This window comes from Babylonia areolata, chromosome 3 (assembly GCF_041734735.1).
Source record: "Babylonia areolata isolate BAREFJ2019XMU chromosome 3, ASM4173473v1, whole genome shotgun sequence".
Lineage (NCBI taxonomy): Eukaryota > Metazoa > Mollusca > Gastropoda > Neogastropoda > Buccinidae > Babylonia > Babylonia areolata.
In genome coordinates this window covers 22,217,499-22,279,201 of record NC_134878.1, presented here as the reverse complement: position 1 = coordinate 22,279,201, position 61,703 = coordinate 22,217,499, and the positions used below count along the sequence as shown (strand labels likewise).

Sequence of the window (61,703 nt, the reverse complement as noted above, 5' to 3'; positions counted from 1 at the left end):
ACACCCACCCGCCCCTACCCCCCAACTTACACTAGACCTTGAGTGATGGTCTGGATCCTAGTCATTCAGATAAGATGATAATGTGAGATGCAGCATACACTTTGTGTATGTAAAAAAAAAGAAAGAAATTAATTTAAAAAAAAAAAGACAAGAAAAGGGTTGCCCCTGGTAAAATTATGTAGAACAATGAAACAAATACACCCTGCATACCAATTAAAAAAAAAGAAAAGAAAAAAGAACTGAGAAGAAAAGGTGGCGCTGTACATCGGCGACGCGCTCTCCTCGGAGAGAGCAACCCGAAGTCAGTTCACACAGAGAAATATGTTGTAACAAAAAATGTGATGCAATACAATACTCTCAGTTTATGAGCTCTGAGATCCACACACACACATTATGATTATGTTACTAACCTCTTCAGTTATATCCATGGTGGTGTGTGACAGTCGCAACAGAACAGCAGCGTTTGGTGTTCGCATGTTGTAACATGTAATAGGTATGGTAGCTATTCTCACTGTACACGTCTTAACCATGTGTATAGGCCCAACACACGGCTTATATCACAGATTGACATAAGTTTACATTTGGGCCAACAGCAAAGTGAGAGCTGTTTTATCAATGGTTTTTCCAGTCAATGGGAAACCATTTACAGCTTAGTCTTTTGTGAAGGACTATGACTCTCAAACTGGGAGGCAAAATTGCACTGGCTCTTAGTGCTGCAGCCTTGTGGGCTAGTTGGCCTTTGGGAACCATCCCAACGCCGACTGTCCTAAAACCCTCATGGCCGAGAGAGTGGGGATGTACTTGAGCAAGACACTCTCCACTATAATCAAATTCTAGCCCAAATAGTCGGAACAACAGTTGCCTCCTCTGCATCAGAACGATGGTCATAGTCGGACACGACTGACTATCATAATTATATATATACTGCGTCTGAGAATGTCTGCACAGGAGGGGGAGGGGAAAGGTTGTAGGTGTGTGTTGATGTGTGTGTGGGTGGTGGTGGTGATGATGATCTGGGTGTGAACTAATGAAATGGATATCACACACACACACACACACACACACACACACACACACACACACACACACACACACAGAGTTTGGCCTTCTTTTATTTTCCATGTAACGTGCTGACAATGCGAAATTAAAGTCAACAACAAAAACAAGAACAACTCACTGACTAAATCACGAATAAAACAATGTCATGATTACTTTCTCTCTTCTTTTTTTTTTATCCCATAATTATCACTCCACACAGTCATAGTCACAATTACCGCACTATCTACTGTACACCCACCATTACCACACGAGTAATGAACCACAGTCACCGTTTGCACCACGTCATTCATCACACACACACACACACACACACACACACACACACACACACACACACACACACACACACACTAAAAACAACAACAACAACAAAACAACAACAAAAACCCCAAACAAACAAAAAAACAAACAAACCAAAAACACACACACAACACCATTACCACACTGACAATCTACCACCAACACCTCATGACCTCGATACACCACTTTCCACCTACGCGCGTTTCGTCTATACACCTTGTGCACCACTGACGACTCAGTACAATAAACATCCAAATGTATTTTTGATTGACTTTATCGATGTCACTTACACTAACTAGCCTGTTAAACTTTATCAGGACAGGGCCTCGGACAAGGCTCTGTCCCTTTTCGCCCCCCCCCCCCTCCCAACCCCTCATCTCCCCCTCCCCTCATCCCTCCCCTTCTTCTTCTTCTGCGTTCACTCGTATGCACACGAGTGGGCTTTTACGTGTATGACCGTTTTTACCCCGCCATGCAGGCAGCCATACTCCGTTTTCGGGGGTGTACATGCTGGGAATGTTCTTGTTTCCATAACCCACCGAACGCTGACATGGATTACAGGATCTTTAACGTGCGTATTTGATCTTCTGCTTGCATACACACACGAAGGGGGTTCAGGCACTAGCAGGTCTGCACATATGTTGACCTGGGAGATCGTAAAAATCTCCACCCTTTACCCACCAGGCGCCGTCACCGTGATTCGAACCCGGGACCCTCAGATTGAAAGTCCAACGCTTTAACCACTCGGCTATTGCGCCCGTCAGTACCTCCCCCACCTTCTCATTTTTTTGCTGCCCATTCCCATGCCCAACATCAGGAGTTCATTTTCAAACCCGAGCATTTCCAGTTCGCGGGATAATGAAACATCTCTTCCAGTTCCACGTTCGCTTTGCGGCTGATAAAAAAAAAAAAAAAAAAAAAAAATCCATGCTGCCCTGGTGCGTACACTTTCACCGATGAGATCACCCCCCCCCCCCCCCCCCCCCCCAGCTTCACAGTTCACAAGATTTCACTTTTCCAGTTGCTTCTTCATAGGAACGGAAATCGAAGTGGTATGGGCATTTCCCGCTCAATGACAGGACTTGTAAAAAAACAACAACAAAAAACAAAAAAACCCACACACATCTTGTAAGCTACAGTCAGAAGAAACCGCGGACGAGGAAGCTAGGCGGAGGAAGACGTGAGAAGACAATGTTCAAGAATGGACAGGGATGAATCTGGCGGAATCCCACTGAGACAGCGGTGGTGGAAGAAGAGGGATGGCGTTGCCATCAGTGATGCCCCAACGACATCAGCAGGACTGAGTCAAGGGACAGGTGAACAGATTCATAGACATCCGCCACTCCTCTGTCTGCACGTGACAGTCAGCACACACACACACACACACACACACACACACACACACACACACACACACACACACACCAATACCCTCCGCTTACAAACACACATACACTCATGCATGCACACACAAACACAGACTGTCCGTGTAAGCTGTACACAGACGGATATGCGCGCACACACACACACACCACCATCACCACCATCACCGCTTCACCCACCACACGTTGTCCGGCCAAGAGTAGTAGCGGCCAGGGTGCAGCAGCGAAGCGGCGCCCGTGACCGTCACGTCGGAGTAGGGCAGCAGCCCGTTGCGCAGCATGAAGCCGACGACCTCCGCCCCGGCGGCGCGGTGCCGGAGGAAGAGCCACTCCATCAGCACTGCCCGCACGTCCAGCCGCTGGAAGAAGTGGGCGGCACAGCGCAGCGCGCGCGCCTCCATCCCCTCTATGTCCAGCTTCAGCAGCACGCGCCGCCCGGGCACCAGGGGCACCAGGTGGTTCAGGCACAGCGCCCACACCACTGTGGGCACCCGCCGCCGCCGCTGCTGTGCCCGTGCCCGTGCTGGGGGAGCTGCCTCGGCCTCAAACTCGGGCAGCTCGGACACGGACGACCCCCCGACGTTGCCGGGGTTGAGGTTCACGCGGACGGGGCCAGGGTGGTCGGACACGGCGTTGAGCAGCAGGGTCACCCGGCCCCGGAGCTGGGCCAGACGAAGTGAGGTGTCCAGACGCCGCAGGTTGGGCCTGACAGGGTCCACGGCCAGCACTGTGTGACCTAGACTGGCGGCGGCCAGCGTGTACACCCCCAGGTTACACCCCACGTCCACCACGCTCAGCCTGTCCCCCCGTGACCCCCTCCCATCCTCCCCCTCTTCGTCCTCCTCCCTCATCAGTCCTGACCGGGTCAAGGCCCAGGTAATGCCGGCGGAACGTTCCACAGGGCGGTGGGTGGAGTCGTTCGTGCCAGCTCCCCGCCCTTGCCCGGCACCTTCGTCTTTAACCGGACCTGCTGCTCTCTCCATGTCGGCGTCGTCGCGGCGCAACAGGTGCGCCATGGCTTCCACCTGCTCCTTCTCCCACACGCCGTGATCCTGTAGGTGGGCAGAGATCATCTGATCCACCTCCCGGTCGTACACACAGATCCTCAGAGTGCGGTTCCCTGGCGCGTGGAAAGGCACACAGATGGTGTTGTTGTCGTTGTTGTTCTTGTTGATGGTGTTGCTGCTGCTGTTGTTGTTGTTGTTGTAGAGCCGGGGGTTCGCCGCCTGCCCGTGGAACACAGTGACGTTGACTCCGGCAGGAAGAGGCCCGCCCCTCTCCTCCGCAGTCCCTCCCAACGACGCGGCAGGCTCCATCCCTCCTGTCTTCCTCCTCAGGGCCAGACCCCCGCTGTAAAACATGCGCGGCAGGTAACTGAGGTCAGGGTCTATGAAGTCCACGAACGGCTTGGCAGCATCAAGGTCAGGGTCACGGTGACCCGGAAAGGGCCTGAGGTGAGGGGGCGGGGAGAGTGAGGGAGACAGGTGCCTGACGAGGAGGTAGACGGCGCCACAGCACAGGAGGCTGACCACCAGCAGCAGACAGCAGCAACGGCGTGGGCTGGCCCAGTAGTAGGGAAAGGTCTGCCTGCCTTCCACTGCCCCTATACTGACCATGGTGACCGTCAGTGATAGACAGGCGGTGCCGGCAGTCAGAAAAGTGCCCCGTTCAAGACGTTCCCATGGGATGCAGTGTGTATAGTCTGTCTAGTGTGTCAGTGCTTAACGAAGTTGTTAGCGTCAGTGAAAGTCTGTCTTCCTGAAACATACAGAACAATTCTGTGTCAGTTAAAAGCCGTCCGTAGCCATTTCGCCAGTGATTTATTTATGGGCTGCATTTGTGCTGTGTCAGTGCGTGCGTGTGCCGGCGTGCTGTGTGTGTGTGTGTGTGTGTGTGTGTGTGTACTAGTGTGTGTGTGTGTGTGTGTGTGCGCGCGCGCGCCAGTGTGTGAGTGTGTGTGTGTGAGTGTGCCAGTTTGTGTGTGTGTGTGTGTGTGTGTGTGTGTGTGTGTGTGTGTGTGTGTGTGCTCTTACATATGTTTTGGGAGATTCAGTATGCATGTGTGAAGCGTATGTTTTGTATCATATTGCCCGTTTAAAAAAAAAAAAAAAAAAAAGAAAAAAGAAAAAGAAAAGAAACAATATCTAAACACAGGTCACAACATATTTCTGTGTGACGGAATTCGGGCTGCTCTAAGCACGAAGAAAACATCGCCACAATGCATCTCTATCTTTTCCCCATGATGGCTGTAAATAGATTTCTTCAAGTTTACCATCATCACAGTTGAGTCCGATTTTTTATACGCAATTTGAAAGGGGCATCCCTCTTGTTGCTGTGGTTTCTTTTACATGCCCTGAGGGCACAGCCATACTGCGCACGGCACCAGTGGACCTCCTGTTTAGTATCGTCTCATGCAAAAGGCTAGCACCCAGGCCACCACTGAAGGCGTAGTATATGTATTTCTCTTTTTTTTTATATTTTTGATCACAGCAGATTGCTCTGTATGAAATTCGGGTTGCTCTCCCCAGGGACAGCGCGTCGCTACACTACAGCGCCCCCCCCCCCCCCCTTTTTTTTTTTTTTTCCCGCGTGCAGTTTTATTTGTATTTCCTATCGAAGTGGATTTTTCTACAGAATTTTGCCAGGGACAACCCTTTTGTTGCCGTGGGTTCTTTTACGTGCGCTAAGTGCATGCTACACTCGGGACCTCGGTTTATCGTCTCATCCGAATGACTAGCGTCCAGACCACCACTCAAAGTCTAGTCAGTGGAGGGGGAGAAAATATCGGCGGCTGAGCCGTGATTCGAACCAGCGCGCTCGATCAGATTCTCTCGCTTCTTAAGGCGGACGCGTTATTTTTAAGTTACCACTTGGGCATCAATCCACTCTAGTGGAGTGGAGGGTAAAAATCCCGATCCTTGCGTGACTCAGTTTACCGCGAATCAGTCCCGTGGAATCTGGCTTTCTGTCGGTCACTGCGTATAACCACCGCCGGCTCCACAGTATGAGCTGTGTGTGTGTAACATGCGCGTGTATGCATGCGTACGCGACGGAGCGTTCGATGAACATGTACGGGACTTCAGTTTTGGCTCAGCTTGCCGGGATATATGACTCTCTCTCTCTCTCTCTCTCTCTCTCTATATATATATATATATATATATACTTCTTTTTTTCTTCTTTTTTTTTAACGATCGTGTCGTTACAACCTTTACAGATAACAAGTGTGCATTCTTTCTAAACCCGTACTATTCAAGTGCATACATAGGCTATCTGCGTTATCACTGACTGATGTCGCCATAGCGCACTCGGACGATATGATTGAAGAGTTTCCTGAGTGTTCACGTGTCAAGCTGAACCAGCAAAGTGTGAGGAATTACTTTTCTCCAACCACTCCTCCCCCCTATTTCCCCCGCGCCCGTCCACTCACGTAAGTTCCCTCTTTCCGAAACAGTTTCTTTCCCTTACATAAGTTAAGTTCCGATAGCTCACTGGTTACACTTTATGGGTATTTCAGAGCATTCAAACGATCCAGTCATGTGTCAGTGTGTGTGTAAGTGTGTGTGTGTGTGTGTGTGTGTGTGACAGAAAGAGAGCGAGAGAGAGAGAGGGGTGTGGGGGGCAGACAATGAGAGAGGGAGAGGCGCATATATGTTAGTATATATATCATGCGTGGGTACGTGTGTGTGTGTGTGTGTGTGTGTGTGTGTGTGTGTGTGTGTGTGTGTGTGTGTGACAGAAAGAGAGAGCGAGAGAGAGAGGGGTGTGGGGGGCAGACAATGAGAGAGGGAGAGGCGCATATATGTTAGTATGTACATCATGCGTGGGTGCGTGTGCAGTGTGTGTGTGTGTGACAGAAAGAGAGAGCGAGAGAGAGAGGGGTGTGGGGGGCAGACAATGAGAGAGGGAGAGGCGCATATATGTTAGTATGTATATCATGCGTGGGTGCGTGTGCAGTGTGTGTGTGTGTGTGTGTGTGTGTGACAGAAAGAGAGAGCGAGAGAGAGAGAGAGGGGTGTGGGGGGCAGACAATGAGAGAGGGAGAGGCGCATATATGTTAGTATGTATATCATGCGTGGGTGCGTGTGCAGTGTGTGTGTGTGTGTGTCAGTGTGTGTGTGTGTGTGTGTGTGCAGTGTGTGTGTGTATATGTGTGTGTGTGTCCCCGTGCGCGCGCGCGCTCGTTGGTGCGTGTCAGTGTGTGTGTGCCGTGTAAATGTGCAAGGAATGAACATGTCAAATTTAAGCAAATTTGCAGTGTTGAAAAAAGGCCTACGCACATTTTCAACGTTCAGTTTATCAGTATTCCATGAGTAGATTACTGACGTAGCCGCTTTCCACTTCAACTCCTTGAGTGATAAAAGTGAAGGATACTCGGGTCACTGACGGCAACCGACAAACGACAAAACATCTACACTTATATTTTTTTTGTGAAAGGGGGAAGGGGTGGTTTTGGAAATGAAACACCGACTGTAGTTTCGTATTTTAATAGCCTATCCTGAATTCATTCTGTGATGAACCTGATTTATCGACCACATGAAATAGGAAATTACTGAAACAAACAAACAACATAACGCATGCGCGTGTTTGCGTCAGTGCCGTTCAACGTCGGATTGACACGGATACTGCTCGTGTCGAGCATATATATAGCCTGCGTCTCCTCTGTCAACAACCTGAGGCAGCAAGCACACTGTCATGCAGTTCAGTTCAACACGTATCCTACCGTCGCCGGTCTATCTCAGTTAACTGTCTGGGTGGTCGTCAGCACACCTGACAAGGCCTGGTGACGACAGCTGCATCATAACTGCGCACACAGCACAACATGCACAGTAGCGAGAACAGGTATGAGAGTGGAAAACAGGTATCCTATCCTCCCGGCCCGCGCAAAAATGTGTCAATCCAGATTTTCAACCCCGTCACTGGCGACAGTTGACACACACGAAGGTTATGTTAGGACGGTTCGTGAATCACACTGACGGACAACGCCTGTCAGTGTGTTGCGGGCGGCGGTCGTGTGTATGCTGTGTATCGCACACCGCGTGTTTACACAGCCAGGTAAAGTTCCCACAGTTGGCCTACAGTTGTCGACAGGCGGGATTCACCGTCCTGCGTAGTTGTTCGCGTTACTGGCGTTGCGTGTTCAGCAGCATTACAATGTCTGAAAGGAATAGTTTTCGCTCAGGCCACCTTACGTTGATTGTAGGGGGAAAAGTAACTGAAACATACGTCAGTTCCTCGTCACGTTATTATACGCCTGAATTCGTGTGTGCATGCGCATGTGTCTGTGTGTATGTGATCAGTATCAGTATCAGTAGCTCAAGGAGGCGTCACTGCGTTCGGACAAATCCATATACGCTACACCACATCTGCCAAGCAGATGCCTGACCAGCAGCGTAACCCAACGCGCTTAGTCAGGCCTTGAGAAAAAAAAAGTATATATATATATATAGAGAGAGAGAGAGAGAGAGAGAAGCGTACATACATAAATAAATAAATAATAATTATGATGGGAAAAAAAAGAAAAAAAAAGATAGTAGTAATGAAAATAATGATATAATAATAATAAATAAATAATTAAATAAATAAGACAACAATGATGATAAATAAGCAAATAAATATAAAACATGAAGACACACATTCACACATACACCCACACATGCATAACAGATATGCCCCCAAAACGCAGTTTCATAAATATGAAAGCACAGTCAAATACATATAAACGTACATGAGCTCCAATACACACACACACACACACATTTCCCTGCACCTCCTCTACCCCCTCCTCCACACACTCGGAGTTTCTAGTCTATGTATCGCAGCTTCCACGGCACACACACACACACACACACACACACACACACGCACACTCACACACACAGATGAACACTTACTTGTACAAGCACACACACACACGTCCATATCTCCCACCCCCAGCCCCCCACACATATATACAAAGATATATATATAATATATACGTTCCAATATTCTGATGCTCCCACAGTGTAGGCATGCATACACTCACATACCTCATCCTCAATCTCACCTCCTCCCTGCACCCCCACCTCCCCCTCACACACACACACAACACACACATGCACAGAACTCTCCTGACACTTGTGTACACTTGTATGTGAACACACAAGTATCAGTATCAGTAGCTCAAGGAGGCGTCACTGCGTTCAGGATTTATCCATGTACGCTACACATCTGCCAAACAGATGCCTTACCAGCAGTGTAACCCAGCGCGCTTTGTCAGGCCTTGAGAATTAAAAAAAAAAAAAAAGGAAAAAAAGTGAACACACAGACATCGTTCCTCCCTCCCTCTCTCGTATGACTGTGTGTGTGTGTGTGTGCTAGTAATAGTAATTTCTCACCAACTGCTGTACCGTTTTCAGCTCAATGTGCACCTGACCGAAATGTTTCAAACTTTTGGCCAAGAGCTCCATTCAGTCACAACAAATTTAAGATGAAAACGGCTTCAGTATGAGTGTTTTCACTTTATTATGAACCGCCTGGTCGACTTCAGTGAAGCTTGATATCAAGATTAACCACCTTAGATCGTCAAAAGTCAAGGACATTCACAGCTGTTGAATTTGCTGCTTCCCCACGTAGATTATGATTTCTTGTCACACACACACACACAAATGCCTTTGCCAAGTCTGCAAAGACAAGGTGCATTTCCCAAGTTTGCTCATTATTTTTTTTACTACAAGTTTCCAAAATCAAAGCTCTTGTTCAGTTCTGTACCTGTGTGGAAGCCTGCAGTGTGGGCGGTGAATCTGTTGTGGACGAGATCATGACACATGCTGAAATCTCAGTTCCCAGGAAAGGGGATACCACAAACACTTTGGTTAAACTCTTTAAAAAACAAAAGTAATGATTTCTAAGCTGTTAGCACCAGTGAGAGAGTGAGAGGAAGGGGAAAAAATTGAAACTAAGGTTGTCATGACAGCAGGGCTGTGCATGAAATTGAAAGTCGTGGGTGAGGGGTGTTTGGTTGGGTGTCTGTGCGGAGTTATGCATGTAAGGTTTTCATTTTAGTATTTGAATGCACGTTTCAAACATCAGTTTTTACATTGTACTGAGCATTTTTTACATGGAAATGTCTTTATAAATCATTATTATTATTATCATTTATAAATGACATTTTTGTTGTTTTGTTTTTGTGACGATTGATGATGACAATGATGATGTCATGGAGATCCATTTTGGTTCTTCACAATATGACTGCAATCTCTGCTTCTTTTCTGATTTGATCATGAATCCTGAAGTCAGCCAGACCCAAGAGACCTGTACACCTGTAACGTTTGTCAGTGACACTCTCAATAAAATACACGTCTATGTAGTGGATGACACAACTGTGAGTGTGTGGTCCCAGTCTTACCTTTCAAGTCCATAGCACAATTAACTTTGTGAAGTGCTTGAAGATCTCCCCACAGTGACATGCCTTTGATGAGATTTGAACCTCATCACATACAGTCTGTTATGTGTACTACTTTATCATGGTGGCTGGCTGTTCCTGACAGATTTGGTTTCAATGGATTAAAAAAAGGTAGTCTCCTATATACAGATGAAGTTCTACTTTCGAACAGGCCTGCAGTTTTGGTAACTGTAGGTAGTAAAGCTAGATTAATCTTCTTTAAATTTTTTTGATTTAAAGACCCATCTTTTTCCCCCACTGCCTGAACATGTCCCACACAAATGGTTCTGTTCTACCAGGCAGATTTCTCTCAGTTCCTTGCTCAGGTTTTCTCAGGAACACAAAATGTGTTCAGTACCTAACCTGCATCATGCTAATAAAATAGTGTGAAATGCAATTCACGCAATCCCTTAATTTGAATACTTGATTTTGCATCTGTTTCATGACAATGTTGGCTGAGATAAAAATTTGTTTTCACACACACACACACACTTACTGTGGAAGTAAACATTTTCAAGATCAAACTTCCCCTGTTTTATAAATCTTGCTGCAAAAGAATTGTCACACAACACAAAATTCTGGTGTTGTTTTTTCATTAATTTATTCACATGTTTTTTTCCTCCAGCATTCACAAATCCAAACACACACATGTTCATACTTCAAGACAATCAGCCTATCAGATGCTTCACAACAATCAGCCAATCAAATGCTTCATGACAAATCAGCCAATCAGAGTGCAGAAGGGGAAGGTGCAGATGGCATGAAGACAAAGTTCTGTAGTACATTCCTGTTTCACGTACCCATCAGCATATCAATCTACACAGCTGGTTCTTCAAATCCAAACATTACTTGGAAAGTTGTCGTTGGGATATAGTGCAGCCCTTCTGGTGGCTACGCCTTACTCAAATCTTATAATAATCTATACTTCAGAATTAGTCAACAAAAACGTTTAATTTCAGAAACATAAAAAAAAAAAAGGATTTTCCATATGATATACACTGCCAAGTAATGGAGCATCTGTTCTATTGAATCCTGAAACCTCCATTTTGCGTTCACTGTGGTGTGTGTCCTTTCCCCATCGCTCACGGTCACACCCGATCATGTTACAGGGCCAACAGGTTTAACAATAACAACACACACCCAACTTTACACAGTCAACACATTCACGGTCAGACTACAACAGAACCCTGTTCACCATCAGCACTCGCTCACCTCAGACTTGAAAGAAATATGTACACCACAGCAGGTACGACTCCCAAATCTTTTTTTTTTTTTTTGGTTGGTTTGATTTTTGTGGCATAATTTTTATCTGTTCCATATCATCATACTCAATCAAAGAACTGTGAACAAAATATACAAAAATCATACCTGTGGGCAGAAGTAATGATCGTCAAGGCCCAAGGATCACAATAAAATAATACCATAATCTTTTCTTTCCTTTTTCTATATAACTTTGCATAACTACAGGCCACTGAACCTTCTGTCTACAGGTGTATCAACAGTTCCTGTGGAAAATGCTTTAAACTGGTCTGATTTATCCATTGCCTTGGCACCCTTTGTCTACACCATCCTACCTACACATCAACACACACACATACCAAAAAAAGAAAAAAGGAAAATGTGCACATGCTCATTCACACGCAGACAGGATCGCAGAACAACTGTAACAAGTGGATGCCTTCGGCAGTGAAAAGAAAGAACTCTAGTGAAACACTTTCATTCAAAAACATTCATGCTGACACTGTATGTTCTATCTGTCACCATGTTCAGCCTCTACATCTGTTATCTGCTGTTTAACATTTATCTGCCACTGGGGAAAGTCTCTTTGAGCAGCAAACTAATCCTGTCCCTCACTTGAAGGTCAATAACCACAGCTACTTTCGATTTCATCTACTTTCGATAGTAAAGTTATTCTTATCTATCTATAATCAGTGTGCACTACAATATGTTCTGCTCATAATTATATTCAAAGTAACATTTATCATTTCTTTTTTGTTTTTACATTTTGAAATATTACCTGCAATATGCGGTATGAATGTATGAAACAGTGTATGTGATATTTTTTATTTTACATTTGTGTCTTTGTTTGTTATAATCCTAATAGCTGTTTTTTGGGGTTTTTTTGTTGTTGTTGTTGTTTTTACAGTGATGGTCTCCATGTTGTTTACTTGTCTATGTTGTGATAATGCAACTTACCAAATTTCTCTAACTGGAGATAATAAAGTTATTCTTATCTTCTTATCTTCTCTTCTCTGCCTTGGCAAAGTAGTAATTTGTAATTTGCATCAGACAGGAATCAGACTCCTACCAAAGTCTCCACCAGTGGTTAATGGTTGAGGAGTTTATGTAATTAAATGACGCGCTTTCTGTTCTCATCTTACTGATGACACGTGATAAACTGTAAGCGTCTGATGATGTGGAAAATCCAGCACTGCGTTAAACCCGTTTCAAGGATCTGTGTTTCGCAGAAGTACAGTACAGAATACATGGCAACAATCATGTCTCGGGTCTTTCACAAAGTGTATGCTGGTCCATGACTGCTGCGTTTCTGAAGCTGACGCTGTGCACTGCGTCTCGCCCTCAATCATTCGTCCCTCCGTCTTTTCCTGCAGTCCTTCACTGCATCCCCTTTGGTGACTGCAACACAACACAGCTGCACCATTTCAAACTGTGCATGAACATGAAATGCTTGCATGCAAAGAACGTATAAAGACAGCACATGTTTGGTTTTTTTTCTTTTTTTTTTTTCTTGTCACATAAATCCCTCTTCACCCCGACCCCTCACTCTCACACACATACATGCACACACAGAGAAAGGATGATCAGAATCAAAATTAGAATTACTTTAATATCTCAGTAAGAGGACTGGTGGCCACTGTTACTTCTTATTTCTTTAATATATTCACTAACGCTTCCATCTTGTTAAAGCATATTGCTTTTTCAAGTTACTTTTATTATAATCATTTACTCAAACATTCAAGCTATTCATTTTCATTTAACTCTTATTTGTTAATACTCAAGCAGCAAAGTTCTATCTTTTCCCCTTGGAACTAATTAACAAAATACACAGTACAGAAACAGAAGCAACTCAAATGGTTTCATTACTTGTGCTGTGAATGTTTCATAACTTGTGCTGTGAATGGTCTCATTACTTATACTGTGAATAGTTCATTACTTGTGCTGTGAATGTTTCATTACTTGTGCTGTGAATGTTTCATAACTTGTGCTGTGAATGGTCTCATTACTTATACTGTGAATAGTTCATTATTTGTGCTGTGAATGGTCTCATTACTTATACTGTGAATAGTTCATTACTTGTGCTGTGAATGGTCTCATTACTTATACTGTGAATAGTTCATTACTTGTGCTGTGAATGGTTTCATTACTTGTGCCAATAAACAGCAGACTGGAAAGAAAACGTACACTCTCTCTTTATCAAACACACACACACACACACTCTCCTTACTGCATGACTAAATTAATGCAACTAATGTCTGATCTTTCATCATTTGTTCCTTATTGCCCAGCTGACCACACAAGGTCATATCAAGGCTTGAAGAATTGTGATATAGTTAAAAAAAACCAACCTGAACAACATGAAAATAATCATACATGACAAACAAATTAACAGGCACAAAATACAACACAACACAGAAAGAGAGCACAACCTTCAAGTCCGTAAAGTTGAGTGGACCAGCAGGACAGAAAAAAATAAGAAAGAAAAAGAGAGATAAGAAAGGGGGGGGGGGGGGGGGGGGGGGAGGGGGAGAGAAAGAGGGAGAACAGTAAAGAGGAAATTTCCGACACATCATTTCCAGCATGTGCCGATACTATCTATAAACATGAAAGAGCCCCTGGCACACTCAGGGGGGCAGGGTGAAGGGGGGGGGGGGGATGGGCAGCAGGGGGGGGGGCGACACAGGAGAAGCCTTCAGGAAATAGTTAATACCCACATGTCTTGGGCACCACCAGGTGGCCTGCCTTTGTTGGGTAGCGGCCAGAGAAGGTGGCCGGCAGGACGGGCTGTTTCAGGAGCTGTTCCAGCTGCAGCTTCTGCTGCTTCAGTTTGCTTTTCTGCTGCTGTCGCTGGTTGCTGTCTCCTTGCGGAAGTCTGAACGCCAGTCAAGGAAAAAAAAAAAAGAAAAAGATTCTCCTCACAACACCACTAATAGGTTTCAGTTTCAAATTTCAGTTTCTCAAAGCGGCGCCACTGTGCTCGGACAAATCCATACACGCTACACCACATCTACTAGGCAGAGTGTCTGACCAACAGCATAACCCACCGCGTTTAGTCAGGCCTTGAGTGATTGCATATAGAATAGAATAGAATAGAATAGAATATGTCTTTATTACCAAGTGTACTCGGTCACATAACAAGGCACAAACATTAATCGAAAATCATACACAAACACAGATACAGTAGAAGTTAGGATACATAAAAATTATTATCAATATAAAAACTTATGCATGCTCACACATGCACGCACTGCACACACACACTTGCACGCACGCACACACACAAACTCTCTCTCTCTCTCTCTCACACACACACACACACATTTGAACAAAAGCTGCATATTACATGTGGATGGGGCTGATGACTAGATCTTCAGGTAGATGGTTGCTGATTGCACAGTTCTATTATGTATGTGTGTACCTATCAGAGTAGATTTCTTCTGCAGAATTTCCCCAGAGGACAATACTTTTGTTGCCATGGGTTCTTTTTGACTCACTTGTGTAAACAAAGTGAGTCTATGTTTTAACCCCGTGTTCGGTTGTCTGTGTGTGTGTGTGTGTGTGTGTGTGTGTGTGTGTGTCTGTGGTAAACTTTAACATCGACATTTTCTCTGCAAATACTTTGTCAGTTGACACCAAATTTGGCATAAAAATAGGAAAAAATCAGTTCTTTCCAGTCATCTTGTTTAAAACAATATTGCACCTCTGGGATGGGCACAAAAAAATAAAAAAGAAGCCTAATTATATGCAAACTGCATTTACTGTTTATTTATATTTTGTGTATTCTCTAAACTTGGCACTTTGACCTTTTATTCCAACACAACAACAAGAGGAGTCATTATTATCATGTTTTGTTCAGACAGGAACTTCTTTTGCTATACATGGAATCTTTATTTATTTTGCAAACATTTTGGTGCAGATAGTAAAGAAGGGAAATTACTCTGTAATTAATGCTAGGGGACTTAATTTATCACAAGTCAGTCTTGAAGGCCTTGCCTCTCTTGTTTACCATGCGCCAAGTGCGTGCTGCACACGGGACCTCAGTTTATCCTCTCATCGAATGACTAGATGCTCAGTTCGATTTTCCAGTCAAACTTGGGAGAAAGGATCGAAAGCGGATTTCAAACCCAGATCCCCATGCACTCTCTATATTAGGAGATGAACGTCTTAACCATTCCGCCACCTTCCTCCCGTACAGTGGTTGATTGATTAGAGCGCTGCGTTTGATCCCTGGTCTTGGTGCACCTGGTGGGTTAACCCCTAGGCTGCCTATATGACGAGATAACTCATCATGGCAAGCATGTATGCTTCGCTGCCACAATGACGAGATAACTCGTCATCAAAATATTCTGACTTTTCCCTGCTTTGCGTTCAATTCGTTGACAAAAATGCTGGTAGCTTTAGCTTGGGGAATCTTTCTAGATTCTTTTCATAGCTAGAAACACCATCAACGTCATGAGGCAATCCTTTATTTGAATGTTCTGGCCGCAATGTTTGCCTGGCTCCTCTCCTCGCTTGCTCAACAAAATGTCAGACTGAACTAAATCAATCAAGACTGTTTTCTTTAGCTGATGCTAACTGAAGCGTAAATTCGAAGGAGAAGACAGTGATGAACATTTACAGGATGATTTGATAGAAACTAAAGGGAGCAATCAAGAAAGTGGCCAAGATACGACTATCAGTGAGTGATGCCGGCTGTTCAGCTCCAGCAGACGACAGAAGTCACCCAAATTTTTAGCAGGACACAGTGTGAGCGATTTTCTTGGCACTCAGTCAACGCGGTCTGATGAGAACTGGATAAGTGACCATGTGATAGGGGTGAAGAGGAGGGGGGAGGAGACTGAGGGGGCGTGGTCTCTCATCCACATTATCACTTGGAGAAGTCACAATGCATTGTGTATGTATTTCTTTTTCAATTTTTTTTTTTTATATTGTGGTTGTTTTAGTATGATTTTGTGTGTGCAGATATCTATTTGTCCAGAAAATGATATTTTAGTGCAAATCACCTGACTAATGTTTGTAATGAACAAGTTGAAAATGTGACAAAAAAACAAAACACAGATTTCAAAACAACAGCATGTCACTAAAAATATAAAAAATGGGTAAACAGCATGTGTTTTGTATTCTTTATTCATTTACCTTTCAGAAAATATAAACTTTTATGGGTCTTTCTCCAATAACAAAGAGCACAGAATTTTTTGAAAATTTATACCCGTTTTTTGGGAAAAAACCCTGGCAAATAGATTTCACTTAAATCTTATTTTGCTGGCAGCGAAAGGGTTAAGGGTGGAATTTTTTTTTTTTTAATCTTCCAGGTAAATGTGTGTGCAGACCTGCCTGAACCTCCTTCATGTGTATACGCAATCAGAAGATCAAATACGCACATTAAAGGTCATGTAATCCATGTCAGTGTTCTGTGGGTTATGGAAACAAGAACGTACCCAGCATGCAAATCCCCGAAAACGGAGAATGGCAGGTGGGGTACAGATGGTCATACATGTAAAACCCACTTGTATGTATCAGTGAATGTGGGAAATGTACCCGACTAAAGTTAAAAAAACCCCAAAAAACCCAAAAACCAACAACCAAACAACACACCATACAACTCCCCATTCCCTCCTGCTTTTGATCTCCTCAGGTTTGAATAACATTCAAAATTTGCCTGGTTAGCTCAGTCGGTAGAGCATGGGACTCTTAATCCCAGGGTCGTGGGTTCGTGCCCCACATTGGGCGTTGTTTTAAGGAGCCACGATAGAGTAATGGGTAAGACAGATTCTTCCCACCCAAACACGCGGAGTTCGAATCTGCCGTTAGGACTTTTTTTCTCAAGGCCTGACTAAGCGCGTTGGGTTACGCTGCTGGTCAGGCATCTGCTTGGCAGATGTGGTGTTGCGTATATGGATTTGTCCGAACGCAGTGACGCCTCATTGAGCTACTGAAACTGAAACTCAAAAGTGAAAATTCATACTTCAACTAGGTGTCTTCAGTCACTAGTTTATTAGTTTATGTGATGGGACATTAAACCTAAATTCCTTCCTGGCTAAAGAGTGCTCTTCACAGTTACTTTATCCCCCAAAAAAACAGAGCATGACTGCCTACATGGCGGAGGTAAAAATGGTCATACAAGTAAAACCCCACTCGTGTACATGAGTGAACGTTGGAGTCACAGCCCACAAAGAAGAAGACTGTCACTTCACCTGTTGGAGCAAAAATGCACCTTTTTAGTGTTTAATTCTAAGATCAATGGGACGCAAGCTGTTATTCTAAGTGGGGCAGCAAGCATGCATGAATATCATGTGTGTGTGTGTGTATGTAGTGTGTAGTGTATATGTGTAGTATGTGTGTGCGTTGTATTGTGCGTGAGAATGCGCACATGCACAACAACTTCTTTCAACCCATCTACAAACTGGTACTTTTAGAGAGTGTTATTCAGACAAGGATACAGATCGTCATCCAGTTCGATGTCCATCTCATCTGCCGCTTTCTGCATCCAGTTGCTGTTCACCTCTTCTTTCCTCAGTCTGCACACACACACACACACACATGCACACACACACACACACACAAGCACACACACACATATATATCAAGCACAACCTTCAGTGGGAAAAAGTTTGTCACAATCACATGCCTGTGGTTCTCGATCTTCCAACAGTCAATCATTAATTCCTTGACTGCTGAACAAATGTGAAACAGTTCAGTGTGACATGAAGGAATCTGAAGAGTAACTGCTACTTTTTATGCACTTTTTTAATTATGGGTTGTCAGTGATTTTACAGAACAAAAGTAAAGCAATCCCAAGATGATCAAGTCCAGCTAAAGAATGCTGTCTGACATTCTTACTGTAAGCTCTGTCTTATCAATTTGTATTTCTTTTTATCACAACAGATTTCTCTGTGTGAAATTCGGGCTGCTCTCCCCAGGGAGAGCGAGTCACTACATTACAACGCCACCCTTTTTTTTTTTTTGGTATTTTTTCCTGCGTGCAGTTTTTATTTGTTTCTCCTATCGAAGTGGATTTTTCTACAGAATTTTGCCAGGAACAACCCTTTTGTTGCTGTGGGTTCTTTTATGTGTGCTAAGTGCATGCTGCACATGGGACCTCGGTTTATCGTCTCATCCGAATGACTAACGTCCAGACCACCACTCAAAGTCTAGTGGAGGGGGAGAAAATATCGGCGGCTGAGCCGTGATTCAAACTAGCGCGCTCAGATTCTCTCGCTTCCTAGGCGGACGCATTACCTCTAGGCCATCACTCCACTCAGTGTAGTGATGGTCCTTCACTGAAGTCATCAGTAATGGGGTTAAATGGGGTTAAAATCAACAAAAAAGGAGAGAAAAAAAGTGACAAGTCTCTCAGAAAACTACAACAATAAAGGAGGGCAAGGTTTCTCACCTGTGCTGCTCTGTATCAATCTTCTTTGCCAGATCAACGTGTGTCTTGAGTGTGCGTAAAACATCTGCGTCCACCGGGAACGGCGGCAGATCCTCTCCTGCAGGAAAATACAGCACACCCTCATCATCACGGCTATCGTCACATCATCCAGACCATCAAGTCAACTTAATCATGTCTGAAGAGATATTAGCATGTGGTCATGCTCATGATACAAACATAAAATATGCATTTTGGTGACATGTACATGTTTGAGTACTAAAAAAAGACCATGCAAAATTGCGATGACACATCGATGAACACTTTCCATTATCAAGAACACTTAACAGTATCAAAAATCCCCCCAAAAACAAAACCAAAAAACCCCAAAACAATGACAACAAAACATCTCTTAAAAGACATGTACATATTTCAATATTCAGAGATCACATAAAATTACAATGATACATCTGAGAACATTCTGTGTGTTTAAGAACAAAAACTTGCAGTAAAAACAAACAAACAAAAAAAAACAACCCAAAACAAAACAAAACAAAAATCACAGAGCAACTTAGAATAATCCCTTTCTGTTTCTGTGATGTCAAAAATCACTTTCAAAATACCAGTTAGACTGATTGATTCATTCATTCATTGACTGACTGACTACTCTGAACCAAAACAACAGCACCATTCTGAAAGAAAAAAAAGTCACATCTGACAGAAACTTGAAAATTGAGAAGATCTTGTCACAGGTTAAGCGTGTATCGCAGAGAAAACAAATGATGAAAAGGAGAAGGAATAAATTATGTTTGCCCAGGGGAGATACACCCTGAAACACATCCATACAAAAGAGAAGGAACATATTTGGCCAAGGGTAACATAATCAAAAACACAAACTTAGAAAAAAGAATTAAAAAAAACAAAAAACAACAACAAAAACAACACAACAACCTAACTGCAGCATTTCCATTATCAAGCTGTGGAAAACTGAATCCATATTTCTCCATTCTTTCTTTTTTTCTTCTTTTTTTTTCTTCTACATATAAAAAGGTGCAAGACACTTTCCCTGTCTTCAAGCAGAAGTCATCAAAGTTTGACTTGCTACTCACAGTCACATGTAGTTTTTAATTCAAAGGAAAAAAACGTATTTCAAGAAAAATGCCACACACCAACGATCATGACTTCCTAACACTTTTTTGACCACAATGACATTATCTGTACTGCGAGATTCCGCCTGTGAACAGCAGCCAACGAATTGCCAGTTGCAACGACTACTTTCAGTTCAGGCCATTGCTGTAGACAACAGACAAGAACATGACTAGACCACTCAACAGTGTCAGGGAAAAAGTACTCTTTGAACTTCATGTGAATACAGTATTTGAAAATTCATTCAAATTACAGCAAAGCAAGTTTGTTTCTTTTTACACTGCGGCATTGACTACTACAGTAAAAAAAACAAAAAATCTGCTCATTCCAGGGAGCAGCAGCTCATTAGATTTTGCTTGGTTGGAAATACAACAAAAAAAAAACAGAAGAAAGAAAAAAAGAAAATTCCTGCTGAAGATGATGATCGAGTGCACTCACCCTGCTTCATCTTCACAATGTTCCTGTACATGGTGATTTCATCCGGAGACACCAGCACCACGCTGACTCCTTCACTGCACGCTCTGGCTGTTCGGCCACTGCGGTGCACGTAATTCTGCGTGCACACACAAACACAGCTCCTTATATGTGTTAAAAATCTTGGGGGGTGGGGTGGGGCTCCGGGTTACTCTCTTACCACAACTCTATGGATCCCAAACTACTTTCAGAGGGTCACTACAATTATTCCGTACATCCTAATCAGATAGTCTGCAATGCTACACATATACAAAGGCAGTCAAACCTTCAGCTTCTTATCATAATTGTCTGGGCCTTCTTCTGATTTTTTAGTTTGATGGCTGCAACTCCCATGTTCACTTATATACACAGGTGGGCTTTTACTTGTATGACTGTTGTCACCCCAGCTATGTATGCAGTCATACATTTTTTTCTGAGGGTGGTGGGGGGAGGGGAGGGTGCATGTTGGGTATGTTCATTTTTCCAAAAACACCCAAGGCTGGGATCTTCAATGTGCATATTTGATCTTCTGCATGTGAATACACGCAAAGGGAGTTCAGGCACTAGCGGGTTTGCACATTTGTTGACCTGGGAAACTGGAAAAATCTCCACCCTTTACCCAACAGGTGCCGTGACCAGTATTCGAACCTGGGACCTTCAGTTTGAACAGCCCAACACTTTAACCATTCCGCTGTCATGATGCATAATTTTTGCTCTTTTTGTGTGTTCGTTCTAGAAATTTTTACAACATCACAGGGACCCGCTCAGTGAACGTTCAGAATGTCCTTTCCTTTTTCTGTGTGCAGGGACACAGTCATATTTCTGCTTTATCAGAAACCATGATATCTGCACCTTCATTCGTCACTTGAAACATCATCATCATCATATATATATATATATATATATAGATAGATAGATAGATAGATTGATAGACAGACAGATAGATAGATAGATAGATACACACACACACACACACACACACATATGTGTCTAATATCTATACATATCCATCCGTCTGTCTGTCTGTCTGTCTGTCTATCTGTCTGTCTATCTATCTATCTATCGTGTGTGTGTGTGTGTGTGTGTACAGAGAGACAGAGAGAACAAGGCATGTTTATGGATGACAATTTGGCACTGTCAAAATATCAAAACCAAAAAACAAACAAACTAAAACAATTAAAAAAAACAACCAAACAAACAAACTGCGGCAAGACAAAACAATAGGCACTGGGTATAAGATTTTCTTGCTCAATGTTGACCTGTTTATCTCTATCTGTGACCTGTTCCAAAGAAACACCGTTTGAGTCGAAAGCAGATGAAGGGAGAGCACTGACCTCGATGGTGAAGGGCACCTGGTAGTGCACCACATGGTCCACTCCCTTGATGTCCAGACCCCTGGCCGCTACGTCAGAGGCCAGCAGCAGGCTGGTTTCTCTCTCTGACAGCACACACAATGCATAACGTCAGTCTCACATAAAAACATCTCTCTGACAGCACACAAAATGCATAACGTCAGTCTCACATAAAAACATCTCTCTGACAGCACACACAATGCATAACGTCAGTCTCACATGAAAACATCTCTCTGACACTGCACACAAAATGCTTAATGTCAGTCTCACATAAAAATATCTCTGACAGCACACACAATGCATAACGTCAGTCTCACATAAAAACATCTCTCTGACAGCGCACACAATGCATAACGTCAGTCTCACATAAAAACATCTCTCTGACAGCACACACAATGCATAACGTCAGTCTCACATAAAAACATCTCTCTGACAGCACACACAATGCATAACGTCAGTCTCACATAAAAACATCTCTGACAGCACACACAATGCATAATGTCAGTCTCACATAAAAACATCTCTCTGACAGCACACAAAATGCTTAATGTCAGTCTCACATAAAAACATCTCTCTGAGAGCACACACAATGCATAACGTCAGTCTCACATAAAAACATCTCTCTGACAGCACACACAATGCATAACGTCAGTCTAACATAAAATTATCTCTCTGACACTGCACACACAAAATCATAACGTCAGTCTCACATAAAAACATCTCTCTGACACTGCACACAAAATGCTTAATGTCAGTCTCACATAAAAATATCTCTGACAGCACACACAATGCATAACGTCAGTCTCACATAAAAACATCTCTCTGAAACAGCACACACAATGCATAACGTCAGTCTCACATAAAAACATCTCTCTGACAGCACACACAATGCTTAACGTCAGTCTCACATAAAAACATCTCTCTGAGAGCACACACAATGCTTAACGTCAGTATGCAAATGTGGTAACACTCATGATTCCACTTATCCAGCAAGCAATGATCTGGTGTAAGATTTTGAAAACTGGACTTCCAAACTATCCTGACTTGCACATCTGCTTTTTGTTGTTGTTGTTGTTGTTGTTGTAATATCTTTATTGTTAATACGATGGAAAGCCTGCGGTCCAAATCTGAGTGCTTTTTCTTCTGCCCTTTTCCTTTCATCACATGAAAAATTATGATCAACAGACTTGTAATCTACATAAATGACAATGCAGGGTTCCTATGTAAGTGACCAAACTAAATTCCATACTTTTTCCAAACTTTTTTTCAGACCAGATTGGAAATTGTCCATACCAAACACAAAGTCAAACTGCATAAAAAAAAATGTTTGTCCACTAGTCTGCAGACAAAAGAGACTGGTGGATATCCTGATATTACTTTATTTCACTTCACTTGTTATTGTGTTGTTGTTTTTTTGTTTCTTTAAAAGCATTAGACTCTTTGTTGAATGGTACTGGTCAAAGATTTTATCCAGACCCTAAAGGACAAAACACATATGCCAAGATGTTTCCAGCCCTGGAAATGGTTGTCTCCCATCTTACCAAGACTTTTCCAGCCATGAAAATGGTTCTCTCTGGAAACTGTTCTCTCATTCTGCCAAGACTTTTCCAGCCTTGAAAATGGTTCTCTCATTTTGCCAAGACTTTTCCAGCCCTGAAAATGGTTCTCTCTGGAAATGGTTCTCTCATTTTGCCAAGACTTTTCCAGCCCTGAAAATGGTTCTCTCTGGAAATGGTTCTCTCATTTTACCAAGACTTTTTCTGCCTTGAAAATGGTTCTCTCATTTTACCAAGACTTTTTCTGCCCTGAAAATGGTTGTCTCTCATTTTACCAAGACTTTTTCTGCCCTGAAAATGGTTGTCTCTCATTTTACCAAGACTTTTCCAGCCCTGAAAATGGTTGTCTCTCATTTTACCAAGGCTTTTCCAGCCCTGAAAACGGTTGTCTCTCATTTTACCAAGACTTTTTCTGCCCTGAAAATGGTTGTCTCTCATTTTGCCAAGACTTTTCCAGCCCTGGAAATGGTTGTCTCTCATTTTACCAAGACTTTTTCTGCCCTGAAAATGGTTCTCTCTCATTTTACCAAGGCTTTTTCTGCCCTGAAAATGGTTGTCTCTCATTTTACCAAGACTTTTCCAGCCCTGAAAACGGTTGTCTCTCATTTTACCAAGACTTTTCCAGCCCTAAAAATGGTTGTCTCCCATTTTACCAAGACTTTTCCAGCCCTGAAAACGGTTGTCTCTCATTTTACCAAGACTTTTCCAGCCCTGAAAATGGTTGTCTCCCATTTTACCAAGACTTTTCCAGCCCTGAAAACGGTTGTCTCTCATTTTACCAAGACTTTTCCAGCCCTGAAAATGGTTGTCTCCCATTTTACCAAGACTTTTCAAGCCCCGAAAATGGTTGTCTCCCATTTTACCAAGACTTTTCCAGCCCTGGAAATGGTTGTCTCCCATTTTACCAAGACTTTTCCAGCCCTGGAAATGGTTGTCTCCCATTTTACCAAGACTTTTCCAGCCCTGGAAATGGTTGTCTCCCATTTTACCAAGACTTTTCCAGCCCCGGAAATGGTTGACTCCCATTTTACCAAGACCTTTCCAGCCCTGGAAATGGTTGTCTCCCATTTTACCAAGACTTTTCCAGCCCCGGAAATGGTTGACTCCCATTTTACCAAGACTTTTCCAGCACCAGAAATGGTTGTCTCCCATTTTATCAAGACTTTTCCAGCCCTGAAAATGGCTGTCTCCCATTTTACCAAGACTTTTCCAGCCCTGGAAATGGTTGTCTCCCATTTTACCAAGACTTTTCCAGCCCCGGAAATGGTTGTCTCCCATTTTACCAAGACTTTTCCAGCCCCGGAAATGGTCGACTCCCATTTTACCAAGACCTTTCCAGCCCTGGAAATGGTTGTCTCCCATTTTACCAAGACTTTTCCAGCCCTGGAAATGGTTGTCTCCCATTTTACCAAGACTTTTCCAGCCCTGGAAATGGTTGTCTCCCATTTTACCAAGACTTTTCCAGCCCCAGAAATGGTTCTCCCATTTTGTAAAGACTTTTCCAGGCTTCCATGACTCTGCTGTGTGAACCATGATAATAAAGGAGTTAAAAAAACAACAACAAAAAAACAAAAAAAAAAAACCGACAAAAAGACACTGACCTGCGAATCGATCCAGGTTTTTCAGGCGCTGTCGCTGGTGCATGTCGCTGTGCAGGGGGAGGGGGTTGCGGTGAAGCAGGGTGAAGACCGACACCAGGCGACGGATGCAGTCCTTGCTGTTACAGAACACCAGGGTGCGCCCCCCGTACTTCCTCAGGATGTAGTACAGGTACAGGTCCTGTCAGCATCATCAACATCACTTTCATATGAAAAATGTGTGTATCTTTCTATAACTGAATGTCTTTTCATTTTGACTGGTATCAGACCTGTCATGTGTATGTGTGTTTGTGTACTGGAGGTTATTATTTATCTATTGCAGGTTTCACATTAATATTATCACTATTAGTTCTACTGATTTCAGCTTAGCCTAGCTGACCATACAGGGCCAACTCAAGAGTATGGTATTTTCTTAACCTCCACTGTAAACTGCAACATGCAGAGTTGAGAAGAAAAGCCAACATTTGCACTGTGTAACAGTGTCAGGCACTGACAGATCCAAGTAAGATTCTACTAGCTGGGGTCAACATTTACTGCTTTTCACTTGCACAGTATGCCAACTCAGTGGAAAATTCACTTACCAGGATGGGTTTTGTACCAACATGGCTTCAAGAAACATTAATGCACCAAACTTGAACACACACACACACACACACGATTCATACAGGTCTAAACTCTGAGAGCTATCATAGCCTTCTGTCTATAAGTCGAGGGGTGAGGAGTGAGGGGTGAGGGGGGCAAATTTCAAAGGATTGTTTGGCAAAAAAAAAACAGAAGAAAGAACAAGCTGTCTGTATCTAGACTGTTAGTCTTCATAAACTGCCACACGCACACACACACACACACACAGTGAGAGACAGACAAAACGAGTGTGTGTGTGTGTGTGTGTGTGTGTGAGGATGCTGTGTGTATGGGAGGAGAAGCAAGTACTCATACGGGAGGAGTTGTCTGGTGGAGGGAAGCAAGAGGAGTGAGTGAGGGTTGTAGTCTAGTGAGGGGAAGGGAAGGACAGGAGGAAAACTGAGGTCATGTCTGTGCTGACTTGATTTCAGTTGTGAAAATGATTCTACAGAATGGCTGTTTCCTTTTTTTAACAGCACACTGGACCTTAACACTGTGATGAGGAGGGGGTGGGGGGGTGAGAGGAGAGAGTCAGAGAGTGATGGGGAGAGAGACAAACATGGGAAGAGAGAGAGACAGAGAGAGGGAGGAGAGACAGAGAGTGATGGGGAGAGAGACAGATGGGAAGAGAGACAAAGAGAGAGAGGGGGGAGAGACAGAGAGTGATGGGGAGAGAGACAGACATGGGAAGAGAGAGAGACAAAGAGAGAGAGGGGGGAGAGACATAGTGATGGGGAGAGAGACAGACATGGGAAGAGAGAGAGACAAAGAGAGAGAGGGGGAGAGACATAGTGATGGGGAGAGACAGACATGGGAAGAGAGACAGACAAAGAGAGAGAGGGAGGAGGAGAGAGAGACAGACACAGAGATCGCAGTAAACAGTAAAAGTACATGAGGGGAGGGAGGGTGGTGAGTGGACCTGGATAGCACTGCATTGATTTTGACAGCTCTGCCAGTGGCAGTGGAAGTGTGAGGTGGAGGTGGAGGTGGAGGCGGAGGCAGGCTGGGTAGGGCGGAAGGTGGACACAGCCATTCAGTACATTGCTCTCTTGGTCTGACTACAGACAGGTCTCACTGGCCATCAATTAGACAACACAAACGTGTAGGCGCTGGTAGTGAACTTTTCACTTTCAGTTGGACCTCTCTTCACAAAGCCTGTTCCGCTACGGGGTTCACAAACGGAGAACACAGGCTGACGAGCACTTCCGTTTTCATTTTTGACAGGACTTTGTCACCAATCGACGTGTTTTTAAAATTTTTTTTATTGTGTTGTTGTTTTCAGAAAACGGACGTTCCGTTTATGACAGAAACCTAAAAACTGAAATCCATCTCAGGACGGAAGAGTTGCACCCATGCATACACAATAATGTGGGTGCACTAGCCACTGTGGCCAAGTGGTTAGCGTCGTGGACTGACGACTGGAAGGATGAGGGTTCAAGCCCCATCAGAGGTAAGGCTTTTTGTTCTGCCCCTTGGCCGGCTCCTAACTAGAGCTGAGTGTGCCATGGGCTCAAACTGGAAGAGTGGGACCACAGGGGTGGAGGGTCATCCACTTCACGGCTATGTCTTTGGGAGTGTTGCTCAAATTTCCTGACCAACACTGCATGTGTCTGTATCCCTCAGCCTGGCTGACGCAAGGATATGTTATGGGAGCACAGCCTTGCCAAGTAGGGCCAAAACAAAATGGACTACAACGGCAGCATCTCCATCACCCCCATCATCATTCATCATCACTGAAGTATAGAAAACAAAATGTCCCAAGTTTTGGGGTTCCCTTTCTCTTTAAGTCGCACAGTTGCTTCTGTATGAAGCAGTTTAGATCAGCATTTATAAAGCTGCACACACACACTACATAAAGGAGGAAGCTACTGCATCAAGCAAAAGAAGACATAAAGAAACTTTCAATCGCAACAGAAATGAAAAATGAGAGTGTTTGCAAACAATCATTCATCTATGCATATATATGCATGCAATGTACAAAAGTGTGCTGCATGCATGCATGCATGAGTTTGTGGTTGACAAAGTGGTTGAAAGTTCACATGTCTACGCAAATACAAGACATCATGTTTGAAGCCCTCCAGCCCATCAATACTTGAAGGACTGAACAGAAAAGTCTAGATTTAACAGTCTCAACATGTGGCTTCCTCTCGCGTCTTCATGTATTAACCCCTTGACTGCTCAACCTTGGTGAAATGAGATCAGTGTGGCAGGAAGTTTAAGGCCAGACACGGTAGTACAAAACGTATGAAATAAACTTGAAGTTTATGGCTTTCTGAGACATGGTATGCAAAGATATTGGACTAAACATGTCTAAAAAGGTCATTTTGTGCAATTTGTCGTGATGGTTTCCATGGAAACGAATCCAAAATGGCCGACAAACAAAAAAAATTAAAAGCTTATAACTTCGATACCTTTATAGATATGTTATTTCTGTTTGTTTTATTTGATTTATTTGTATTTGTTCTTTATTATAGTGCAGTGGTATTTTGGAATTTGAATAAATACATTTATTATTATTTTTTTGTTGAAATGTGTATAAATTCCTTGACATATTTTTTTTCCAAATGACTGTATATTCATTCTTTTACTAGTACTATACAAACCACTGCCCTATAATAAAGATGAATACACAAAGAAAGAAAGTACCAAGTCTGAACATGCTATCTTTTAAATTTTTTGAGCATTAGCATTTTGAAAACTGGTATTATGAGGACAAAACACAAAACTGAGAAAACAGGAAAAGAAAGAGATGTGCTTGGTACTCACAAGAAATCACACGTTGATGCTGTTTGAAGCTTTATTTAAGTGAATATAGTACCCAGGTGAAATGGACTATAAAGATTAGATGCTGAAGAAGCAAATTATGCGAAAAAACGAAAATCACAAAAAATCATTATTTTGGTCAAAATTTCACTATCGTGTCTGGCCTTAAAGTGCAGTCACTACTTTTCGTGTAGTTACCAGGGCTAACCTACCTTCTCTAGAAGACATATATTATAAGCGGCTACTCAAAAAAGCAAAATCAATCAGCCGGGATGAATCACATCCAGCTTTTGGGATTTTCGGGATGCTCCCCTCTGGTTGAGGGTACAGAAGTATAAAGACGAAAACCAATCGCTTCGCCAACAGCTTTTTCCCGAAAGCAGTCAATGCTCTGTCTCTCGAACAAATCCAGTATGATAACTAGAATTGTGCAATCAACAACCATCTACCTGAAGATCTAGTCATCAGCCCCATCCACATGTAATATGCGGCTTCTGTTCAAAAGTGTGTGTGTATGTGTGTGTGTGTGCGTGCGTGTGTGTGTGCGTGCGTGTGTGCGCACGCGCACATGTGTTTGTGTGTGTGTGTGTGTGTGTGTGCAGTGCGTGCATGTGTGAGTATGCACAAGTTTTTATACTGATATGTACTTGTATGTATCCTAATTTCTACTGGTTTTTCTGATCAAAAGAACTTAAGGTATGTATCCTAATTTCTACTGGTTTTTCTGATCAAAAGAAGTTAAGCCGAATAGGAAGATGTACAGATGAAGAATGATAAACTGACATGCTGACCTACTGTAAGCACTGTCTTATCTCAAGGAAGTGACAGCCCTTCACTGACCAGTGTACATGTCAGCAACATTCAAGGGGCTTTATTAGCTTCACTCACCTTCTCTGTGAGGGGACAGTTGATGCGTGTTTCTGTGAGCGAGTCGACCGTGACGTCCTTGTGGGTCAGGTCAATCACCTTGGGCTTCTCCTGGATCCCCAGCTCCTGTACCAGCTCCTCTGTCACAGTCAACAGCACACCCTTTCCTTTCACTCCACTTTGACGATAACAACAACAACAACTTCTTCTTCTTCTGCGTTCACTCGTATGCAAATGAGTGGGCTTTTATGTGTGTGACCGTTTTTTACCCCGCCATGTATGCTGCCATACTCCGTTTTCGGGAGTGTGCATGCTGGGTATGTTCTTGTTTCCATAACCCACCAAACGCTGACATGGATTACAGGATCTTTAACGTGCGTATTTGATCTTCTGCTTGCATATACACACGAAGGGGGTTCAGGCACTAGCAGGTTTGCACATATGTTGACCTGGGAGATCGTAAAAATCTCCACCCTTTACCCACCAGGCGCCGTCACCGTGATTCGAACCCGGGACCCTCAGATTGACAGTCCAACGCTTTAACCACTCGGCTATTGCGCCCGTCAACAACAACAACAATCATAATAATAATAATGGTAACAACAACAACAACATTATTGGACAAAGCGTTGGACTCTCAATCTCAGGGTCCCCGGGTTCGAATCTTGGTGACGGTGCCTGGTGGGTAAATGTCACAAGCTCTCCTCATAGTGGGCTCCAAGTGCCTCCCATGAAGCAGTTTTCTCCCCTTTGTAGTAGAGGGTAGTTTGCACAGGACAGGGAATAAGACCCCTGCTGGAGTCTACACCAGTGGAGCCGTGGTATAGTATGTGTACCGTAAAGTTTGGTCTATTGAGCGCAATGGTATATAAGCCGCACCCACTAAATTTTGAAAATAAATGAACTTCATACACACATGAGCCGCACTGGCTTATAAGCCACACTTATTACCGGTACCGGAACACATACCAATACTACAGAAAAGCTGTCAATACTGTAGGTTATGAAATAAACACAAGCGGAAACAACACAAAGAAAAGCAAGCGAAAATACTGCTAGTGCCACCAAAAAATTAAAAAAAAAAAAAAAATAAACACAACCAAATACAAGCCATAATCTAGGGATAGTCACATTTATTCAACGTTGTCCTGCTCACTGAATCTAATGAAATCTTCGTCTTCAGTGTCCGAGTTGAAGAGAACCAGCACAGCTTCCTCCGCCATCTTGTCACTGACTTCAGCCTCACTTTCACTTGATGAACATGAATGCAAGGTGGAGGTCGCTGCTGGTTCATTGCTTGCACTGTTGTCTGCTAAGTCGATCGCCTTCAATTTGAAGGCTGCATCATACGCATTATGTCGCGTTTTCAGCATGATGAGCAGAGTAGAACTGAATGTTGATCTGAAGGCTTTTAATGTGTGCGGATTTGATTTTTAAAACGTGAACAGTTAGCACACTAACCTGAAGCTCATCCAAAAATTCATGGACAGAAATCATGACTTTGGTGAGTTGAAGGGCAGCTAAGAATAGACAAGAACGTGACACTCCCGGGATCGTTAAAATCCTCAGATAAGCCGCATTGTATAAACCGCAGAGGCTGAAGCTGGGAGAAAAAGTCACGGCTTATAGACCAAACTTTACGGTAATTAAAGAAAACAACAAACATATAATAATAATAACAATATTATAGTACTAAATATTACAAACTCTCAAAATAGTAGGCTCAAAGTGCCTCCCATGAAACAGCACACACAACATACATCAAGGCAATAACACAGACAGTGAATATGACAGATTGCAAATTTATTTTGAACTATCACCAAAAGGCGCAAAACATGCTTTACAATCACACACAAATGGATGCAAGCAGACACACAGACCACATGCACTTGCACACACGTACACATGCAACACACACACATGTGAACACCCACCCGCAAGCACGCAGTATACGGGAGTCTTCATTACACTAAACGTGAGGGGAAAAACAGAAGTGGGGGAAGGGGGGAAACAGATTATGCTTGAACAGGTAGGTTTCATCAACTCATTTTGAATCAAAACGACGGGTGCAATAGCCGAGTGGTTAAAGCGTTGGACTCTCAATCTCAGGGTCCCGGGTTCGAATCTCGGTGACGGTGCCTGGTGGGTAAAGGGTGGAGATTTTTCCAATCTCCCAGGTCAACATATGTGCAGACCTGCTAGTGCCTGAACCCCCTTCGTGTGTATACACAAACAGAAAATCAGATACGCATGTTAAAGATCCTGTAATCCATGTCAGCATTCGGTGGGTTATGGAAACAAGGACATACCCTGCATGCACACCCCCGAAAGCGGAGTATGGCTGCCTACATGGCGGGGTAAAAACGGTCATACACATAAAAGCCCACGTACATACGAGTGAACGTGGGAGTTGCAGCCCATGAACGCTGAAGAAGAAGAAGAAGAATCAAAACACAGTTGATGGGTGATAGGGATACAGAGGAAGAGATAAGGTAAGACAATAATCATGGTCACAGTCACCATTTTGAAATAAATCAGTTCAAAACCTACAATCCATGGCAGCCTGAGACAGTCATGTCAACAAACACTACATGCACAGGTTGTTACCACACAGGAACTTGAAATGCTGTCTCAATATTCTGCAATCCTATCAGTGCACACAAACATTCATATATACACAGCTACAGTCCACAAATCTTATTGGCATAAGCTGAGCTGACAATGCAGTCACACTGTTATGCTTTTACATGAGGGCACACACACACACACACACACACACACACACACACACACACACACACACACACACACACACATGCTGCAAACTTATGTACCTACAGATGGAGATAAAACACCTGTTCATATACATGGCAAATAATTGTGTGAAAATGCAAAAAAAGTTATTAAAAAAAGAAAAAAAAAAGAAAAAAATTACGGGGATATTTCTACATGCACTGGCTTTGTTTCAAATTTCAGCCAGCAGCAACCGACAAGTTCAAAACCATAACATTCACCAGAAGCTGGCATGGGTGTTTTCACGGCAAACTTTACAGCAATGAATCATGCGTTTTTTTCACCTCATTTGTATCTACTAGCCATAAATGTGTGTCTTTGAACAAAAACACCTTTCTCTGTTCAACAAATCTGGCCACCGTGGAAAACCTTACCCAGCTTTTGCTTGGCATCTTTTGCCTCCTTCTTCCGTTTCTTCTTCATGGGCCTGTGAGGTCCGGAATGGTCCAAAGTCAGGGTAGCTGAGAAAATGTAGTGCTGCCGCTTCCCTCCACTGTAACACAACAAAGTTGCTTTTCTTTTCTTCCTTTCTTTCTTTCTTCTTTTTTTTTTTTTCTTGTATAGTATCTAATGATTAGAACAAACATGACCCTCAAAAGAGTCATGTAAATGGCACAGATTACCTGACAGTACAGCCATAAAAAGAGCACAGATTACCTGACAGTACTGCTGTAAAAAAGCACAGATTATTTGACAGTGGTGCCATAAAAACAGCACAGATTATTTGACAGTGGTGCCATAAAAACAGCACAGATTATTTGAGTGCTGCCATAAAAACAGCACAGATTACTTGACAGTACTGCCATAAAAAAGCACAGATTATCTGACAGTACTTCCATAAAAAAAGCAGAGATTATTTGATAGTACTGCTATAAAAAAGAAGAGCACAGATTACCTGACAGTACTTCCATAAAAAAAGCACAGATTACCAGACAGTACTTCCATAAAAAAAAGCACAGATTACCAGACAGTACTGCCATAAAAAAGCACAGATTACCTGACAGTACTTCCATAAAAAAAAAGCACAGATTACCTGACAGTACTGCTGTAAAAAAAAGCACAGATTACCTGACAGTACTTCCATAAAAAGAGCACAGATTACCTGACAGTACTGCCATAAAAAAGCACAGATTACCAGACAGTACTGCCATAAAAAAGCAGATTACCAGACAGTACTGCCATAAAAAAAGCACAGATTACCAGACAGTACTGCCATAAAAAAAGCACAGATTACTTGACAGTGGTGCCATAAATACAGCATGGATTACTTGACAGTACTGCCATAAAAAAAGCACAGATTACTTGACAGTGGTGCCATAAATACAGCACGGATTACTTGACAGTACTGCCATAAAAAAAGCACAGATTACCAGATAGTACTGCGATAAAAACAGCACAGATTACCAGATAGTACTGCCATAAAAACAGCACAGATTACCTGACAGTGGTGCCATAAAAAGAACACATATTCCCTGACCAAAGAGACATAAAAAGAGCAGATCAACCAAACGCAAAGAATCATCTCTGACTCTGAGCTGGAAAATACCCCAACCCCTGCTTGCTACATGAGCCTTTTACATGTCTGTCTGTGTGGACTTCTGCAACTGTTTCACACCCATCACATTATTTTCAGCAGTAAACAGAATACTACAGTATGTGTCAAAGATTAAGCAACTGACGAGTCGAACAGCATTAACATCAACACATCAAAACTAAAGTCATATTCAATCAAAGATTAACAAAGATTACTTTAACCAAATAAACAAACTGAAGAACTATTGCCTTGAAGGAAAACAAGAATGTGTCCACACTTGTAAACATACTCGAAGCCATCAACCCCAAATCCTGTAACAACTCCACTTCCAAAGCCGTCCTAACAATTGCTGACCATGGAAGTGGAGCAACACAGAAATACAGAAAACACATACATGATAAACAACTGACAGTTTTATTTTCAGATGATATATAAGGATATAAAAGTGCAAACCTACATGTACACAGAAATACAGACAACACACACACAACACACAAACCACATCTTAGTAGTTTCAGATGATATATAAGGATATAAAAATTCAATACTACATGTACACACAAATACAGACAACACACACACATGACACACGAATGACAGCTTTAGTTTCAGATGTGATATCAGGATAAAAGAATGCAATACCACATGTACACACAAATACAAACAACACATGCGCTCAACACACAAATGGCAGCTTTAGTTTCAGATGTGATGCAAGGATAAAAGAATGCAATAACATGCACCAACAGATAGACAATACACACACAAATGACAGCTTTAGTAGTTTCAGATATTATATAAGGATATAAAAATGCAGTACTACATGTTCAAATACAGACAACACACATACAACACACACACACCCTACCTCTGCAGAAGTCCTATGATTTTATGCAGTTCCTCAAAATGCCCCTTTTCAATCATACGGTCAGCTTCATCCAGAACAAACTGCTCCACAGTGTGCAGGTTCTGGAGGAAGTTCTCTCCCTGCAAACAGCACAACACACAGTCAGATTCCACACCAACACAAAGTGATTCCACATCCACACAGATTCCACACCAACACACAGTGAGATCAACACAAAGTGAGATTCCACATCCACACAGATTCCACACCAACACAAAGTGAGATTCTACATCAACACAGATTCCACACCAACACACAGATTCCACACCAACACACAGTGAGATCAACACAAAGTGAGATTCCACATCCACACAGATTCCACACCAACACAAAGTGAGATTCCACATCAACACAGATTCCACACCAACACAAAGTGAGATTCCACATCAACACAGATTCCACACCAACACACAGTCAGATTCCACATCAACACAGATTCCACACCAACACACAGTCAGATTCCACACCAACACAAAGTGAGATTCCACATCAACACAGATTCCCACATCCACACAGATTCCACACCAACACAGATTCCCACATCCACACAGATTCCACACCAACACAAAGTGAGATTCCACATCAACACAGATTCCACACCAACACACAGATTCCACACCAACACGCAGTCAGATTCCACATCAACACAGATTCCACACCAACACACAGTCAGATTCCACATCAACACAGATTCCACACCAACACACAGTCAGATTCCACATCAACACAGATTCCACACCAACACACAGTCAGATTCCACATCAACACACAGTCAGATTCCACACCAACACAAAGTGAGATTCCATATCAACACAGATTCCACATCAACACAGATTCCACACCAACACACAGATTCCACACCAACACACAGTCAGATTCCACATCAACACAGATTCCACACCAACACACAGTCAGATTCCACACCAACACACAATCAGATTCCACATCAACACAGATTCCACACCAACACAGTCAGATTCTACACCAATGCAAAGTAAGATTCCACATCCACACCAACACACAGTCAGATTCCACATCAACGCACAGATTCCACATGAACACATAGTCAGATTCCACACCAACCCAAAGATTCCACAGCAACACATCACAGCCCAGGAAGAGTTCTGTATGAGTTCATCACATGCAACCTGAACTGGGGATATCCATGCTGGCCTGGCAAAAATGCTTATACACAGCTACTCCACAAATGCAAGACAAGACAAGGCTTCTGATATGTTAAAAATCTTAGGGGTCACAGGAACTCTTTTGCAATAATTCTGAAATACTGCACATTCTAACCAAATCTACATTGCTACACACATACAATGTAGGTACCGGCAGCCTCGCTTATTAAACTGAAGCTAAGGTTGCCAGTACCTATACAATGGCAGACTGAAGATCTGATATACACGGAAAAAAATTATTTTTGATGTGTTTATTCTAGAATTTTTTTTTTTTAACATCCCATGGACCCCCCTCAGTGAACATACAATTCATCCATTCCAATTCACAAAGCACCAGGGACGCATATTTCTGCGTTACCAGAAGCTGTCCAAGGTCTGTAGTCACAAAAATCGGATCTTCACTGATGCACATTGTGTGTATTATGAGAGAACACAGGATGTTTAGTACCTCAAAAATGGACCGACCTCTTCAATGAGTTCCCACAGACGTCCCGGTGTGGCCACAACAATGTGGGGATGACGCTTCAACAGGCGCATCTGTTTCTGAGGAGCCATGCCCCCCACCACCGTCACCACCTGGCCAAACATGCACACACGCACACACCAAGATTCTAGCATGAGTAGCTGTACCCTGTCAGTGAAGAACATGTCATAAATAAACAAAGAAAACACATAAAAAAAAAAGTTTTAAAACCAGTAAACCATGATCTTAATTTTTTTTATAATACTTATAGCCCAGGTAACCAAACAGTGCTATATCATGGTAGAAAATATTAAATATTGATCATATGAAAACAACAACAATAAATAACCATAGAAAAAGAAAATCTGGCACAAGTACAGTCAGTCACATTCATGCATAAAAAAAACCTCGGACATCCCTCTGATATTGACCAATCTGTTAATTTTTGGTTAGAAGATAAAAAAAAAAAAAGAAGAAAAACAAACCAAAAAAACAACAAAACTTATCATGAACATAAACAATTAAAAAAAATCATTAGAGAAACCCCCCCTCCAACTAACATGAATATAATCACAATAATATAAAACCATATTTAACACAGAACCCAAAATTGCCAACAGACACTTCACAAATCGCAGGCACACACACAAAAAGAACACAACACAGAAAGAGTGCCCAATTCTGAAGTAAAAAAAAAAAGACCAAAAAATATTCAAACCTTTCCCCAAAAAGACATACACGTGAATGGCAGAAAACAAGAAAGGAAGAGAAGACACAAAGAAAAGGAAAAAACCAAGAAACAAAGAGACTGACAGAACAGAGGAAACTTCCAGCACAGAATTTCCAGAAGGTGGAGATAGTACTCATGCTGAATAACAATCCCTAACATCCCCACCAAAATCAGGAAAGTAAAATAGTCCAGCATGGGACTGTATGTTAAATCCTTTACCTACAAGATCAGCACTCTATGTTATAGATGCATTCACAAAACTGCTCCTTCCTATCTCTGCGGCTGCCTTCACCTCTACACTCCATCTCGCTCACTACGATCGGCTTCGGATCCACTCTGTTTACGCATACCCAGATTCAAACACTCGACTGTTGGCCGCCGTTCTTTCTCTGTTTCTGGACCTTGCGATTGGAATGAACTTCCTTTTTCGCTTCGTCAAGTCTCCACACTCAGCTCTTTCAAGTCTGGCCTTAAAACCCACCTCTTCCCAAAATAGCCTCCCTTGCCTGCCCTTCCTTGTCTTTAGTTTCTACAGTTTTAAGAGTTATGCATGCGTGTGAATGACTGGTGCGAAAGCGCTTTGATTTGTCTCTGCACAAGATCCAGCGCTATATAAATACCATTATTATTATTTATTATTATTATTATTACCTGGATGTCTGTGTGCCGGGCAGCAGATTTGAGGTGCTTGCACACCTGTAGCGCCAGCTCTCGTGTCGGCAACAGGATCAAGGCTTGAGGCCCCTCCTTCTGCTCGTCAGCGTCCCTCTGTTCGCACAACATGTATATAACACAGTTCCGGTCAGTTCAGTTTCTCAAGGAGGCATCACTACTGTCAGATAAAGCCATATATGCTAAAACACATCTGCTAACCAGCAGTTTAACACACTTTGGCCTTGAGGGAAAGAAAAAAAAATTAAAAAATTGACCCTGAACACTTCATCACACAATGACATACCACCCCTATAAAACATTTTGCTCAATCAGATACATACAGGAGTAGGACTGGTATACTCATCTGAGAAATCCATGTTACAGATGAAGCTGATTTAAAGTAAATAAAAAGATTTTTCATTTGTTTTTATTCCATTGCTAATTGATAGAAGACAAAATATACATTGTACAAAATGACACCAACAAGAAAATATCAGCAAAAAAAAAAAAAAAAAGAAAAAAAAAAAGAAAAAAAAAAGGAAGATACAGCAGCACAAACAAAGTATAAAAGAAAAAGTAACAGACACAAAAAATATCCTTATTTCACAAGAACCACTTTGTCAACTAGTATTCAAGCCAATGACATAAGGCTCAGAAACATGCAAATAAACATACATACCCATATACAGATACATATAAAAAATATAACTGAGATTTTGAATCATGTATCTAATCAACTTGTTTTTATCACATATCAAATCATATCGAAACCACTTTATGATTATCAATCCACATGGAAATTAACTTGTGCAATAACATTAACAGGCTTGTTGTAAATACCAAAAAAGGTTTGTTTCATTTATTTATTCATAGTATGTTCATCTAAGATGACAATATTAGACTGAATCAAAAAAATGGTAACCGTTATGTTTGCACAACAGTTTGTTATTCTGACAGATACAGTGTATCTTTCAAAAGACAAATAAATGTTTTGCAATGATGCATCAAATCATCCACATGTTTTTTTTTTAAACACGCTCAGCTTACAGGATTTTTCAGGATGTGTTCCAGGATGGGCAAACCAAAGGCAAGAGTCTTCCCACTCCCCTGCAACAGACACACCACACATACACACAAAACCTTGATAGTGGACCTTAAACACCAACAATACTATCCTGCTTTCTACTCTAAGACATATATATTTCATGCATGCAAAGAACGTGCGTGCGTGTGTGTGCGTGTGTGCATGCGTGTGTGTGTGTGCATGCATGTGTGTGTGTGTGTGTGTGTGTGTGTGTCTATTGTGTGCGCGTGCATGCACAACAGTAAGGCACTATCATCATCAATGTGTGTGTGTGTGTGTGTGTGTGTGTGCGCGCGCGCGTGCATGTGTGTTGTGTGCGCGTGCATGCACACCAGTAAGGCACTATCATCATCAATGGAGCATACTGCTAACAAATCTTCAACTACTGAACTAGATAAAGATAAACAAAAATTCTTTTTTTGAAAAAAGCTGAGTAAACCACTTTATGTCCACTGTGATTATTGCATGTGCATGACAATGATGATTGTACATGTGGTTTATTTTTAAGTTAACATTTAAACATTTTGTATTTTAATATCTATATTTAATGAAAAAAGATATAATGTATCATTTACGTGTTTTAATAATAATAATAATAGACATTTATATAGCGTGTTCCTTCAGAAATACTGCTCAAAGCGCTTTACATTTCGTTCCACACTCCCCACCTCCCCTATCAATACCCCCCACCCCACCCACCCCCATGGAAGCACATGCCAGAATACACTCCTGCATCTGACGATTGGAAACCACCCATCCACCCATGACTCTCTCCAGAAAACGCATCCCTGCAACATGCACTCAGGAACGTACATACACACAAACGCACAGATTCTCGCTGGCATACCGCAACACACACGTTTTTCACAAATCTCTCTCTCTTTTTGGAGATAATAAGGTACTGCATAAACAAAGCAGGTGCTCACAGTCTGTGCGGCCCCAATGATGTCCAGCCTGTGCAGGATGGCGTGGGGGACGGCCTGGGCCTGGATGGGCGTCGGCTCTGTGAACCCCTCCTCCCTCAGGGCCTGCAGCAGCACTGGGGACACGCCCAGCTCCTTCCATGACCCCATGACATCTGCAAGATTTCCATAACACACACCCGTCTTTTATCCACTCTATTTCTGGGAGCATTAAAGTGGACAGGACTGAGAACTTTTGAAGAAAGCACGTAAGAAAAAATGTTATAAAAAAAAAAAAAAAAAAAAAAAAGCAAGCAGAAAGTGGACAAGACTGAGAACTTTTACTCAGAAAACACGTAAGATAAAATGTATAAATATCTAGGAATTAAGCAATGGTTAGACAGGCATCTGCCAGTCTTTGGAGACTATGGAATTGTGCTGTGTGTGGTGACTGATACAGCGTCAGGTGTGGCTGGACAGGCCAATGACTGAATAAGGAAGTGGCAGACCTTCCCACACAGTGCACAGCTACAGAGTCTGATTCTGGTCTGTCTGTCTGTCTGGCTTTCAGCCTTTCTCCTCAAGAGTCACTTTGAACTTGACCATTCTCGGGCTACAGCTTCCCAGGTGTTCAAGTGGATTCAAGACCTTCAGGTCTCTCTTGCAGACATCTACATAGTGTAGTTGGAGTCTGCAAATATATATATATATATATATATATATATATAATGTTCTCCCTGTACCAGTTCTCCATAAAGAAGATCCATGGGTTTATCCTGCCGTAATCCTTTTGTGCTATGTGACTGAGTAAGAGCACAAGCATCTGTTTCAGCAGGGTGTACATGCTGGGGATTAAAATACAAGAAAAGACAGACTTTCCTGCAGTAATTCCAACTCACTCATACACAGATGATACCATCATCACTAAAAACAGAGACAGACACAGGTATTATGACAGAGACAACAAAGTCTGAGGCCTGACGATACTCTTTATGTTACTCTGACAAATTTTGCACTTTACAGTTACTTGAATCATGAGATCCTTAAAATGTTCCATTTGCTTACAGTTTTCTTTGTACTGACCAAGCACAATTTCATCATCCAATTATGATAGAGGATCACTGATGTCATCACTTGGTGATGATAATCAAGAATAATCATTCACTGACTGCAATCATAATAAATTCAATGATTATTCAATTTATTTATTTTATATTTCTGATACTGCATTATGTTAATGTTCCAGACAGTAAAAGACCAGCACTTGCCATCTGGTGATTCTTGCACACTGCTTGGTTCGCCATCATCCATCATCTCACTGGGAGAGGCACTAGAAACAGCCTGCTTCTGTTCTCCATTCTTCTTCTTTTTTCTCCTTTTCTTCTTCTTCTTCTTCTGTGACTCTCCCTCTGAGGCTGGAGTGCTACCATTAACTGTAGGAGCAGCACTGGTAGTGGTACTGGTGGTAGTTCCCTTTTCAACAAAACAGAGAATATAGTTTTCCATGAAAAATTATTACAATAATTGTGATAAAACCCCACCTTGTAAACAAACAAAAAAAGAAAAGAAAAGAAAAAAAAAGAAAAAAAAAGAAAAGAAAAAAGGAAGAAAACACGAAGCAACAACAGCAAAAAAGCAGCAACATACACAGAGATCATACAGATAGATAGACAGACAGATAGATAGCTATCTAGGTATGTCATTACCGCAGTGTTATTACTGTTTTTAAAGGATAAGGGATGATTTTGAAAAGATATGCCCTACTGATAAAATCATTATATCAAAGGAATTATGTTTTGTAAACACTGTAAAAGGGATTTTAAAAGAGAAAGATTATATCAATTAATTGGCTTGGACAAATTATTTCATAATCAATTATTAAAAAAATAAAATAAAATAATAAAGTAAATAAATAAATAAATAAATGTTAGATTGATAATCACTCATTCACTGTTTGTCAGTTGAAACAGTGTTGGAAAACCAAATGGAATTCCAACAGAATACCATATTTGTAATAAAAAAAACCCCAAACAACAACAACGATAAACAACAAAAAACAACTTATGAAATAAAGTGACATGAAATGATGAATACTCATATACTGTCACAGTGTTAGTGTTGGTGATGCTCACATGAATTTGATTTTATCTTCAAGTGCCTCCATTTTTACTAATATTCATGAAACATTGTGATTGTTACCTGATAAATATTTTCTGTAGGCAAACACGTTTTTAAGACTCACCAAATTCATTAAAACTTGAGTGTCTGAGTGTGTGTGCGTGTGTGTGTGAGTTTGTGTGTGTATGCATGTGTTGATGTGTGTGTGTGTGTGTGTGTGTGTGTGTGTGTGAGAGAGAGAGAGAGAGAGAGAGAGAGAGAGAGAGAGAGAGAGAGAGAGAGAGAGAGAGAGAGAGAGAGAGAGAGAGAGAGAGAGAGAGAGAGAGAGAGAAATTAACTGCAAAGGTCAACATAAAAGGTTTATGTTTTCAAGTAAGCCTGCCTGTGATATGTTCAAGTCTCACCCTGCTGGGCCCCATCTCTTCTCCATGGGCACAACAGAGTGAAAATAACAGAAAACACCAGAAACAAACGAGTGGAGAATAGAGGAAATATTGAAAAGTTGAAATTCTACTCATAATATCGCAGTTTTGTGATTTTTCTGACAGCATAACAATTTTTACTGCCTTCTCTGCCACAAGGCAAGAGGCGCCTCTTGTCGGCAGATGCTGATCATAACTTAAATGAGACTGTGTCTACAATCATGTATGTGGCATCAATTTGTGGAATACTTTGGGTAACAAGTAGCAGGAATAATTGATTGCTTTGAAATTTTCAAGAAAAGACCATCTAATCTTCATGCATGAGACATGACAGATTCTCATTACAAACACAATCATACAGTGATGTGTAGGTATAATACCAAAAGGTTTTACATCATTCATTTCAAAAGACTGGGGAAGGTGAACAAGTGTCTTGTAAGCACATAACTGAGGAAAGTGGATTTTAAAATAAACTTCCGCTTGGGGAACTTTTCTTGCTGATTGTGGATTCAATATTGGAGAAAAAGTGGGACTACAATGTGTGCTGAAGTGAAAATTCCATCCTTCACTTGAGGCAAATGTCAGATGAATACAAAAGACACAGAACATTCATGAAAACTTGCCCACTTCAGAATGTATACAAAAAGAGTAAATGGAAACCTGGGGACACATTGACACACCACTCAGAAATAAACACATGCTCACAAGCTAATCATCTAAATTTTGTTTAGATCAGTGCATACAAGCACACCGTGGCACACTGACAGCACACTAACAGAACATGTGTGTACAATTCCAATTTGGGGGCGGCGGGGGAGACAGCATCTTATCCCTATCAGTAACTAAGGTGAAATAATGTGAAATTTGCCCTGTACTCTCTCTCTGTGTGTGTGTGTGTGTGTGTGTGTGTGTGTGTGTGTGTTTTGTGCTGTGATAGTGTGGGTCTGTATATGTGTGCTTGAGCTGTTGGCTCACATAGCTTGAAACTAGCCTCCCCACCCAACTCATACATAAGTCACACAAACATGCACACACACACACACACACACACACATACACACACACACACACTACTCTCTCTCTCCTTCCTTCTATCTCTCTCTAACACAACACACACTCACACACAGTGGAACACATTCACAAACTCACACACACACACAATGACACAACACACACACAAAGCACACAGTGAATCATTCATACACACTAACACACTAGACACATTGACACACCACTCAGAAACAAACACATGCTCACAAGCCACTGATCTAAATTTTGTTAGTGAACAGGCATAAAATCAAAGAAAACACACACACACACACACACACACACACACACACACACACACAGAGTGAAAGTGACACACGCAGACACAATCACTCTCAACTGAATCGTACTGGTTGAAGCCATTCAAAAAGCTAAGTTTATCGATGTATGAACATCTTGTTTCAAGATCAAGCTTGTCAACATTCTTCCTATTTTCCTTTGCTTTTCTATTTTACACTTGTTAAACGATTAAGAGCATGAGATGCTCGAGCAAGTCGGATAGTTGAATCAACTTAAGTGCTGTTAAAGTGGACCAAAATGATGGGAAATAACTCTGACAATCCAAGTTTCATGACATCATCGCTTGTTCACTATACACATGCATAAAATCAAGCACGCACATTTTAAGCTGTTGTATTCCATGTCTGCAACTGGTGGATTGTGGAATCATGAAAATTCAATACCTGGCATCCTCAAACCACAACAGATAAGTAAACTGATGTTGATCGTGTTACTGAATCTACACTGAACATAGCAAGATTATTTGTAAAAAGAAAATCACATTAACCCTGACACTTCGAGAATGTATGAAGTATCGGCTTTTTCCACATTTCTTCCCCTCCACTCCTTTGTGGCTGATTCATTATTTTGGTATTGAATTTGCGAGGAAAAATAGTGGATATTGGCATTGTTTCATTACACTACTACGGTGATCATAGACCCCCCCAACCACACAGTTAAACATATATAAATAAATAACTTCACGTTCACACTCTCAGAATGGCATTTTAGTTTCACTCTCTCGCTGGTCTTAGATTGACATAATTCCAATCGTGATTCTCTGCGGATTTTTCGTAAAGTTGCGCATGTACTTACCGATTCTTCCAAAAATTCATAATCTGATAGTTCTTGGAATTCAATTAGGTCTGTAAAGTCATCCCCAGTGGGTATATCAATTTTCTTCCAGGCTGATTTTGCCTTCAACACGTGAAGCTTATTCGCCATCTTTTCGATCAAATGCAAACTTTCCACGCACAAGAGGTGTACTTCCGGTGCAGAATCGGGATTGTTATTTACACAGAACTTAGCAAAATCAACCAAAACCACAGCAAAACACCCATGTATTCCTTTTCCTTTGCAGTTCTTTAAATCTGAAATCTGTGTAAAGTTTGTCTTGTTTCGGTCTATTACATCACAAACACCAAAACACACATGCTTGAGCAATTATAACAATACTGTTGAAACATGCTAACTGTATATTGCCTTTTCATGTAACCTGTGTTGATATTGTTATTTGCTTATTTGTTTATTTATTCATTTATTATTATTATTATTATTTATTTATTTATTTATTTATTTTTATTCATATTCAAATATTTATTTACTTCTTTATTTATTTTTTTTTTTTCTCAAGGCCTGACAAAGCGCGTTGGGTTAACCTGCTGGTCAGGCATATGCTTGGCAGATGTGGTGTAGCGTAAGCTTATATGGATTTGTCCGAACGCAGTGACGCCTCCTTGAGCTACTGATACTGATACTGGTACTGATACTGATACTGGTGCTGACGCCTCCTTGAACTACTGATACTCATACTGATAATGATACTGTGTTGATATGTGGATACTGTAATGATGTGTGGATGAGCGTGTGTCTGTTTATTGTGTGCATGCCTCAGTAAATATGGGTGAAAGTGGAGGATTGTGAAATATTACCAGTTGCCAATTTGGTGTTTTCTGGAGCAGGATAGATGATAAATTATTCGCTGTCATGCTTTATTTTCTGTTTGTGTAGCTTCGGCAGTTTTGGTTTATTTAGGTAAAAAGGAATATCTTAATCGCGCGACTTGACAGATTTCTCGAACCCCTCCACCCAAGAAGTAGAAATTACGCGTAAAAGGTACGTGTTTTAATTAAAACCACCTTGCCCTTCGCCCTAATTCAGTTGTTGTTTATGTATCACACACCTTCCGAGAGAAAACGTTAAACGTAGATAGCTGTTGACGATTGGATTGTCTGGTTTGATTGCCTTTTGGGTTTGGAATGCAAAAGAACTGGTTGGATTTTGATAATACCTAGAGACACACAATGTTTAAGCATTAAGGGTTGCCACTTACCTTACATTATGTAAGTTTGTAAGCTTTTTTGATAACTTACTGGCATGATAAATCTTTATTTGTGCTTATATTTAATGATGAGATCACTTCAGTTGGATTTATTCAGGCACTTGTGAAATCAATAGACGTTTCAAACTGAAAGTGAAACTAGCGAAAGGGCTTGTTTAGAAAAAAAAAAAATTGATGCGTATTTTCATTATGGTACTGTATGAGTATTGATATGATAGCTATAGATGTATATGAATTTAGATGTTTGCATATGAAAAATTACCAAAAGTTGTTTTGTTGTTATTCTGTTTTATGTTGTTTTCATGGTGGTATATATTTTTCAAAACAAATAAAAACTAGCACAAAAGTACAATGCAGTAACAGTTATGAATTGTAAATATTTTTTTAAACTTGTAATGTCTGTTCACCCATCTGTCTGTTTATCAGAATTAATGTCTATTGATTTGAAAATAATTTTTTTATTCTCGTCTTGACAGAATTTATACAAAGATGAATCAGGCACACAAAGCATTTCTGCAAGCCTTCATGACAAAGAGCGTGCAGAAGGGGAAGGAGGTGAAAGAGCTGTACAAGCATTGCTGTGAACAGTATTCAGGTTAGTCTCAGTGAAGTTAAAATCTAATAAGTTTATGTATATATATATATAATTATGGACACACACACACACACACACACACACACACACTGTCATACACATCATTAAATAGTATATATGCAAGTAAGTTGAAACTGAAACTTTCTTCTGTGTGTATCCTGAATGGGAGACTCTATACCAACAAATTCATTATATATCTGTTGTTGTTTTTGTTTGTTGCAGAGCCCTATAGCAGTGTTGAACAAGAGAGGAATCAGCAAATGGTCACCTTCATTCGCACAATCAACACTGAAATTCTGCCATTCCACCTTGAAGTGAAGAAAGGCATTTGTGAGCAGGACAGCACCAACTACTACTGTCTGGTACTGTGTCCATTTCAATATCTGTTTTATTGGATTGACTTCAGTGACAAATTTTAATGACCAAATAAAAGTATCAGTTGTGATTGGACTTGCACTGTTGTAGTGAATTTGTCATACACAGATTCACATATTTGTGAGGCTTTTAATTTTTTTTCTCCAGAATTCCAGAAAATAAGATATTAACTTTAGTTTATTTTGGAATTTTTTCCAAAGTCTGGAAATAAAGTATGTTTGTTTTAATATTCACCTGTAGAATATTCTGGACTGTTGGCTGCCGTGTAGAAATGCCCTATTTCTAGAAAGAATTGAATCCAGTCAACTGGTCCATACACTATATTCAGCTTAACAGAAAGTTCTCATAAAACAGGTATAAATTAAAAATATTTTAGAAAGAATCCAGAAATGATATTAAATCATGCAGGCCATGTATCATATAGGCCTGGCCTCTGATCGAATACACAAACAGCTGTTTCAGGCACACATGCACCATGAACTTAAAAATTATGTTTTAGAAATCAGTGTTTGAGCAAGAAATTTAGTTATTCAGTAATGTATAAGGAATGACTGGATTTTCATTGTAAAAAAAAATGGAAGTACATGTGCAAGAAAGTAGTTCTGGTTATGAGTGGTGCTCATTATATTTGCTGCAAACACCATTGTTTGTTGAAATCCAGCATCATTTCACCATGCCCCCAAGAAGAAAATTTTTCAAGTTCCCCAGCGGTCCTTAACTCCTTGTGAACCCTGTAGTATGGAGCAACAGGGATAGTGGAGGAAAATAAGCGCAGGTAGATAGCACCTGGGAAAAAAATTTTTTTTAAATGTTTATGAAAACAGGATGGCTAAAAATTGAGGTGATGGACAGGAAATGGGGACAATTTGAATTCTGTCTAAAGGAGAGTGCCAGTAATCCCTCGACTGCTGAGCTTTGCTGGAAAGAACAGTGGAAAGAATTTTAAGTGCATTTCTTTTTCTTTTTTCTTTTTTTAATTCTTAAGGGGAGTAATTGATTTGCTGAACTGTAAAGAAAAGTAATGAAGTCCACAGAGGAAGTCCAAATCAAGGATGATGACAGACATCCTGACCTGTAAGGTCAGTCTTACCTCAGTGAGGTGACAGTCCTTCACTGACATACTGACCTGTAAGGTCAGTCTTACCTCAGTGAGGTGACAGCCCTTCACTGACATCCTGACCTGTAAGGTCAGTCTTACCTCAGTGAGGTGACAGCCCTTTACTGACATCCTGACCTGTAAGGTCAGTCTTATCTCAGTGAGGTAACCACCTTGCATTGACAGGAATACCTGTGAGAGCACTAGTCACAGTGTTAATCATGCATGACATGACTGGAGGTTTGTCCCATGTCAGCTGTCTTGGCATTGGCAGTGAATCACCATCCCCCGTTGTAAATGGTCTAAGAGACACTGCTTGCAATTCAGCAGTGTTCTCAGTTCAGCAGGAACAGAAACACTGCTATTACTTCTGTTGCCTTAGTCATCTTTATCATAATGACCATAACTGTTTTCATTGATATGATCAGTAGATATGACTGTAAGCTAACGATGAGCTTTTTTGTGTTGCGCAGGTTAACAACATAAGCTAGTGATGAGTGTTTCTGTGTTGTGCAGGTTAACAATGTGGAGAACAATATCACACGTCTGTCATCGGATTACACTGCCAATGAACTGGAGTTCTTCAAAAAACTAGTATGTAGATTTTGATATTGCTTGTAGGAAGTTGTTTTATTTCATCTTTTTTGTGTGTGTGCATAGGATAATCCTTCCACTGGATTTTAAAACAAGAGATCGAGATCAAGAGTTACATTCAAACTGGGAACAACACGACAGATGCTTGACATATTTCATTTCACCTGTTGAGAACAAGTTTTTTTCTTTCACTAGTCTGAGTTTGGCAGTAAATAAAAAGAAATGAGCCAAGATATTTTGAAATTAAACAGTGTGAGTCACCTAGGCATTCTAAACAAACAAAAAAAAGGGTGACGCTGTCTGTGTAGCGATGTGCTCTCTCCCTGGGGAGAGCAGCCCAAACACCACACAGAGAAATCTGTTGTGACAAAAAGAGTAATACAATACAATGCAGTACAATACAATACAGTACAGTACAATACAGAATAAGACAGTACAATACAATACAATACAATAGTAAGTACATGGCAAACTCATCATTGATGGCAGGTGGAAATGATAGTGGAGACGGAAGGCTGCGTGGGGTCACGGGCAGCACTGAACATTGTGGAACGGCTGGACAAAAAGATGCTGAAGCAAGACGCAGAGTACCTCCTGGAACGTCTGTGCAGCGAGCAGTGGATACTGCAGGTAATGTTGGTTTTTAAACATTTTTGATATCAAGAAACAAGACAAAATACAGCGTGCATTAATGGAAAAGGAAAACTAGCAACAACAAGCCAGAGCTTATATCGTGTTCTTTCACGTGTCACAAACAATCAACAGATGCGATGGCGAAAATACACACAGTATTTGAGAATGAAAAGGAAAGTTGAAGTGCAGAACAAAACTAATAAAAGAAACAAAAATACTGATACTACTGCCTCCACCACTGACAACAGCAACAACAACTTAAATGATAATGATAATATTGCAGGTAACTATTTATCTCACTAATTAATTCATGATAAAACAAGTTTTAATGACACATTCTTTACCGTGATCCACTGATGTAGACTCCGGCAAGGGTGCTTGTTCTGTCCAAGTACTGTTACCATACTTAAGTAACACCGCAATAGTGAACAGACATTAAATCAAATACTGTTACCACTCTGCAGGTATCTCTTCACAAAAGTGAAAGGTTGTTAAATCTAATAACTTAATCACACTTCAGGTACATCCACAAAAGTGAATCGATCTTGAATCGAAGTACCATAACTACACTGCAGGTATCCTCACAAAAGTGAATGGGTGTTGAATCAAGTATCATCACCACAATGCAGGTATCTTCACAAAAGGGAAGGGGTGTTGAATCAAGTACTGTAACAACATCTCTGGTGTCGTCACAAAAGTGAATGGGTGTTGAATCAAGTATCATCACCACAATGCAGGTATCTTCACAAAAGGGAAGGGGTGTTGAATCAAGTACTGTAACAACATCTCAGGTGTCGTCACAAAAGTGAATGGGTGTTGAATCAAGTATCATCACCACAATGCAGGTATCTTCACAAAAGGGAAGGGGTGTTGAATCAAGTACTGTAACAACATCTCAGGTGTCGTCACGAAAGTGAATGGGTGTTGAATCAAGTATCATCACCACAATGCAGGTATCTTCACAAAAGGGAAGGGGTGTTGAATCAAGTACTGTAACAACATCTCAGGTGTCGTCACGAAAGTAAATGGGTGTTGAATCAAGTATCATCACCACAATGCAGGTATCTTCACAAAAGGGAAGGGGTGTTGAATCAAGTACTGTAACAACATCTCAGGTGTCGTCACGAAAGTGAATGGGTGTTGAATCAAGTATCATCACCACAATGCAGGTATCTTCACAAAAGGGAAGGGGTGTTGAATCAAGTACTGTAACATCGCAGGGGTCGTCACAAAAGTGAATGGATGTTGAATCAGGTACCATAGCCACATTGCAGGTATCTTCACAAAAGTGAATGGTTGTTAAAAAAACTTAAATCAAGTACCGTAACCACACTGCAGGTATCCTCACAAAAGTGAATGGGTGTTGAATCAAGTACCATAACCACAATGCAGGTATCTTCACAAAAGTGAATGGATGTTGAATCAAGTACCATAACCACAATGCAGGTATCTTCACAAAAGTGAATGGATGTTGAATCAAGTATCATCACCACACTGCGGGTATCTTCACAAAAGTGAATGGGTGTTGAATCCAGTACTGTAACAACATTGCAAGTGTCGTCACAAAAGTGAATGGATGTTGAATCAAGTACCATAGCCACATTGCAGGTAAATTCACAAAAGTGAAGGGGGGTTGAATCAAGTGTCATCACCACACTGCATGTATCTTCATAAAAGTGAATCGATCTTGAATCAAGTACCAACAAAGGAAGGGGTGTTGAATCAAGTACTGTAACAACATCTCAGGTGTCGTCACGAAAGTGAATGGGTGTTGAATCAGGTACCATAGCCACATTGCAGTGTCTTCACAAAAGTGAATGGTTGTTAAAAAAACTTAAATCAAGTACCGTAACCACACTGCAGGTATCCTCACAAAAGTGAATGGGTGTTGAATCAAGTACCATCACCACAATGCAGGTATCTTCACAAAAGTGAATGGATGTTGAATCAAGTATCATCACCACACTGCGGGTATCTTCACAAAAGTGAATGGGTGTTGAATCAAGTACCATAACCACAATGCAGGTATCTTCACAAAAGTGAATGGATGTTGAATCAAGTACCATAGCCACATTGCAGGTATCCTCACAAAAGTGAATCGATCTTGAATCAAGTACCATAACCACACTGCAGGTATCCTCACAAAAGTGAATCGATCTGGAATCAAGTACCATAACCACACTGCAGGTATCCTCACAAAAGTGAATGGGTGTTGAATCAAGTACTATAACCACATCGCAGGTACCTTCGCTAGATTTGACTTTTAACTGGTTTTTAGACTTGATGGGTATCCAGCCCTAAAATGGCCCCTTTACGGTTGTTGGCTGGGCGATAATCAATATGATTAGATTTGTGTCACAGAAGGAGGGCAAGGTGTCCCTGTCGGTGCGCAGCATTCTGGAGCTGAACCAGTACATCCAGCAGGTGTACCCAGACTCTGTCAAGGTGTGCAACATCTGCAACCTGATCGTCCTCAAGGTGAGACACAGCTCAAAGTCTGTGCTGTCTGTGCAATGATGGTGTTTTTTTTAGGCTTCACTCGACTTGTCCTTTCACGCTAGTCTAGTGGGGTGGGGTGGGGTGGGTAGGGAGGGTTGTGTGTATGTGTCTGAATGGGCTGCACTCATACAGAGGATAAATTACTTCTTGGGTTTGATCCGCTGCAGGTTTTTAATCAGAACTGAAGGAAGTGATGAAAAGAAAACTTGAAATAAACTGAAGTTGCTACTGTTTGTATAGCAAGGGGTCAACTCATAAATCTTCAGTGAAGGCCAAAATGGCATTACTCCCACTCACAGTAAGAAAAGAACCCACATTTGCTGTTACCAGTGGCTGCAAAGTTCTGCCAGTTCCGGACCCCAAGTGATGCACAGCTGTGGTTCTGTGCACTTTCTGAGAACAACTTGCACACCTCACTCGCACAGTCAATAGTGCTATTCAGTGAGAGACACTCACTATCAAGGGAAACAATCCATACCTTCTTAAGCATTGCTCTAATGATTCTCTCCCTTCTCTGTGTGTTTCTGACATGCACACGCACCCTCAACACAGCTGCTTGCACGCATGCAGCAACTTGACTGAATGGAAAAGAGTGGAGAGTTGTGGCAGTTTACATTGATTGTAACAGAACCAAGAGTATTTGAGGCTAAAATGCTGCTTGATGAGAAGAATATGAAGTTTTTTTATTGTTTTTTTTTAAAAGGACAAAGGTCTAACTTTGTATCAGCGTTCATTTCAGCTTAATTTTTCATACTAAACTATCATAACTTTCAAAAGGAAGAAACCTCCCGTGAATTGCTAAGAATGGATGGTGTATTCTTTGCATGTTCTTGGTTCTTTTTCAGAGATTTTGCAAAGAATTTCAGTCATCTAATATACAACACAAAAGCAACAACAACAGGAAAAAAAGAAGAGAAAAAAAAAAAACCCACCACACACGCACTTCTTCCCCTGCAGTTGTTGGCTTAAGTTCTCACTTTTACAGATTGTTTTTAGCCTGTCATTTAGGTTACCATAATTTGATTTCAGGGAATAGTTGCATGCTCTGTGTGTTTACAGGGGAAATTGCATGCTGGTATTTGTTTGTCCACAGTCACTTGAATGCTCACTTGGTTTTGGGATCTTCAGTGCACATATTTGACCTTCTGCTTGAAGGAATTTAATTAAAGCCATAGGAGTTGTGCACCAAGCTTGACCTGGGAGATTGAAAATAGTTCCCAAATTTCACAGTCCTGCAGGTTGTAAATCCAGTGCTCTAAACTCTCTGCATTGAATGATGCCGACCCTTAACCCCTCTTGATCCTGAAATGTGGCCTGGGGTTTAGTTGGGTTTTTTTGTTTTTTTTTTTTAATTAAAAAAAAAGAAAAAAAAATAGACCAAATATTGAGAATACAAGACATTGCAACACATAACATCATGAGTGCACAGATACAATGATCACATGGATAACATCAATGACAAAATAAAACTTTCATAATCATCCACTAATATGTTTTGTTCAGCATCCTGCGGAATTAAAGTCACAAGTGAATGTGTATGTTTTTGTTTCTAATTGGCTAAATCTTGCTGTGTACTAATAACAGCTACAAGTAAAGGTATATTCATTATCGTGCAAATCAAATATACTACATGTTGGGGTTTAGTTAGTCTTGTATTTGTTTGTATTTGTATTTCTTTTTATCACAACAGATTTCTCTGCATGAAATTCGGGCTGCTCTCCCCAGGGAGATTGCAGCGCTACACTACAGCACCACCCATTTTTTTGCATTTTTTCCTGCGTGCAGTTTTATTTGATTTTCCTACTGAAGTGGATTTTTCAACAGAATTTTGCCAGGAACAACCCTTTTGTTGCTGTGGGTTCTTTTACGTGCGCTAAGTGCATGCTGCACATGGGACCTCACTTTATCATTTCATCCGAATGACTAGCGTCCAGACCACCACTCAAGGTCTGGTGGAGGGGGAGAAAATATCAGCGGCTGAGCCATGATTCGAACCAGCACACTCAGATTCTCTCGCTTCCTAGGCGGACGCGTTACCTCTAGGCCACCACCCCACCTTGTGGAAGAAAAGAAAATGGGACAGTGAGATCCTGTCCAACAGCTGTCGCTGAATCTTTTTGACAGAAGTGTTAGCAGGGAGAGAATTGTCTGTAAAAACAAAACAAAACAAGAGAGGCAAGGCCTTCAAGACTCACTTGTGATAAATTAAGTCCCCTAGCATTAATTACAGAGTAATTTCCCTTTTTTACTATCTGCACCAAAACGTTTGCAAAATAAATGAAAATTCCATGCTTAGCAAAAGAAGTTCCTGTTTGAACAAAAAATAATAATAATGACTCCTCTTGTTGTTGTGTCAGAATAAGAGGTCAAAGTGCCAAGTTTAGAGAATACAAAAAATATAAATATAACAGTAAATACAGTTTGCATATAACTAGGCTTCTTTTTTAAAATTTTTTTGTGCCCATCCCACAGGTGCAATATTGTTTTAAACAAGATGACTGGAAAGAACTGAATTTTTTCTATTTTTATGCCAAATTTGATGTCAAGTGACAAAGTATTTGCAGAGAAAATGTCAATGTTAAAGTTTACCACAGACACACACGCACACACACACACACACAGACAACCGAACACCAGGTTAAAACATAGACTCACTTTGTTTACACAAGTGAGTCAAAAAACAAACAAAACAACATCAACAACGCCAAAAAACACATCTTGCGTGTGTGACGATTCCAGGGTGAGTCATGTGAAGAGTGCGGTGTCAAGCTGCATCACCACTGTGCACAGCGCTACTTCAGCAACAGCAGAGACAACCCCCGGTGCCCTGACAACGACTGTGGGGCTCTGTGGCCCCATCCTGTTGCAGGTATGGTTTTTGAATCACTTGTGTAAACAAAGTGAGTCTATGTTTTAACCCGGTGTTCGGTTGTATGTGTGTGTGTGTGTGTGTGTCGGTGTGTCTGTGTGTCCGTGGTAAACTTTAACATTGACATTTGTCATTTGACACCAAATTTAGCATAAAAATAGGAAAAATTCAGTTCTTTCCAGTCATCTTGTTTAAAACAATATTGCACCTCTGGGATGGGCACAAAAAAAGAAAGAAAAAAGAAGCCTAATTATATGCAAACTGCATTTACTGTTTATATTTTTTGTATTCTCTAAACTTGGCACTTTGACCTCTTATTCTGACACAACAACAAGAGGAGTCATTATTATCATTTTTTGTTCAAACAGGAACTTCTTTTGCTAAGCATGAAATGTTTATTTATTTTGCAAACGTTTTGGTGCAGATAGTAAAAAAGGGAAATTACTCTGTAATTAATGCTAGGGGACTTAATTTATCACAAGTGAGTCTTGAAGGCCTTGCCTCTCTTGTTTTTTGTTTGTTTCTTTCTTTTTTGTGCTTAAAAAAAACAAAACAAAAACCAAAACAAAAACCCTTGCCTTGGAGGTTCTGTTCTCTCAGTCGCATGACAAAGTATTTTCCCACACATGGAATATGACACTGTTGAAGTTAACTGGTACTCAGGTTTTTCAGATTACATTGATACAAAGGATTGTTTTCTAACCATTTAAAAAATGAAAGAAACAATAACAACAGTAGTAATAATGATGATAATGATAGTGATGATGATAATCATCATGATCATCATTCATCATCAGAACAATCATAGTGACAATACAAAAGATGGGAAAAGTTAAATATTCATGGAATACTGCGGTGTTTTCAATCCCATCATGCAAACATTGGTCGCAGTGGCTTCAGGCAAATGAATATCAGACAGTCTTTCAGCCTTACACACTGCTGTTGATGAGTGGTTTGTGACTGTGCCACTTCCACACACACAAAAAAACTAGCATTAATTACAGAGTAATTTCCCTTTTTTACTATCTGCACCAAAACGTTTGCAAAATAAATAAAACTTCCATGCTTAGCAAAAGAAGTTCCTGTTTGAACAAAAAAATGATAATAATGACTGCTCTTGTTGTTGGGTCAGAATATCAGATCAAAGTGCCAAGTTTAGAGAATACAAAAAATATAAATATAACAGTAAATGCAGTTTGCATATAATTAGACTTCATTTTTTATTTTTTTGTGCCCATCCCAGAGGTGCAATATTGTTTTAAACAAGATGACTGGAAAGAACTGAATTTTTCCTATTTTTATGCCTAATTTGGTGTCAAGTGACAAAGTATTTGCAGAGAAAATGTCAATGTTAAAGTTTACCACAGACACACACACACACACACACACACACACACACACAGACAACCGAACACCGGGTTAAAACATAGACTCACTTTGTTTACACAAGTGAGTCAAAAAGCATATGTTTGTCTTGGAACTATAATCTTTGGTTTTGTATCTCGAGGTTTTAAAAAGTTCTGAAATTTGAAAACAGTACACTTTTTCTTTTTCCAGTTTGCATTTGCTTGAGAAGAACTTTGCAGATACTAATGTTTTAACCACCGTCATCAGTTTATGTCTGCGCAACAGCAGCAAACAGAATGAGTTCTCCAGACAGGAACAACTTTTGTGCATTTGCGCAGTTATTCACAGGCATAATGATGCACTGACTGTCGCCAGCATTTCATTACCAACAGCACTGATCATGGCAGTCCTTATGAAAGGGCTTGTTATCTGCAAGGAGAGTGGAGATTTCCCTTGACTCTTACCAATGAGAAGTAATGAAAAGGAAATGATGTGTGGTAAAGTCTGTCTTGCACATACCTTGCACTCGTACGCGCGAACACATGCAAATACACACACACACATGCACACATGTACAGTTTGGTGGCTCCAGGACTCAATCTGCAAACTTTTTAGTATAGAAATAAGTGTAATTTTCATGTTGAAATCTTAACAAAGTAAAAACAGATAATTCTCAGAAATATATTCAAATCCAAATATCGGTGCTGCATGACCGGTAAGGCTCAGATATTACACATTTTCTGACATCATTTTTGTTAACACGAATCTGATCCTTGGTAATCAGTAGGTGAAATGTCTGTCTTGAAATCCATTGTAGCTCGTGTGCAAATGTCAGGTAGGTACCATCTTTGCAAAGGCCTGACATGGAATTGACAGTGTGTATAACCGTGAAATCAAAATACTTTCCAAGCTTAGAAAAAGAGAGAGAGAAAGAGTTTGCATGCAAGTGTGTTTCCCTGTGAGCAGTTCATTCTTCTGTGTGGATGCTGCACCAGCAAATTATTGTTCATGTAAGAATGTTGAGTTGCATTGACATCAGTCAAACTAATCCAGGGAATTGTAATTTTTTTCAAAGTTTGTTCTTAGTTTTTCCACTAGTTCTATGTATTTTGATCAGTTCTTCGTCATCCAGAAAGGAAGAAAAGACACGGTTTGTAGACTTCTGTCAACCTGATAGGGGATTATTTGTACTGATGGGATTCAGAGAACATACAATTCCTTTCCATATCCTTGTGATCCAGTCTTTTCCTCCTTTGACACCTAACTTTCCATTTCTCATCCCCATATTCCAGTGCCTTCAATGAATGAAGGACATTGGAAAACCAGAAGTGTGGTCAGCTGTGGTGAAAGGATTCTCCTCCCACCGGCTACATGTGTGCATTTATTCAGTTGTGATCTTTGTTGCAGAACCAAGCAGCAGTCATACTGTACCTGCCACACAGACTGAAAGACCCTCACGCAAGAGGAGAATGGAGGTGGACTGAGAAACCTCACAAGTCTGTTCCTGCTTTAGAAGTTGAAGCTGTGAATGGAGGACAAAAGTTTAGTGTGAATGAAGAACAAAATTGTGTCAGAACAAAGAACAAAATCATGTGCAAGTGAAGAACACTGTGTGAACGAAGACCAAAGTGCCAGCATCAAACTGACCAGCACTTGCACATGTCTTGATTTCTTGACCAACAAGGCAGTTTGGTGCTGAGAATGTGTGGCAGGACAAAGCCTGGATGTGGCTGTGGATGTGGCGATCCTGGAAAGAGCAGCGTTTGAAAGACAGTGCTAGAGCTGAGTGGAGTGATGGCCTAGAGGTAACGCGTCCGCCTAGGAAGCGAGAGAATCTGAGCGCGCTGGTTCGAATCACGTCTCAGCCGCCGATATTTTCTCCCCCTCCACTAGACCTTGAGTGGTGGTCTGGTCGCTAGTCATTCGGATGAGACGATAAACAGAGGGCCCGTGTGCAGCATGCACTTAGCGCATGTGAAAGAACCCACGGCAACAAAAGGCTTGTTCCTGACAAAATTCTGTAGAAAAATCCACTTCGATAGGAAAAAAAACAAACGAAACTGCACGCAGGAAAAAATACAAAAAAATGTGGGTGGCGCTGTAGTGTAGCGACGCGCTCCCCCTGGGGAGAGCAGCCTGAATTTCACACAGAGAAATCTGTTGTGATAAAAAGAAATACAAATACAAAATATTTGTCCCCCTGTACTTTGTTCTGCTCTCACAAGGACCCTGGACTGATTGTCATGTATGTACATATATCTGTGTGTGTGTGTGTGTCCATGGGAAAATGTGTGTGTATATATGTAAATTCAACTTGGCATGTAATATACTTGTGCAAACATTTTTGTCTGAGGTGTGCAAGTTAGCTTACAAGCACACCCATGCCCCTACCAAAGGCCCTGGGATTAAGCAAAAGAAAATAACCCTAAACTAGGAAATTGTCGAAAATGGTTTTTTTTTTTGTGTGTGTGTGTGTGCTGTGTTGTACAAGCATTTGGAGGCTTTTGTTATGCTATGTCAAAGCTGGAAAGTCGTGATGAAGACCAACAGTATGGAACATTGAATGGTCTATTTTATGACTGATGAAAAGTGAACATGGAGATTGAATTGGGCTGCTTTGGATGGCCTAGTTCAGTTTCTAGCACACAGCATTTGGTTCAGCAAATACTTATTTGAAATCGTTGGCAAAGTATGATTTGGATCTTTGTGTATGGAAGTACTGGCGATATCTTCCCTCCACCACCACTCCCCCATCTCTGTTTTCATTCCTCTTGTTGTTTTTAAGTGAGCAGAAATTACACGTGAACCATGAGGTCTTTGCCTCATATTTACTTTTTTTTTTTTTTTTTTTTTTTTTTAACTGTACTGAATGAAGAATAACATAAAACATGTTTTTTTTGTTTTTTGTTTTTGTTTTTTGTTGCTTTTGTTGTTAAGATGAATGCTGACCACTTCCACATTTCCCACCCTGTATCCCCCCCCACCCTCACACAGAGACACATACATACACAACATGCACACTCATACACACACACATGCACACACACACACACATGCAGAGACACATACACAACATGCACACTCACACACACACACACACACACACACACACACACACACACACTCACACACACATGAATAAAATTAAGAAAAAGAAATTCAGAACTTGCCCTTTTGTTGTTTGAAATTGAAGAACTGCCATTGCCCGCTTCTTTTTTTGTTTTTGTTTTTTACACCTGTGCTGATCAGACAACTGTGATTTTCAGGCTGGCATTTTGCTATCTTGTGAATGTTTGTAAACTTGTCACCATTCTGTTTCCGCTCAAAAGGGAATGTTTCAAGCTAATTAATTCAGTGTTGAATTTGTTGCTGCCAATAAAACCAAATACACAATCAGTGTTCAAGAGTGATATTGATGGCTGCTAACAGCCTATCTGCTGTTTAAAAATTTCTCTCTCATTAGTGAAAGTGTGTGTATGTCTATGTGTGTGCGTGTGTGTGTACATTGCAGCTATTATGTATGTGTGTGTATGTTTGCTTTTTTGTTTTTAATCATTGAACAAATGTAAAGAGAAAGAATTAATTAGCACATACACTGCCAGCACCCATTACTTGCATGTCTCCTGCTTTGACTTCGCGTCCTGGGCAGTGGTTGTCCACACCATTCGCTGAAGAAAGAAATCTGCCCAGCGTGCAGTCTTTCCTCTTTCCACTCCAGTCTGTTGTCATGTGATCAGTTGTCATCCCCCACCACTCTGCCCAGCTATCTTTCCCACCCACACAGTCACCACACTTTTAGAAGCTTCTGTGAGGAGAAATATGGTGATGATGTTTGTCCTTCGGATTTGAAGATGACCATGGCTTCCAGAGGCAGAAGGAAGATCAGTGGCTGACTGACCAGGCCAGTCTGGGCCTTGAAGGCTTGTCCACATGTGGGACGCAAGTTAGTCGGTGTTGTCATGCCAGTGGATGCTGCTTGGGCTTTGCGCACAGCACGCTTTCGTTGTGCCTTGGTGATGCACCAGACTTCAGCAGCACAGGCTTTTGTGGTGAGTGGAGTGATGGCCTAGAGGTAACGCGTCCACCTAGGAAGCGAGAGAATCTGAGCGCGCTGGTTCGAATCACGGCACAGCCCCCGAAATTTTCTCCCCCTCCACTAGACCTTGAGTGGTGGTCTGGACGCTAGTCATTCGGATGAGACGATAAACCGAGGTCCCGTGTGCAGCATGCACTTAGCGCACGTAAAAGAACCCACGGCAACAAAAGGGTTGTTCGTGGCAAAATTCTGTAGAAAAATCCACTTCAATAGGAAAAACAAATAAAACTGCACACAGGAAAAAATACAAAAAAATGGGTGGCGCTGTAGTATGGCGACACGCTCTCCCTGGGGAGAGCAGCCCGAATTTCACACAGAGAAATCTGTTGTGATAAAAAGAAAAACAAATATGTTACAAATATGTTACAAATCTTGCTGTGCCACGCAGGACTGTCAAGAGCAGGCGTCTCCCACGTGTTGATGTCGACACCCAGGCCTTTGAGTGACGCTTTGAGGCAGTCTTTGTAGCATTTCTTCTGTCCTCCCAACTTGCCCTGACACAGTTCCCTGTACTGTGAGGAGAAACATAGGGAACGTTCTATTAAACGCTGGTCTTCTTTACCTCCAAGGTATCTCCACATTTTATGTGTCAGTCTGGAGACCTGCAGTCCCTCTAATTTTTTCTTTGATTTCACTCCAGGAAAGGCTTCAAAGTTTCAGTTTCTCAAGGAGACGTCACTGCTTCCAGGCAAAGCCATATATGTTAAACACCTCATCTGCTAGGCGGATGCATGACAGCAGCATAACCCAAGATGCTATTCAGGCCTTCAGTCCATATTTATATTTTTTAACATTTTCTTTATTGACGAATACTTAAGAAGTAGTTATCTGACAAATGTTTCCCTGCAGATGTTCAGATGTTCTGAAATGTTATACATTGTTTCACACCATTTGCAAACCTTGTCTCACGAAATTAATAGCTTCACTAAGAGTGATAATGAATTCTTTTTTTGATGTGACTTTTTTTCCCCCGCCATTCCATTATCTGCACCATTTCAGTGATGTTACTCCCAGGCTGCTCTTTCAGAGTCCCCAAATACACAGTTATACATGGGTTCGTCCATCGCAGTCCCACCGTCCGCAGTCTGCAAGCAATTTTCGATTTTAGGTCGCCAGCAGGCCACACAGCAGAGGAGACCCCGCAATGCTACTGAGTCTCTTACGTGATGTTCAGTAGTGCCTTTTCTGATTTATCATACTAGGGACTCCACCTGCTAAGCCCCATACTGTCGACAGCTGAGTCATGGCGGCAGACTGAGAGAGCGTCCCCTCCATGGTGGAGACAGCCACCATGTCCTTCAAACAACAGACCCTGATAAATCTGCCTCCATCGAAGACTGACAGAACTCACACAAGACATTCAAGTGGAGGGACATTGAAACTGAGGTCACCATGAAAGAAGGGCATGAAAGGCCACAGAATATGGGACAATTTTGTTTTTCTAAATTGATGTTTAATTACACACACTTAACCGTGACCCACTAGTGCAGACTCCAGCAGGGGTCTGACATTCCTGTCCTGTAAAAACTACTATCCGCCTATGCGGAGAAAACGAAAGTAGCTACGGCCGATAACCTTTTTTATAATGATATCCTGGCATAAAGCAGGCCCGAGAGATGAAGACACTTGCAGAACTGGCCGTAAAGTCGATGATATTCGACTGTGTGGTCACACTTCCAATTTAAGCCCATAGCGCATTCAACTATTGGTAGGAGTTGGCCGGGGGAGGGGTTGTAGGGGTGTAACACACACACACACACATACACCACACACACACACACACACACACACATACACACACACACACACACACACTCACCTCCGCTGGGAATCGAACCTGCGTCCTCCCAACCGTCAGTCATTACAAAGTATTGATATAGCGCTTAATCTTGTGCAGGTACAAACCAAAGCGCATACACGCGTCATTCACACACACGCATAGTTCTTTGTTCAGAGGGAAGAAAGACAAAACTCACAAGTGGAAACCAAGAAGAAAACTGGGGACTGGGAAGGGGGACGGGATTGAGAAGGTGGTGGTGTTGGGGTATGGGCTTTTTCTGTAAGTGTTAGGTTTCAAGGCCAGACTTGAAAGAGTGGAATACATTTAATGGGTTTATGTCACAGAGGAAAGAGGTTTGATGAAACCCACAGGAGAGGCCATGCTTAGATGCCGTTACACGCCACAAACAGTCAACACGGTCACCTGCACGAGGCTCTCGATTCTTTAAGACGGCCCACAGACGTATCAATAGTTTTTCGTACGACCTATCCAGAGTGCAAAGCTCGCATCGAAAG

General features: G+C 41.5%; 3 protein-coding genes across 7 annotated transcripts; 1 reads left to right on the top strand and 2 right to left on the bottom strand.

The window, feature by feature from the left end:
* Nucleotides 1-2,671: 2,671 nt before the first annotated feature.
* LOC143280504 (uncharacterized) lies at nucleotides 2,672-7,969 on the bottom strand. Of its 3 annotated transcripts, none has more exons than XM_076585168.1 (2): nucleotides 7,462-7,969; nucleotides 2,672-4,499 (listed from the first exon to the last, which is right to left on the bottom strand). In XM_076585168.1, exon 2 carries the CDS (start codon nucleotides 4,355-4,357, stop codon nucleotides 2,906-2,908), a length of 1,452 nt encoding a protein of 483 aa, XP_076441283.1. In that variant the 5' UTR covers nucleotides 4,358-4,499; nucleotides 7,462-7,969; the 3' UTR covers nucleotides 2,672-2,905. The 3 variants fall into 3 exon arrangements, with proteins under 3 accessions (XP_076441283.1, XP_076441284.1, XP_076441286.1); XM_076585169.1 differs by having other exon boundaries at nucleotides 7,509-7,969; XM_076585171.1 differs by lacking the exon at nucleotides 7,462-7,969 and adding an exon at nucleotides 7,019-7,444.
* Nucleotides 7,970-10,745: 2,776 nt separating this feature from the next.
* LOC143280503 (ATP-dependent RNA helicase DDX24-like) lies at nucleotides 10,746-44,188 on the bottom strand. The gene is made up of 16 exons (XM_076585167.1): nucleotides 44,059-44,188; nucleotides 40,645-40,849; nucleotides 39,401-39,552; nucleotides 38,438-38,497; nucleotides 37,388-37,504; nucleotides 36,009-36,119; nucleotides 34,321-34,439; nucleotides 32,293-32,411; nucleotides 29,147-29,265; nucleotides 24,878-25,055; nucleotides 21,703-21,806; nucleotides 20,354-20,468; nucleotides 18,794-18,890; nucleotides 17,841-17,918; nucleotides 14,115-14,272; nucleotides 10,746-12,798 (listed from the first exon to the last, which is right to left on the bottom strand). Exons 1-16 carry the CDS (start codon nucleotides 44,185-44,187, stop codon nucleotides 12,746-12,748), a joined length of 1,914 nt encoding a protein of 637 aa, XP_076441282.1. The 5' UTR covers nucleotide 44,188; the 3' UTR covers nucleotides 10,746-12,745.
* A 751-nt stretch (nucleotides 44,189-44,939) lies between these two features.
* LOC143280501 (non-structural maintenance of chromosomes element 1 homolog) lies at nucleotides 44,940-58,681 on the top strand. Of its 3 annotated transcripts, XM_076585164.1 has the most exons (8): nucleotides 44,940-45,078; nucleotides 45,781-45,899; nucleotides 46,122-46,261; nucleotides 47,887-47,964; nucleotides 48,454-48,594; nucleotides 50,959-51,075; nucleotides 53,836-53,965; nucleotides 56,720-58,681. In XM_076585164.1, exons 2-8 carry the CDS (start codon nucleotides 45,794-45,796, stop codon nucleotides 56,794-56,796), a joined length of 789 nt encoding a protein of 262 aa, XP_076441279.1. In that variant the 5' UTR covers nucleotides 44,940-45,078; nucleotides 45,781-45,793; the 3' UTR covers nucleotides 56,797-58,681. The 3 variants fall into 3 exon arrangements, with proteins under 3 accessions (XP_076441279.1, XP_076441280.1, XP_076441281.1); XM_076585165.1 differs by lacking the exon at nucleotides 53,836-53,965; XM_076585166.1 differs by lacking the exon at nucleotides 45,781-45,899 and having other exon boundaries at nucleotides 44,993-45,078.
* The last annotated feature ends 3,022 nt before the right edge of the window (nucleotides 58,682-61,703 follow it).

Coding starts and splice junctions, on each gene's coding strand:
- LOC143280501 (XM_076585164.1), top strand. CDS start 45,794: ATGAATCAGGCACACAAAGCATTTCTGCAAGCCTTCATGACAAAGAGC. Junction 46,262..47,886: donor GCACCAACTACTACTGTCTG/GTACTGTGTCCA, acceptor TGTGTTGTGCAG/GTTAACAATGTGGAGAACAA. Junction 53,966..56,719: donor GTGGCCCCATCCTGTTGCAG/GTATGGTTTTTG, acceptor TCTTTGTTGCAG/AACCAAGCAGCAGTCATACT.
- LOC143280504 (XM_076585168.1), bottom strand. CDS start 4,357: ATGGTCAGTATAGGGGCAGTGGAAGGCAGGCAGACCTTTCCCTACTAC.
- LOC143280503 (XM_076585167.1), bottom strand. CDS start 44,187: ATGGCGAATAAGCTTCACGTGTTGAAGGCAAAATCAGCCTGGAAGAAA. Junction 25,056..29,146: donor ACTGTCCCCTCACAGAGAAG/GTGAGTGAAGCT, acceptor TGATGCTGACAG/GACCTGTACCTGTACTACAT. Junction 14,273..17,840: donor ATCGAACTGGATGACGATCT/GTATCCTTGTCT, acceptor ACTGGCGTTCAG/ACTTCCGCAAGGAGACAGCA.